Here is a 72,089-nt window from a genome sequence, read left to right on the forward strand (position 1 = left end):
TGGTTTAATTCACCGAGTTATGTCCGCGAGCTCATGTCTCTTGTGTCGTCACGTAGGAAAACCTGAGAGCAGCCCTGTACCATTCCATACTGGAGGGCATTACCTAAAGTGACCATACATGCGTGTTTATCAGAAAATAACATGCCAAAATGTACCCTTGCACTGTTTTTATTTATGAAAGTCACGGATTACTGCGATTGCGATTGGGAAGTGCGAATTTAGCAGGAACCTCACAGCAGTGCGTTCCCCTTTCAAACAGGCACGTGCATTTTTAGCCGCTTTATTTTTTGCCTCTTCAGCTGCAGCACATCCGGAAGAATGACAAAGTGATGCATTTTTATCGTGAAATAGCATCCTCCCGCATGGTTTAGACATTCGTTCTTCTTTGAATACCTCTGCATAGGTCTCGCGACCATTCCCAGCTTTCCTGTCAACACGTGCATTGGTTATGACGCGTGCAGTATGCGGCCCATGTGTCTTTCCTGCTCAGGAAGTGTACAGGTGCACATAACTTTTGCGTTTCGGAGATTCATAAAAGGAACGGCTTTGAATCCGAACCTTTGAGTAGAGGCATTCATTCGAGTAGCATTCAAGATGGTTACTTACATTGTTATAGCTATTGCCTCACTTCTGGCTGGGGCTGAAGTAGGATCTGGTAAGTGCTGTCATTGTGACCATGAGGTAATTTAGCCGTGATTGCCAGTAATTTAGCCGTGATTTCACACGTGCATTCACTCGAGTACCACGTGACTTTTGACCGACTTCATAGTTTTCTTTTTTACCATTCGTGAAGTCTAGCACTGTCTCAGCAGGTCTCACGGCGTATCGTTATATCTCGCTAAATCTCGAAAGCCTCTTGTCTCGTGAGCCTTAAAAATGACCCTATCTTGATTTGTGAAACTGGTGAGTGCGTTTCCAAGTGACTTTTTCATACAATATTTTTACTGTGCTTGCAATGTGTTAACCTGATTCGTCGTCGCATATATTCCCCTTCTTTACAGCACCTTGCACCACCATAACATTGCCAGACTTCCTAACGGCTAACTGGGTAAGCCTTTTGATGTACGTCGGCTGGCTTCGTAGTATCGCCAAAAGCATTTATTATTATTATTATTATTATTATTATTATTATTATTATTATTATTATTATTATTATTATTATTATTATTATTATTACTATTATTATTATTATTATTATTATTATTATTGGATCTGTCTCCCATCTCCTGCCGGCGACTTCAAACAAAGTTCCAGTCATATTCTTCATTCTATATTGAAGTTGACGAGGAAACACTACAACGCCTGAATGACCCTTCGATGTGGCCCCTCGGATGCCTCTTCAAGCCATTTCGTGGGGAGCTGCGCGATGACATGCTTCATCCCTCTGAGATAGTGACTGGAATCCAAAGTGCCGTGTGACGTAGACATATTCTACCAAAATGCTCGGGGTCTGCGTACCAAGACACTCGAGTTTTTCTCTAATGTTCTTTCGTCTGCTTTTCCTATTATTGCTATCTCTGAAACCTGGCTCGGCACTGAAATTCCCTCATCGGACTTTTTCCCCCGACCTACACCACCTTCCGCCGTGACCGAGATTTCAGTGAAACCAAACAGAAAGGCGGTGGCGTGCTGATTGCCATTGACAATTCACTGAAATCCGTTAGACGGAAAGACCTAGAAACTATCGAAGAATCGATCTGGCTAGAAATCAACCTTGAGCGCCGTGAAAAATTGTTGATTGGATGCTTCTATTTACCGCCCAGCATTTCCCCTGCCTCGTTTCACGATGTCATGTCTTCTATTGAACTTGTGATATCTTCTCATAGTGGGCACAGAATTATTGTTCTTGGGGATTTCAATGCACCTGGAATTGACTGGAGCACGCTTACCTTTTCTCATTACAATCATTTCACAGAGAAAAAGTGCAGCCTGCTCTTGGACTTTCTGGCGTTTAATTCCCTAGTGCAACATAATTCAGTCGTCAATTCCAGTGGCAACGTCTTAGACCTGTGTGTGTCAAACGATCAACCCCTTGAAGTTTCCCGCTCCAACGTCTCTCTTGTACGTCCGGACAAATTCCACCCACCACTTAACGTAAGATTATCTGCATCAGCCGAAACAACGAGCTACAGCAGTTACGTAAACAAATCTCCAAGATTTGCGTTCAGGCGAGGTGATTACACGGGCCTCTATCATCACTTGTCCACCGTTGACTGGTCACAGGTTACTGACAAACCGAATGTTGATGACCAGGTTGATCAGTTTGCGGAGCTTGTACTGAGCAGCATGCGTAATTTTATTCCCCAATACACACATAAACAACGTAAATATCCCCACTGGTTCTCATCTGAACTTATCAGTGCACTGAAGCATAAAGATCGCGCACACAGGAAATCTAAATGTTCTCCATCGAGCGAGTGGAAGGAAGAGTTCAGCTTTTTTCGAACTCTCGCTAAACGCCTATATAAACGGGATCATAGTTCGTATATTGAATTCTTAGAAAAAAGCGCTTCTGACAGGCCAGCTGAGTTTTGGAAGTATGTACGTAAACGGTCCAGCAAAAGCGGAGAGTCTTTCAGACTACTAGACTCAAATGGGGTAGAAGTGCATGCCGTCGCTGACTGTTTTGCCGCACATTTCTCATCCGTTTATAAGGCCTCAGACTCTAGCACTGATATCAGACAGCCTAAGGCAGTTCGCTCACCCAGTGCTTTGTCGCTGGATGAAAATCTTATCTGCGAATGCATTAAGTGCTTAAAACCATCCTTATCATGTGGCCCAGATGGCATCCCCTCCGCCATACTAAAAGCTTATAGTAGTATATTTGTCCCAGTACTGACTACGATATTTAATAACTGCCTGGACACTTCCACATTTCCTAGCATGTGGAAAACTGCCCGTGTTTTCCCAGTATTTAAGTCGGGCTCTAAAACAGATGTTTCTAATTATCGCCCGATTTCTCTACTATGTGCCACATCAAAGATCTTCGAGCTGGCTCTTCACAAAATATTGTCTTTTAGTGTTAAAAGCTCATTGATTCCTAATCAACATGGTTTTCTCGCTGGCCGCTCAACTACCACAAATCTTGCTAGTTTCATGACGCAGATCTCCACACCTATTTCTCAGAGAGGACAGGTTGACGTACTCTACTGTGACCTGAGCAAGGCTTTTGACGTAGTCAGCCACACACTGCTTATGGTTAAACTTGCGCAATTTGATGTTGACTTGTCGGTTGTGAATCTCCTGCAGAGCTATCTGCTCAATAGATATTGTTATGTAGCGGTAAATGGCCAAACGTCTTCTTTGTATAAAGTGACTAGTGGGGTCCCTCAAGGGTCAGTATTAGGCCCACTCCTATTTTTAATTTACGTTAATGATGTTTCTTTTGCCATTCATAATTCTTCTTTCCTCTTGTATGCCGATGACATCAAGATTTTTAAGGAAATTCATTCAGTTAACGACTGTCGCTTGCTGCAGTCAGATTTGCGCTCTTTTTCCGAATGGTGCAACGCTAATAACCTTTCTCTGAATGCCTCGAAGACAAAATTCATGTCTATCACTCGCAAAACATCTAGCGTGTCATTTCAATACTCTGTCAATTCTGTGTCCTTGTGCAAGGTTTATGAGATCAGTGATCTTGGTGTTGTTGTTGATAGCACGTTAAACTTTTCTGCTCACGCTAAGCGTGTTGCTTTGCGGGGTCTTCGCACCCTAGGCTGTGTTTGCAGATTGTCTAGAGAATTCCGTTCTCCTATGCCCTTCCGAAAATTGTACACCGCGCTATGTCTTCCTCAACTGGAGTATGCGTCCGTGATATGGAATGGCATTGCTCAATCCAGCGGTAACACCATTGAACGAGTCCAGAAAAAATTCCTTAGCATATATAACCATCGCTTTGCTAAAAAATCTCGTTCAAATACTGCTGAATTATTATCATTGCCATCACTTCACTGCCGACGAAATCGTTCTGATCTCTTGTTTCTTTACAAGCTAGTCCACGGTATCATATCCTGCCCTGTACTTCTCAATTGTGTTAATTTTCGAATTCCGCGTAAGTTAACCAGAGAGAACAGACCGTTTCATGTACCCGCCTGCTTCTTCCAACACTCTACCGTTCACAGAATACAAAGTCTCTATAATGTTAATTTTCTCGATCTTGACATTTTTCATAGTCCACAATCATTGTTTTTATCCGAGCTTTGCACTGTTTTGACATAGTATGGCACAATGTACAAAGTCTTCCCTTCTCCGTCTTTCCGCATAGTTGTATATATGCAATCTAATTTTTCATTCCCCTTCAATATTTCTCGTGTTGTCTTATTTTACTCCTCCCCTTTTGTGTTCATTTCTCTTTGTCTACGTGTATTTGCTCTTTTTATTTCTGAAGACTGTCTGTATTGTATAGTTTATTTTTATTGTTTTTTTTTGCGTGCGCCTGCACAAAGACCTTACGGTTGTTCCTGGGCACGTTAAATAAATGATTGATTGATTGATTGATTATTATTATTATTATTATTACTGCTGAATTATTATCACTGCCATCACTTCACTGCCGACGAAATCGCTCTGATCTCTTATTTCTTTACAAGCTAGTCCACGGTATCATATCCTGCCCTGTACTTCTCAATTGTGTAAATTTTCGAATTCCGCGTAAGTTAGCCAGAGAGAACAGACCGTTTCATGTACCCGCCTGCTTCTTCCAACACTCTACCGTTCACAGAATACAAAGTCTCTATAATGTTAATTTTCTTGATCTTGACGTTTTTCATAGCCCACAATCATTGTTTTTATCCGAGCTTTGCACTGTTTTGACATAGTGTGGCACAATGTACAAAGTCTTCCCTTCTCAGTCTTTCCACATAGTTGTATATATGCAATCTAATTTTTTGTGCCCCGTCAATATTTCTCGTGTTGTCTTATTTTACTCCTCCCCTTTTGTGTTCATTTCTCTTTGTCTACGTGTTTTTGCTCTTTTTATTTCTGAAAACTGTCGGTATTGTATTGTTTATTTTTATTGTTTTTTTTGCGTGCGCCAGGGCAAAGACCTTACGGTTTTTCCTGGGCACGTTAAATAATCATTGATGATTGATTGATTGATTGATTGATTGATTGATTGATTGATTGATTGATTGATTGATTGATTGATTGATTGATTGATTGATTGATTGATTGATTGATTGATTGATTATTCAGGTACATCACAGGTTCCAGTTGGAATGTTATTTACAGGAGGTTAAAAAATAGATAGACCAGGAACATTGAGCGAATATTTTAGAGTATGCAGTAAAAGTAATCGGTACATTATCAAGTATCCTTTTCCCCGTTGCAAAGCCAGCCACTCCGCCTCCTAGCTAACTTTGTTCTGCATCCGAATATTTTGTTAAAAGTTATTGAAACTGTAATTTGAATAAGGCTGCTTATTTTATTTTTTTTTCACTAGACTCACTGCTACGACGAACAGCCTCTTGACATTTGCACTCCATACAATGTAAGCCAGCTTTTCTCTCCTTTCTTGCCAAAAAAAAGGGAATTGTTTCGCCCTCGATGAACAGCACCGAAATAACAAAAACTGCAACCTAAATTAATGAAAACCATCCACGAATGTGCGATCAAATTGAGTGCACAACACATTTTCGAGTAGTTGCTCGTGTACACTTATATATAACCCGGAATATAACTTATATAACCCGGACTGAACTTATCTTGATGCTTCTTTGTACTGAAGAAAGATCACCAAGTAGGCGATGTCGTAAGGTGTCATAGCGAAAATGCGCTTGAATGGGACAGGAACGAAATAACACATGCTATCTTCATAAGACTTCATACCGCATTTGTGTGCCTGTTTCTCTTTCTCACCTTGAACATTTTAAAGTGCTTCATTTCATGAATAAATATTTTGAGCGCATCGACAACGTTTCCGCTTGTGTAGATAACTGTTGTTTGAGGAGGTAACCTTTTCTTTTGTGGACTGCCATATATCATATTATTGTACTTCTTCAGGTACGTTGGCCCCCTCCACCCAACTGTCAGCGAAGCAACAGTGTAACTGTACAGACGTCCGCGCCTTTTGTTGTTCTTTCAGGAAAACAACACGGAGAAAGTACGCGGATTGATCAACGTAAGTTCAAAAACTTATTACCGGAATCGCAAAACGCGTATATAAAGATGCAGCATTTTCAGAAGGAGGCCCAAAGGTAAGAAATGTGGGTGGACCTCCTATCAGAATCGGACAAAGCAAGTTTTAGTAAGCACAGTGCTGGAAAACAGTCTCTGCTTCGTCTAGACGCGTACGGGCCCACGACAAAATGAGGCGCCGTTTTGAAAGTGACTGTGTCGTCTATACCTGAAGAGTCATCCCAGTTGGCTCGAAAGGACTGTAATGTGTATCAGCAAGAGGAAGCTTGAAGTGGGATTTTGTAAGGTCCCTCGTTCGCAGATGTATTACAGTTAAACTGCTTTAGCATACGTGCAATGCTGCCGATTTCGAGTGGCGTGAAAGTAACGAGTCACGTTTAGTCTCAGTCACACCGGCATCAAGCTTTCAATTGACATTCTGCTCCTGAGGCTTGGACACTTTGGACCATGTTGGCAAATAACTGGCATTTGTTATTGGCAATGAGAGGACGCTTCTGGCGCACATGCGTAATTGTACGTAGCGATATGGCGCACCTTGAAAAAGCGGTGTGTACAATAGCGTAAATCAGATAATTCATGAAAATGTGCGCCACAATAATATGTAACTGGCGAGCATTGCATCGCCTTCTGTGGTGGAGATAGGCAACTTTCTTTTTAAAAACGCGCTCCATTTTATACGCCGGACATTCATTCTTTGCACGGGCAAGTTGTTATTAGAATAGTGAGCCTACATCTATAACTAGTTTTAATAATCAGATTACTTCCTGTCACAACCTGAAAACAATGACGTGTTCCACAGAGACCGCTTTGTTGTTTTCTCGTGATCTCATACATGTTAAATTCTTAGTGTTTCATTCACTTTTGTCATGTTACATGCCTTTAGCACGTGCTTTCGCTTCGTATACAGCTCACATAGTGCACAGAACTTATTTCCTTAGTGAGCACTCGCCATATCTTGTAGGCTGTTTTCTTGCTATTACTTTCCTTTGTTACCAATTTAATCCCTTCCTACCAACATACAGGCTTTCTTCTTCCATGTTTTGTGTGTGCCCTTCCACTTAAATCTCTGTTGAGATTGGCGGTATGTCTTAGAGTAAATATATAGACAAATGATTATATAGTAAAGTCTGCGGTATATAAAGAATTTGGAACGTTTTCGCCATCTCTTATTAATCCTGCCAAAGCCTTGTGAGCGATAATCGATTTATTCCACGGTTGCTTGCAGTGCACCAGCTACGACCCTGAATACAAAGTCCTCGCCCTGGCACTGGCTCTCAACGCTTCTGTGGCGGCAACACTCCCAGAAGAAGACCGCAACCAAAGTTTCTGTGCGTTCCCAAATGTCCATAAGAAAAATATATTGTGGGACCGCAGCATTCATATAGGGATAGATTGCCAGTGAAACTATATTTGTTTTTCTTCTCTAGACACTTCTCCGCTCGTTTCTCCGGCGTGAGTGACTGCGGACGGTGGCTTTCTTCCTCGGACTCATGGTCTTTCGACGCATTCTCCGCTTTTTGCACGGTTCCGCTTTCGTACACAGTAAACCACTTTACACCCTTAAGGGGGTTTTGCCGTGTCTATAACTAACACCCATACACCCTAGTAAAAGGGTGTTTTCACATATCAAAACACCCATACCATGGGGTGTTTTCAATAGCGTAAACACCCTTATCACTGAAAAATGTGAAAAAAAATCTACCAGTCAGGAGACACGCAATTACAGATGACATCAGCACAGAAGGTGCACGCACGCGCCAAGCCGCACACACAACAGAGCGTATTGTTAAATGCCACATGGACGGAGCGCTTGCGCTACACAGCCTTACACTGACTACTTGGTATATATTGCCATGGTATCTTAAGCCGCCGTTCAGTGCCGGTGGAGATATTCCTGTTCCGTATAAATGAACATTAAACATTAAGAGAATAGGCGTACATTTATGGTACGCTTGTAGATATCCCTAAAAGAGACGTGGCTTTTAATCTAAACTCGCCTAAGATCCAACGACATTTTAATTAGCGGGTCCGAGTTATCATCTGGCACGTTGTGGTACGGGCTATGGGTGTTTCGATAACCCATAACACCTTTACCTCCTAAAGGGTGTTTAGTTAGAGCATTACCCCTTAAAGGTTATTTTGGGGAAGGAAAACACCCTTACACCCTAATTTTTGCTAATTTTGTTAGGCAAAAGGGTGTTTTGCTTGCTTGAAACACCCTCAATGGTGCAAAGTGGTTTACAGTGTATCTGTATTGGCGTTGCTGCAGCTGACGCCCTTCTACTGTTTTAGGGGTTTTTTTTTCTGCTGCGTGAACGCACTGCGCTGTCTCGGCGTCTTTGTGTATACTTTTTTTTGTCTGCGTGAGCATGCTCCGCCTGACTCCGCACGCTCACTTTCTGACTATATTTTTACAGCGAAAGCTGTTATGAGATCACAACAAGGGCCGTTTTTGGAGCCGTAGTTGTCCGCCGCCGCCGCCGCCGCCGCTGGTGTCCGTAACCAGTATCGCTCGAAATAAGAAAAAAAAACGAAAAAAGAAAACATTTCCAGGATGGAACGAGGTTCGAACCTGGGCCCTCTGCGTGTGAGCCCAGTATTCAACCTCAGAGCCATGCCGGTGCTTGAAACTGCTTTGCTAAATGACCCTATACAGACTTCGTGTCGGGAAGGAACCACATTAACACATGTAATGAAGCGTGGTGGAAGAGCAAAATAACAACCAAGTGTCACACAACGCGAATTCTGTAACCAGGCGTCACACACTGCGAATTGCGCAACGAGTAGGTTGTTGAATGCTTCCAACCCATTACAAAGGGCTCCGCCATAATTCTTCATCGTCATCAGGCACAGCATCAACAAAGTGCGCATAATGCCTTACATGCGTTTAGCAGGTACCGCAGCTCTCCGTAGAATGACGAAAAATGGCGCAGTGCCTGCTTCCTAACTTCTCAAAAATTACAATGATTTATAGCGCAGTGGGTTCCTCGCAAGTGCACTTGTATTGGTTGCCAAGGAAGCCTTTAAAGCTCCCATGGTCCATTTCCTCAGGGTCTCAATAAATTTAATTCCCTCTTTCATTCTCTCTCTTTATCACGTTAGCGTATGTTATAAAGCGTGGTGGGAGAATGAAATAACGACCGGGCGTCACACAATGCGAATTACGTAACGAGTGGGTCCTTTAAAGCTTCCAACCCATTACAAAGGGATCAGCCGTAATTCTTCATCGTCATCAGCCGTCGCATCAAAAAAGTGCACGTAATGCCTTACAGATGGTACCTCGCTTCTCCGCAGAATGACGAATAATGTCGAGGTGGGTGCTTCCCAACTTCACAAATATTATGATTTGTGGCGTAGTGGGTACGTTGCTAGTGTACTTGTATCACTAGCCACAAAAGAGCTTATAACGGGCTCTAGAAATGCCACTCTTCGAGCTTTCGCTGTGACTGTGCTGCGCTTTCCGAGCAGTCCTGGCGTTTTTTGTCTGCATGAGCACGTGAGCGCTCCGCCAGCTGCGTTGTCTCTATTTGTAGTTTATATTTTTGATTGATTTTGTAGACATAGAGTCGCGAGCCGTCCGCTTCATTGTGATAACTAGTTTCGTCAAATATACTTTCTTGCCTAATCTCTTTCAGTTACAGCAGGCGTACCTGTGCCGCCCAGAGATGGCACGACATGCACCTCTACCGAAATCTTGGCCGTGAAATGTTTGATAAATGGTTTGAGGCAGCGGTTACCACAACTGAAATAAATACTAGTAGAAAGAAATGAAAGCGCGCGTCCAAAGAAGTGCAGTGATTCTTGTGAGCCCAAGTTGGAGACGACTGAGATTTCTTGACTGAAGTGGCCGCTTGTAGGCACACATGAAAATATACCAGCAAAAGGGCAAGCTCACGTTGGTTGTAGTCGCTACCTTTTTCAGCCTTTCACTTGCTCGCGCATATTCTAATCACAAGCCCCAGCTAACAATGTCATCTCTTCCTAGGATACACCCTAAACGCGGTAACCGATTGATGTGATTTTGTGCACCGATAGTAAGTGTTACCAAGTTTAGAATTTATGCATATAAAGCTAATGTAACCCTTGTTTTATAAATCACATTTATCGGTTACCATGTTTAGAGTGTATGCTAGCTTATTGTCGCATCTGAAAGTGAAATGTATCCGAGGAGCTTCGTTGCACTGTAGTGATCCTACTACATTGTCATACCATATACTGGTGCATGGCACCGTCGACTGGTTGCTCGGGCTGGTTGGTTTTATCTAGCGATTACTAGTTTGTTAGATTAATGTCATTGCATCAGAGCCAGAAGTTGCTGGCGGTAGTTTTAATACCGCCAGGAGCCAGCGATTCAGCGAGTCCGCCGGCAAGATTGCAACACCTTGCATTAAAGTGATTGCCTAAACTTTTATTGTGATAACAATTACATAGACACTCCAGGCTATTTTGCCATCGTCGTGATGTTACCTATGAAGTCCAAGGGCGATAATATTGCACAGCATGTCGTGTGGTCTATGTGCGAGTGAAAGCGTGCGACGGAAGCTGAAGGTCACGGCTCAAGCAGAGAGGGAAGGCGCCGGCCGCTTTCCGTCGCGCGAAAGGACTGTGAAGGGTCCCAAAGTGAGGACTGCGTGGCTCAGGCAGCGACTGCGTACTTTAAGCAGCCGCGCGTGGTCGTGCGCGCCCTGTCCTGACAGGGATTAGCACACGGCTCATACTTTAATTTGTACACGCTGTGTTCTCAGCGCTTAGTTTACTTTGCGTTGAAGCGATAGACAGCACGAAGGTCGCTTCACTCGCTGCAGCGGCCGCGTTTGCTTACGCCAGCGTTTTGTCGAGTTACGCTAGTTCGGAGGCTAAATGAGCTAGCCTTACTTCGTTTAACATGCGAATTTGTCGCTATCGTATTCATTGCTTCGCCCTTGCGACGAAACTATGACTTCTTTTGTTCCTTTAGCTGTTACAGAGTTTATTGTGCGGTGGTGTTCCAATGGATATGCTCTACCAAGCAACATTTTCAACTACACATGCGAGGAGTACTTGGCTATGGCGCCAGTTACCTGTGACGCCCCAGTTACTTTGAGTGTTCCTGACGTCAACGGCCTGGGGACGGTAAGAGAAACCACTGTTTACGGTTCTAGCAAGACTCGCGTCTCATCTTTCTCTCGTCCCGAAGTTTTTCGCAAGTTTCGTTAACTTAACCTTCAGGAGGATACTCCGAGTGTCACAAAACGAAGCTACAATGGGCATTCGGTCGAGTTTCACAAAAAAACGAAAGCTGCGCGCGAGCTTAAGAATTTATCTCAGTCTTGTTATTGCAGTACTGATCGATACCCTAATGTACTCAATTAGTGGTCCCTCTCCGAGATCAATTGACTTAGATTTTTTTTAACTTATTTCAGCAAGCGTAACATAGTATGTTAGGACTAAACGGGCAATGACCAGTACTTCGCACCGCAATAGATTTAGAGGGTTCCCAATGTCGAAGGTTAAGCTATTTCGTTTAGCAGGTTTGCAGACAAATAGCGTGATAACCGTACAACATTAATAAGAACCACGTAAACCCTGTGTAGACGAAAAATCCTTTAACAAGGATTGTCGCTGGAGCTAACGTTTAGACAAGCTGACTTGTCTTTGTCAAGTCTGCTTATCGACAGATTGGCTCCAGCGACGTGCCCTCTTCAAGGACTTTTCATCACTCCAAGCTTCCATCTCCTCCTCACCTTCTACCTTATGAAAACCCTATGTGTATGTGTATTTCGTATTGCATGGTTAGCCCAGCATTTACTGTCGACAAGGCACTAACATGTCCAGGAAAACATGTTGAATGTGAGCAGCTGCAAGTACAAAAACACAAGTATATTTGCCCTTAAAATGGAAGAAGCAATAGATGCGCATTCAGTAATCATTGTAGCGTCAACTCGGTTCGGCCATATGTGTGTCTTGCATGAAAGCTCATTAGGATGAAACTGCGCACTAAGGATGTCAATGTTCTAACAGCCCAGAAAATGGAACCAGGAACCTAGCTGATGGCAGCACCGTTAGGCTTGAGTGAACCACAGTTCCAACCGCACAAACACTGACTGAGTGAAGGACACTTCGGAACACACTGAGAGTTATTTTATTCAAAATTATAAGTAACTATCATTGCAATTTGTATGTAATGAGAGCACAGTGAAGTGTCAGAATGTTCACTATACGCTCACATGGCATATATGAAGGACTCTTTGTATGCTTAAAAATGACGTGTAAAAGAACGCAGTTACATGTTCTTTACAAAAACAGCAAACTCGCGATGTGTAGCGCATCTTGACAATTGGCGTTATCTTTTATTTCAAAGTGCGCTGAGCGAAACAAGATCGCAAACCTCTGCAAGGAAGGAGACAGCATCACCGTAAGTAGGACGACTTATTACCTTGAGTTTTTGTTTCTTGATTTTTATTGGAAATTTTAAAAAATTTATTGGTCGCGGAAGCAATATCTAAGCCAAACCTGCTACGGAACACGCCAGTTTCGGCAACTGTGGTTTCCTAAGTTTCTGATGCGGGCTTTTTATACTCTCAGATTACATTTCTGCGCACTCGCGAAAACTACTGTAAGGTTGTGTCATTTATTGGATAAATTACAAGCACTACACTTGTCGGAATTAAATTTATGTGAGCACTTCTTCCGATTGTGTTATGTTCACTCTAAAAAATGGGGGAAAATAAAACTCAAGAACATTCGCATTTCGCTCTCATAAATTTTTGAAACATTTCTTTAACCACCTATGCTTAGGATTCTTATTATTTTAAGTTCCACAAAATTTTATGTTTTACTTCACTAAAGTGCAGCCCAGATTTAAGGTATTGCAGTTGAAGTTGTGTAAGTACGCCTGCTGTAATTATAACACCGAATTTAGTAATAATATTGTTATTAGTCATAATATATATTTTCAAGTGTCCCTCCCTACGTGTGTTGACTATTGTGCGTGTGTGTTTGCGTGGGCGCGAAATTTCAGCGAGACATTTTTTTTTATTTGGTTCATGCCTCATATAATTTTTGTTCCTGCAGTGGCAAACGTTTTTGGATCTGCTTGGCTTGGTGAGGGTGAGTCACTCTTTTTCTTATTCGCACAGGGCCAAAAATGACGACAGAATTTTAGTTTTCAAGCCGCCTGATTCAGTATTAGTTCTTCAATCCCAGAAATTACCACTAGCAGCAACTCGCGATTGTCTGGCGTTTCAGTGTAATTTCTGGCATGCCTTAAGGAAATGAGGTAAACTAGAAAAAAAATCTTATTCTAAAGGAGCTATTTAGATCGTCGGTGTATCAAGGATATCCAACTTAAATAATCACATTATTTAGCTCACGCCACCTGCATTTTGATGTAATAGAAATATGAAATAAGTTTTGCACTGCCAACCGTGGTGTAGTCGAAATGTAGAACTGTTCTCTTCTTGTTCATTTTGTATTACTGGGACCAGAAAAGAATGAAGGCATCTGCTTAAGTAAAATATAACTGCATTTACATTTTGCTGTAGTTTTGAGAAAGATGCATATGGTACAGTTGATAAAGACAGTAAGGCACAGATGTCGTAACTGAGGAAAAGCAGAGTACATGTGTTTATGCGTGGTAATTGTCATGTTATTTTTGTAATAGCTCGATCAGGAGCGATGTTTTGTTTAGTAAAGTCATCGAACACTACTATAATAAAGAGCTTCCACACATCACTAGTAGCCTAATAATGGACGGCTAATATTAGAAATTCATAATACATTACGTTCGCGCAGGTATGGATGTCAAAGCTGTCTTCGCGATAAAGATTTCCTAAGAACTTAACCCCGCCATAGGCAGCACCACCACTACCACCCCTTCCATCCAAAAGAACTTGCTTTAGAACTACTTACTACATAAACTGACTATAGCATTTTTCATAAAAACCACAAATCACTTATATCGCTACGCACAATTTTGTATGACCACAAGCAACACTGAATGGGAACCTAGTTGTTCCCACATTAACCCATACGACATATGTTTTTTTTTTCTTTCAATACTTCAAGCACTGTAATGCATTTTTGATATCGTTTCAGTGCCTCTACTTCAGCATCATACCAAGCCTTCCGTATCCGGAGTATTGAAGAAGGTGCGACGAAAACCCTAGAAGGACGCGCAAAGCAATGAGTCTTGCGCAGCTGCCACTTTATCTAAACTGCACAAAGATTAAAATGCAAAAAGAACTATCGTTGTTTTTCCTAGCCTTGGTTATCATCAGTTGAACATTTTGTTGGCGAGTTGGTGCACGTTGCCTTGAACCAAATATCATCAGTTGCGCGACTCGTTTTCACATTGCGAATCACAGTTGTGACGTAGTTCTGTGGAGCACAAAAGGAGAAGTCACGTAATCCATGCAAGATCACTACTCGCACACGTTCAACAAAAATCGAAGCACTGTCAAAGGGACACTTGCTGTCTACTGCTGTCCACACAAAGAAATTCAGTGCAGCTTTCCTGGAAATAAGTGGTCGCTGTTGAAGGTAAATTCGCCGAACTTTTGGAGGTCGAATACGGTGTCTTAAATATAGCCTGATATTATAGGTCTTGTTTTCTATGGCAAATATAACTTGTCTTATGTATCAACTGGGTTTTTTTTCTGCAAGTGCCAGTTTGTAAAAGTGACTGCAACTACGCGAGGATGTAAAGCGTTGAAAAAGTGAATACTTTTTTCACTACAAATTTTATGCATTTTCCCTTTAAAAGAGGTAAAGACGTAACTAAAAGCAATTTACTTTCGTTGTATGAACGCTCAGTCTGCTGCTATCAACTCGCCTTCATCCGAGAAACATAATTCGAAATATTGCGCTCTCAAATATCTCACACGAGAACACTTTTGGGAAGTTTTCACCCTGTCGACTGCACCAGTACAACATTTTTAAGACTAAGATGCACACGTACTAGCACAAAATCGCTAATTCTGACAGTTTTCTGACCCGAACCAATATCTTAGTATGAGAAAACCGTAGTTAGGGGCTCTGAAATAATTAGGCCACTTGAGGTTCTCTTAACGTGAACGTAAAACCTGGTACACTTGTGGTTTTAAATTCCACACCCATCGTAGTACAGTCGCCGGGGTGTGGACCAAACCCGCGATCATTGCGCATAGCTTAGCCAAGCCTAGTCACTAAGCTGAGGGTGCTTTAAAGCCAACGTGCCTACAACTATATTCATTCATTTACTTACAGGCTGAAAGTCTTACATAGTCTTCCCGCTAGATAATAACATCAGCTGATTCGGAAAGATACCGGCAACACGCACATCTGAAACAAGACTTATGCAATGATTTCTAGTACAGACGACGCTGTAGCATACCTGACAGCCGCTATTCCCGATGCTTCGCTCAAATTCCGATAAACGACGTGCTCTCTGATGCAACTTGAAGTGCAAAAAACGCCTGTGGTATCCAAAACAGAACATGCAGGGTCCCACGAGTGCCCCCATGCAGCTTCCAAAGACCTAGTTTACCTTTAACGCATTAAGCCGCGAAAATAAAGAACGCTCAGACCAGTCAAGCGGGAAAGCAGGCATATACTTGCTTATCAGAAATGGAACCCTTCGAAGATACAAAAAGCCTGCAACGGTTTTACCAAAACAAGCGCTCGCCAGTCTCGCTTTTACAATTGGTAAATACTCAATAATATACCCTAGGAGTCCAATTTGAGCAATTGTATAGCTCTGCCAATTACTATAACGGATCTAGAAGACGCAAGTAAGTTCTGGAACGGACGACACTTCAGCGTAAATTTGCCATAGGAAAGGTATACCTGTCCATTTCGTGTAGTTTAACTCCACGCAGCTCTCAACATTTAGGATGACACTGCCTCAAGACCTGATCGCATTGTGTATTCAGTGATAAAGCATACACATCTTGAAACAAGCATGATATTGCTTTCATTGCTTGGGTTTACATGAACAGCCGGTTACGTTCTTGAAAGGAGGCTACTATAACTCCCATCCTCAAGGGTAGAAACTACTCCTCCTCGGTCAGCAGCTAGAAACCAAGAGTCCCATCTAGCTGTCTTTGTAAGGTCATTAAAAAGATCAACAAGCGACATGTTCACTGCCTTGAATACAAGTTATTGGATCCATGTCACAGCGGTTACAAGGAAGAACGATCGACAACAGACCACCTAGTCCGTACGGAGTCGAACATCAGAGATGCCTTCGTCCGCAATGTTTACTGGTCACCGCATATTTAGGTACGGAAAAGACCTATTGTCACTGCAAGCAAAAAATAAAATAAATTCTGGGCCAAATGCTTCAGCCTTCATGCTCGAGTATATAGTATTACGGTTTATTCAATAAATATATCTTTGATTCAGGGAAGATTTGGGACGTTAAACCCCAGATATTATTACTATTGATTCAGGGAAGCCTGCGGTTCTGCCTACGTTGCTTACATTGTGCACGTACGTACACGCACCTATAGACTATTTTAAGCGAGACACACGGGCGCCTCCACCCCGGGTTGTTAAACGAACGTTCTGTTATTTTTGTAGATTGCGACTCAAATTAATAAGGTCATGAAATGTCGAATGCACCAACATAACCGTTTTTATGCATTTGTGTCTACCATGGCACTGTTCGTTTAGTTGTTAGACACAAAACGGCAAGGTTGGCAGCCCAATATGGCGGCATCGAAACCCATCCGTAAGATAGTCAATACATTGTGAAGAATAGCTTCCGTCAGGGCAACCGAGACGTACCCTTTTTATTCTGTTCGAGTTGATGTCCCTATTTTAACGTTTATGGTGCTTCGCTTGCCGCATCATTTTTGTAACATCATCTGACTTGCATCTGCACGTGTTCCTTTATGAGCCAGCATCGCAATATGTAGGCTGTGCCTTCTTTTGATTTGTAAGGCTGAGGGTTAGTAACATCGCCAGTTGCAAAAGCCGGACGTAACAGACACGTGGCGGCAGTGCCGCCTAACGAACAACACGTGTATTTGTGTGAGCTTTATTTTTTGTAACTTCAGCTGCAGCACATCCGGCAGGAGGGCAAGCTGTTTTGCTTCCTCGTGAAACGGCTTCCTGTCGCATGGACTAAGCATTCCTAATTCGTCGGAATCCCGCCGCATCGGTCTCCCAACCGTTCCACATGCTATTCTATCAACAGGCACCCTTGCCTCAACGCAGGCAATTTGGCTTATGCGTATTTCCTTGTATGAAAACTACACACATGCGGCATTTCGGTATTCAGCGACGCATATAAGGAACATTGTATACCACTCGAAATTTCGAGTCCGCACCCTTCTACCCCCGTAACGTTCGTCATGAAGAACTATATTGCTATAGTCATTACCTCACTTCTTGGTGTGGGTCATGGAAGCTACGGTAAGTACCGTTGCAGTCATCCTCACCATCATCGTTATCAGCTTATTTTATGTCCACTGGAGGACGAAGACCTCTCCCGGTGATCTGCAACCCAACGTGTCCAGCGCGAGCTCACTTCATTTCGTGCCTCCAAATTTGTTAATTTCTTCGCTCCACCTAACCCTTTGCCGTCCTCGACCGCGCTTTCCATCTCTAGGTATCCATTGCGAAGCTCTAAATGACCATCGGTTACCTGCCCTTCGCATGAGGTGACCTGCCCAGGTCCATTTTTTTCTTCTTGAACGGGGTAAATTAGCGTGATTACAATTTATTGAACCTTGCGACAGACCGTGGCATTTTGTAGGTGCGCTGCTTTGTAGCTTGAAAGTGTAGCTAATAGAAATTGCAATGTCATTAGGTAACCCACTACGCTCCCTCTCATATATATATATATATATATATATATATATATATATATGGGGGGGGGGGGGTTGTACACACACTGTCTGTCTCCTACAGCTAAGGAAAACCCATAGTATAATTTACTGTGACTGCGCTAACGCCGTCATTCGCCCCTCTAGCGAAGGCAACAAAACACTGCGTTCGAGGCAAGCAGATGAAGAATGCGTCTTTTCATTGCAGCTGCAGCACGACTCTCATAAGATGCGACGTTTTCAAAGGTGGTTTCAGAATTAGTGGAGACCATTAAGGACGTATCTTTTATTTATCTTTTATTTATTTATAACGTTCTATCTTCGGTTAGCGCTGGAATGAAAGTGAATGAAAACATGATCAGGCACTGGTGAGGATCGCACCAATACCATCCGCATTACTTGTGGTGGTTTAGAAATATTGTCCCGCACTGAATATTCCCAGTTAAGATGCTGCGTTTGAAACGCAAAAAAAAATGTGAAATAAGAGTAATATAAATGGCGTAAGCGAGAAAAGAAGAGTTGTAATGTGCACGGCTAGAAATCAGCGCGAACGTGTAAATAAAGGACAGGCGTCTTAACTATCCTCCTGCGCATTACCTGCTAAGTGAACATAAACTATTTCCACAGTGAAGAATAAATAGTTTCGCTAAAGCTTCTCTCTGAGCACAGAAATCGTGTCGCTGCACCGCTCTCGTTTTGGTGACCGCTTCCGGCGTTCCACATAACTGCTTTCTGAACTAGATATGCGCGTTTCTTTATTTCTCAAACGATAACATTGAATACGCGTCAGATGTAAGCTTTACGACGCAGTTTCACCTCTCCTGGTCTTTTGTTGCAGCGCCCTGCATTACGATCACCTTGCCGGACTTCATTACAGCTGGCATGGTAAGCCGTTTCCCATGAGTCAGCTGAGTTATCAATATCGCAATTATTACATACAAGCCAACATCTGGCATAGATATGATGATACTCGAAAGATGTTTAGCGCCGCAACGTTTTGTGTGGACGCCTGCATGTAGTGTGCCTACGCTGCACATGCTGTGTATGTTGTGTAATATCGAACCTGCGACGAACCTGCCCCTTATCATGCATCTCTTCTTTCCCCTCACCGATGGTGAGAAGAACATCACACAGGGGACAATTGAAATTGAACCCGGTAAATATGTAACACAATGCAGCATCAGCTGTGAATTAACGAAGAAGCACAAAAAGAGGTTGCTTAACACAAGCGATGCCGTTGCACCATACGCTGGTTATGCAGCAGGTTGACCTATGAATGAGGAGTTATTCAATATCTGCATTATGTTGACATTCGCAATAACTTCCCTGTCGCCTGTCGTAGGTCCTATGGAAGAAAGAATGCTAAAAAATTATTATAACGGTAACATTATTTACGCACTTAGAAAAATCGCACTGCTTCCTTCCCCGACGAGAAAACAAGCGTCCCTTTAATTTTTTTTCTTTTTTTTTCTGTGGAACACGCCACTGGCTATGTGTCCACAGGATTCATGTCACCTGGTGCATGCCACAGAGCGCTTTTCACTGGATGTGTCTCGCGAGATACATTTCACTCCTGTGAAAGGAAACGCCAGCCATGCGGATATTTCGTAGACTTTGTTTTGCGTCTGTAAAGTTTTGGCAAACGCTCCTAAAAGAGACACTTGAAAAAGCAGTTTTTTTTTTCTTTTTACCCAGACGGACTGCTACGATCAGCAGCCTCTTGACATCTGCACGCCATTCAACGTAAGTCTTATCTCTCTTTCACGGCGGTAAGTTATTTCAAAAAGTAGCAAGGAAAACGTGAAAGACGGCCAAATAAAACGATAGACTAACGACATGTACATCATCAAACATGCTTGCTCATATATTTTAGCAGCTCTTCATGCGAATCGTTCCTGCGAAGAGTTTGGTAAACGTTACGTACTGATACGAATGGTGAGTTGACAGGCGAGGGATAGTAGACGGCATAGATCGCGAAGATAGTCACTGGGACTATAATTTGGCTTACAGTAGAGATTGTCCTCATGTTCTTCAACCTCTCCTTCACAACTTTACAATCTCTGTTTCATAGACGATGCTTATTCGTGTAAGACTCGTCAGGTAGGCGAGGTGGTGAGGTGTCAAAGAGAAAAGGAGTCCGAAGAAAACATAAGAACCCAAGCTGTCTTCATAAAATATAGTAGCACACTTTTCTCGTGTGCTCGCTTCCTCGTCTTTCTGTCTAGTTTTCTGGAATCTATTAAAGTAACTATGTTCTTGAACTTCAAAAGTTCACCACAAGAACATGGTCTTCGTTTGCTTAGGTAAGTGTTTCGTGACGAGGGCCCGTATTCACAAAAAACTTCTTACGCTAAAACATTTGGTAAAAGAATATTTCAGCCAATCACCACGTGAGACATATCATTAGCGAAGCCTGCTGACCAATGCAAAAAGCACTTAAGAAACAGAAGTTTTGTGAGTTCGGCCCCACGTAAGAAAGTTTGATTTTTTTAATTTACGCATATTATCCTGATCTATGATTTGCCCTGGTTGCTAAGAAACGTTGCCGCCACTTCTTTTGTTGAAGAAAACATAAGCGCACTCGTCTTTCTGTTCATTTTTTTTAACTCTTTTTTTGTTCTTTGTGCAGGAAGACGACACGGACAAAGTGCGAGAATTAGTCAACGTGAGTGCTCTAGACATATCTTATTATTGTAATCGCTTTTATTATTTATTAGACCAACATACATGCCGGAGAGAAATGTGGTATCGCAATAACAATTACTGTCAGCTGCGCTTAAGATACGCACACCATTTCTTTAGAAACTGTTGCGATGGCGCACGAGAGCTTGAAGCGGTAGTTAGCGAGATGTCTCAATTGACTTGACTGCGTTCGTTAAATAGGCTTTGAAGAGAGAGTGCAGCTAATTTCGAACGGTGAGGGGAGGAACACCTTAGTTACTTTCTTAGTGGGAGGTTTGAACTTTTGAGTAAATCCAAACGTATCATTTCGATAACTGGCACTTAGCCTTGTCGGCGTGTGGATACTTCCGGCTTGGGTTTGGTATCATGTCAAACAAATCTTGCCACGTTTAAAAAAGGCGTATACCGTGTGTTGAATTGAACAGCTGTTTGCTAAAAAAGCTTGTAGCGAGATGTCACTTAACTCGGATAAGTGCAACCTTCTTCCATAAAGAGACGGATATTTTTTTAACAGCGAGCTGTTTAAGGTCGAGGTTGATTCCTGCGGAGCGTAACGCAGCTCTTAGCGGGTATGTGCCACAGGAATTGGGCAAGCCTCACTACTTACCTCCGGCCAACTAAATAATGAAGCACTCAATAACTAGCCTAGCGGGTATGTGTACCACAAATTGGACAAGCCTTACTATTCACCTCAGGTCCAATAAACGTTACGAATTCGATATTAAATGCGAAGCCTTTCTTAGCGAACCCAAGGCACTTTGAGTGTTTCGATCTACGTGTCTATTTATCTGTCTATCTATCTATCTAGCCGCCTACATCTAAGTGCTCTCGTGATCGCCTCCTTTACTTAGTGTAGACCAAAATTGGCATAGCAGGGTAACAGAATTTGACGAATATGACTATGAAACAACCTAGCATCACCTAGCTAAAGCCTAGCAACGACCTAGAATCAACCTAGAAACAACCTTCATCACCTAGCTAAGGCCTAGAAACAACCTAGAAGCAGCCAGATTATAGTCTTCAAAATCGTCCAGTTTCGCTGTTTCAAGCCTTGCGCGGATTAGTGCAAGCTTCGCCAATTTTTCACGTTCTTTTTTCGGAGTAAAAATAGTAAAGGTCTAAAGTTCGCTGTACATCAGTTATTCGAGGCTTTGTCACTACCTTTTAGTAAAGCCAATGAGGCTTTCGGAAAAGTTCACTTCGAGTGATAATATGTTCATTCCGTGATTGTTGCAGTGCAGCAACTACGACATCGAATACAAAACCCAAGCCCTCACTGCGGCGCTCAACGCTTCCGTGGCGGCCACACTGCCTGAAGAGGAACGCAACGAAAGCTTAAGTACGTTGAGGAGAGCTTGCTCTTGAGCGTTCTTATCATTCTGTCCTTTTCGTTCTGTTGGGCTGGACGAGCAACTATAGGGCGATGGCTGGGGCGTAGACTCCACTGAGCTGAAAGGTAGTGGGTTCGATTCCGCGAAGGGCCGCGCACGTAGGCGTCTCAGCCATTCCAATATGGAACAAGTATGCCTTCGGGAATGCAACCCCACATACAGAGGAGTCATAGTAACGCTACTAAGGGGCGACCAAATTGTTATAGCAGCTGCAGCTTTGTAGAACTAAATCATCTGGGTCGCATTTTCGGAAACAAGCAGACGGCCAATAAATGCGTGTGATATTGCGAGCCAGAAAGCTATGTCTTCAAGTGACAGCCTCGCTCTGTTAGTCCCTCATAGTGAGATCTGAATCACTGCGATATATTCGTAGGTGGTTCGCTTAGTGCAGACGGTGAAGTCAATACCAGTAATGGCTCCCGTCAGGGGAGCCGAAACGTTTTTTCCTTTAATTTATGATCCGTGTTCCTCTTTTACCTTTTGTGATGTTACTTCCCGACCAGGCGGGCTTCCATAAAAACCTCGACTTCACTCATAAAAAGTATTTTAATACATACAGGGTGATTAATTTATAACTGGCCTGTTTCATTGGGCTGTTGTTTTGTTACAAAGTATCCGATTTTTATGCGGTTCGTGGGAAAACATTCAGAAAGGATGAAATTTTAATAGCCCATCCCATTTTTTCGATGTGCGATGCCGAAGAAAATGAATAAGAAATAACGAAAATCGCAAAATGCTATACAAGGAGGGATGGCTCGCGCCCATAAAATGTTGTTAAAAACTTTGATTGTCATACGGCATACCAAACGTGGCTAGGAGCGCTTTGGAAGGGTTATAAATCACTTATCCTACAGCAGGTGTTTAAATGACCACCCGCAACGTCAAACGGGTCTAACTTTAACAGTATGCAGCCCCTCTTGTTTTGAATTTCACAGAATGTCGTGGTTTTCGTTATTTCTTATTCTTTTTTTTTAGGCTTTTCACATCAAAGAACGGGGCTGGCCGTTAAATTTTCGTCTTTCCTGGATATCTTGCCGCAAACCGCATTAAGATTAAATAATTTGTAACAAAACTACAGCCCAATGAATTAGGTCACTTCTAAAAGAATCACCCCATAGAAATTGATGGTTCTGGCTCAGGTTAAGAGTTATATTAGATACATATTATATCGGAGCATAACTTTATATAAGGGCCAATTAGCTGTCATCATAATTAATAAAAGTTAATCAATTGAGATCCGTCAAACATTGTGAACAGCTGCGATCGTTGCGACACCTGACGGAGCAGACCTGAACCACGCGCTTCTTTCTACGTGGCCTCTGAGATCCGCCTCGGATCTCAGAGGCGAAACACAAACCTAACCCAAGGAATGCACCAAAGCACACAACATACAACGCGCGAGTGCCGCTACCAGCCACCTAAATCAGGGGTTAGGTTTGTCCCCACAATTCTTTAGTACTTTCAGCATTTCTTTTTTTTTCGTTCCAGTTGTTTCAGAGTCTATCGTACGATTCTGTTCATATGGAGTTACCCTTCCGAAGGACCGCTTCAAGTACACGTGCGAGGAGTATTTGGCTATGATCACCGTTACGTGCGACACCCCAGTTGAACTGAGTGTTCCCGACGTTGGCGGCCTAAGCAGGGTAAGAGAGCCCAACTGCTCTATCGAGACGCGTGTTCCTTGGTATCTGTTGTTCGTACAATGTTGTGAAGTGTTGGTCACTTTTTCACCATGCCTGGATGCCTCGAAATTAAATATAACAAATTGTCAATCACCCGATAATCACAGAAAAAGCATCAAACAAAATTTGTGGGCTTCTCTGGAAACAAGCCTTGCAGTTGATTAGGATTCCTTGGTTGATGTACCAAAGCAGCGATCAATGACTTTTGTGATGCAATATTTCTCTCCACTACCGCTATTAATCGAGTCTTTTCTTTTAATGCTAATTGTTTATTGCTGCCGGTGTAGTGTCGTATATTAGAATTTTACGGGCAATAACCAGTACATCATGGTTCTCTGAATATAAGATATTGCTAATGTTAAAGACTGGTTGGGTGACTTGGTTCAGTAATTCGTCAGAGCATAGCCTAAAAATTACAGCACTGAAATGTACAGGAACCAACGTTCCGCGTATTTGTGTCTCTTTTTATTTTGAAGTCATTGCTTTCAATATTATGGCAAGGGTTTTTTAAGGCCACAGAAAGCACGTTCGCTATAACTAGGAAGAGATGTTAAAATATAAGTACACCTGTGCTTAAACTGAAGGCTGCGATATGTAAGTAATTACGAGAGAGTAGCAATCTGGTTGAAACTCGAGTTGCTCATAAATAGCCTTTAGATAAAGGGTCATATGAAATCGTGTGTGCTTTTGAACAAACAATAGAATAGCAAAAGTCGATAGGCAGGGTTAATACCCGTGTCACAGGAAAACGAACACTGATTGAGGGTAGAACACTCCTACAAACATCATCTATTTGAGCTTAATGAGCTGTCGTTGATTGTCGTAACAGCGAAAAGAGTGGTGCAGTGCCCGAATTAAATGTAATGAAGCTAGCTGACAATTAAGCATCATTGTCTTTTGGCGTCATTAGGTGGTGTCTAGCAAAGAAACGAGTTCGCTCCTCGATTCATTCGCCTTTCGTTCTGCACTAAATATGACACTCATGATGCATGACACTTAGTCAGTTTGAGTATGGCCGATAGAACAGCAGGAAAGTAATACGCGCTTCTTATAAATACAGAGACCTCATGAAGTATTGCGCTCACTGGCAACCTCCCTTTGCTTTACAGTGCGCTGAGCGGAATAAAATTGAGAACATGTGTATGAAAGGAGACGTCATCACTGTGAGTATCACTACCTATTGTTTAAGGTTACTGACTTTTAGACCTTTGTTATTAGGTACAAGTAGTTTTTATTGGTCTAAGAAATAGTAAGTGCCTTCTGTAATTCTACCTCAGAATCTAGAAACAAATTCGTCAATTTGCTCAACAGATTATACCGTTTTTCTTTTTCACTATAACCGTGTTTTGCGTAATCGTTTCTTGCAAGTTGGGGAATTGATCAAGGAACTGTTTTTCTTTGCTAGACGCAGCCTAATGAAACCAACAGACAATGAAGCCAAGCAAAGTAGTTAAATACTACAAATTGTGTCCCCTATCCCTTCCTTTCGTTCAGTGTCTGTTGGTTTCATGATGTTGCGTCTACTTGCAAGTAGTAGTTTACATATAGTCTGAACTTTTTATACTGCGGATTTCAATTTTCACTCACAAGCAAAAGCTTGAGTCAGACGAATTCTTTCATTTATGAAGATGTTATACAAGCCGCATAGTGGTTCGCAGTAAATTTATATAAGCATTTCTTCATAATGTGCTATCGTAAGCGTAACAAGAAATGTGAGAAAACAGCTTTTAGAAAATCTATATTTATCCATAATAAATATATTTCGCACAATACTTTGGAAGTCACAAAAGTGTCAGCTATGTTTTATGTTTCGTTAATAGCAATCCGACTGTAGGTCTACTATTTCTATAAGACCGAAATGAGTGAAAATATTTTTGCAAGTGCCTGTTACTTCGCGCGCTCATCATGACCCGTCTAATTCAATCTCCTTCTGTGCGTTTAGTCATCGAGATGATGCAAGACAAAGTTGCAATTTCTGAGCCAGAAATCTGGGGGAAAAAAGTGGTACATCTTATTCACCTCAAATTTCTGTTTATTTTTTCTGCAGTGGCAGACTTTTATTGACCTGATTAACCTGTCGAGCGTGAGTAAATTCCTCTTGTCTTTATTTATAACTTGCCAAATTCGAGAAAGAAGGCTCGATTAAAGCAATTGTATCTAAGTATTCGCTCTGAGGTGCCAGAATTAAACTGGGTGACTCGAGAAAGAAGAGAGAGAATGTTCTTTATTGAATAAAATATAAAGGCGCCTACATGCTACTGTGTGTAGGGAAACGGGATTGAGAACAGAAAGGCCCTAAGAGCAGGAGAGCAGGGAAAGAAAAAAAAAAGATATCGTGGTTTGTGCAAGTGAGAACGTAATGGTCGAGATGTAAGCCGTTTTGATTGTCAATTAAGTTAACATCCTCGAGCAATGTGCACAGAATTTTTAAATTTTTCCGCTGCTGAGAAGGACAAGGCATAGGGCCAGGCATTTACCCCAGAGCTAGAGGTACTTAGGAAGTTGAGCATATTCTACTTTGGAGACAATATATTTCTTCTCTATGTGCGTGGCAGCCTGACAAAATATGTTGCATTGTATCTAATGCACCACAATGCAGCTAAACTGGTTAAAGTCCCTGCCTTACCCCTCTATCATGTTTGCCTTCCTTCCATCAAGTAAAACAGAATGTTATTTCAATGAAGAACTTTACTTTTGTTGCCAGATTATGAAAACGTTTTTGTCTAAATCTTTACGTTTTTGTACTTCTCATAAACGACATTCTTGGGTGATAAAAATAAGGTTGATGCATTGCCAACAATGCTGCCCACAATGCCATACGATCACAGAGGAGCAGGCATAGATGCCTCGCGGTTCCCGGATTGATCCATTGACGATGTTGTATTAAGGCATACTTGATGTATTGGTATTTTATATTGGTTCACTGAGCGAATTCATATATTTTCCATTTATTTCAGTGTGTCTTCTATGGTATCACTTCAGTCCTTCCGTATCAGGAATACTAACGAGGCTGCTACCAAAATCAATAAATGTATGCAGTACAGCCGAACCTGCACTAAATCAAGCAAATCTCAGTTACCGACTACAGCATTTACGTAATAAAACATCACAAAGCTTAGTTCTCTCGTTTTTTGTTTGTTGTTTCTTTGAGCAATGATTAAAAGCAAATGCACCACTCTCTGAAATTTTTACCCCCATAGGTGGTGATTTCATTAAGAAGAAATTGTAAAATCCTTGAGTTATAGATGCAAGAACCCCCATGTCATTCCGAAGCACGCGGTATTGAGGAGGCCAGGATTACTTGCACCAACAAGCGGTTTTTTTTTAATAAATGTACGTAAGCAGAGGTTGGCGCCAATGTGTGGCGCTGGCTACTCATCTTACGTGTACCGGATACATGGCAAAGCAATATTTCTTTGCATTCAACCCACAAAGGCACGCCTGTGCCTTGGCCGAAAACGAACCCGCGACCTTCTTCTGAGCAGCGTAGATCCATGGGCACGCTTTAGAGCAAGTGTGATGCCTGCTATTCTTAATTTATTACAAAGCGAGTGCCGCGTGGCATGGCAATGTGGAGTGGTATATAATATTACTACGCTTTTGATACGCCTGCTAGAAAGAAGCAGATGAAGGCGCAGTAGTTCACGCGCCAGTGCCTTAGCGTATGGCTGTGTGGCGCCGACCCCTTTTGAGACTTGGGCCTCGACGCCAGGTTTTGTAAACGTCGCTTTTCGTTTGAACGTGTCATTTTACTGGTGGAGGTGCTCGGTATTCCTCACCTACGCAACGGACCCCTCTAGCAGTAGGAACGCCAGCCAGAAACCGGGGCTTACACCAGTACACCGTGCTAGCCAGAGAATTCGGGGACTGGCCCGCGAGTTTGTGACTCACAGTACAGCTACAACGTCGACAGATATGGAAGCTACTACCGCTGCCATACCTGTTGCTGCAGTACAGAACAGATGCTTATTACACGTTGCCTTTTTGAAGATGTGGAAGACTGGCAGGGCAATTTCAAGCGCGTAGCGGATTTCAACGGGTGGGACGAAGAAGCAAAGCTCAGAAATGTATACTTCAGTCTTCTGGGTGGTGCTCGTACCTAGTTCCAGAACCGTGAAAACGTACTAATGTCATGGTCTGAATTCTGTCGCTCTTGGACGCCTCTCCAGCTCCGATCGTCAAGAGCGAGCAGAACGGGCGCTCTAGTCCAGCATTGAGATGTCTAATGAGAGTGTGGCTATGTACGGCGAAGACAAAGACGGCGCCAGTGCGAGGCGCATTTGTCCCCCCCCCTCCTCTAATATTTCCGCCTGGCCCCCCTTTGCCCCTCCAAGAGCAAAGGTATTCAAAAGTCCCCAGCCTCCCGATCCCTCTGAAGGAACTCACTTGTCGTGGGTACCCCCCCCCTGTAAAAATATCCTGGTGCCGCCACTGGTAAAAGATGTGGTACGTCTGTTCAATTGAGCCGATCCCAGCACGCCGGAAGACAAGAAGCTGCGTCGTTTCATGGGAGTTGTGAAAGAGCAGCTTTTTGATGGACTCATTCGCAGTCCGCCTAAGACGGCTGCGGAGTTCTTCACTCAGGTCGTCGCCATGGCGAATGCGCTGCAGCAGCGGAACCAGTACGATCGGCACGTGAATGCTGCCTCTATCATGGGGCTATATCATTCAAGACCGACGTAGACGCGCTTTGCGAGCTCATACGTTCGGTTGTCCGCGACGAGCTGCAACAGCTGCACCAGGCGCCGCAGCCTACCGCTTACTACACCGCCAGCATCGTATACGTGACGAAGTCCAGCACGCGCTCGGCGCACCTCGTCACGAAACACCTCTTCAGGTCACTGCCAAGGAGGTTTTAAAAAAATTTTTTAACCTCCCATGTCACTGCACCACTTCAGGCGTTCCCCACTGCAAGTGAACCTCGACGCGCGACTTACGTCGACGCTTTGAGACGCACCGTCCCGTCGTCGGTGACACTATCTCAAGTGAGCGGTTTCCAGCACATCAGTTATGCCGGCGCATTACTGACCTGCACCAGTGCACCAGCTGACCTGCACCAGTGCGGCTACCTGCTGCAACCTCACATGCCACACTTCAGTCAGCACAGGCGTAGCCCCGAGAAGTTGGGGTGGCGCCGCCTGGCGAGAGGCGTGGATGACGTCACGGCAAGGACTCTTCGACGCCCGCCGTGACGCGCCGGCATATCACGCGCTTGCTTCGTGCGCTGTTCCGCTGTTTACGTTCTGATTTTTGCCTGTCTCAAGCTTCAGATGAATGACGAAAACAGCATCGATAATGTTCCTAGGAAAACGACAAAAACTTTATATCCATTTTTTTCTTCACAGTCCCCAATGGTGTCCACGCGCCGTCGTGCACACTTTGAAAGGGGTGATCAGGTTTGTTGTTGTGTCGTGGTGCTAACTTCGGGGATGGGTCTGATTCCCGACCGCAGCAGCCGCATTCCGACGGGCGTGAAAAGCAACATTCCTCTGCTTAGATACAGGAGCACGTTAAAGAATTCGAGGCGGTCAAAATTAATCTGCAGCGTGTCTCACAATCATGTCGCGGTCTTGACAGGCAAGACACCTTATTCACATTATTAGGTTACGTTGTTCATGGGCGATTCCTTTAAAAAATATGATGGCTTCACCTCCACAAGTGTTATTTGCATCGGACGCATCCGCGATCGGCGGACGGCGTTCTTGCCGGTGTGCTAAACACCGCGCACGATTAGAAAGCGCATGCAGTATTGAGCTTCGCAAAATATCTCGAAAGCGCTTGCCCGAGAATACCGCCGCAGTTGTTGTGTTTGTTTGTTTTTTGTGTACTCGCTCACTCATCATGTAGTTTAGTTTCACGTTTTTCGCGCAATAATTTTGGGGCTTCATTTTACAACATAAAAAAGTTGAGGTTAATTGCGGAAACTCTTTATTGCTGTCAGATTCTCTCTTCATGCAGCATCGTAGCAACGGCGCTGTTACACTTGTATATAAGTACTAGTTTAGGTAGCCTGCTTGTAAATTAATTTTCTTTGCATTTGATATACCCCTGAGCATCATCAACCTTTATGTGGACATGACGTGCGAGACCATTAATTGACCCATCAAGGCGAATGATGTTTAATTAATACGTGGGCCACGTCACTGAGTGTGCCATCGAGACAGTTCAAAACGCTCATATCGACTTTCAGGCGTTTGTTTAGCAGGCGATTGCTATCAACAGTGCTTCCACGTGAATTTAACATTAAAGCTTGTGACTCAGCGGTTGATCGGACCAGCAGTTCAGCAAATCAGGGTATACGGCAACATAATCCCAGACATGTACTCAGAAGAAATCTTTACATAATCCAAGTATACCAACACCTCAGAATTTCCGAGACCATTGTGTGCGTGGCAGTATTATTTTGTGTAATATCCCGGATGTATTAAGTGATTCTTTACGATAGACAGATTCATCTAAAGTCTCCTGTAGCAGAAAGCGAAATTCTGTCAAATCACCTATATAATCTGCAAAGGCAGACATAACTTGTACGATAAACCGCAATGTAGTTAGTGAATTGAAAACGTCCTAATTTAATTTGTAATCTTCGGGACGCGTGTTCTAACCGTGGAGTCTACGCCAAGTTGTAATGAAGTTAGAACCATTAGCGTAAATTATTTAGCACCGATGTCTTGGAGTACGCGGTGAAAACAACGTCTTGCTCTCGTGCATCACCATTTTCACGGTGAATCTTCCGTTCGGACGGGAATTCGCCCATTATAAGCTATATTATCCAAACTTTCTACAGCTTTCGCTAGTAGTGCAAACTTCCACCTTCTACCTTGGGAGATTTGCGTCGCAAGAATGAGCAGTAATCACGACCGTGTCGCGAAAGAGCGGATACGCGGCGGGCGCAGAAAAAGGCGATCCTCGGCCGCGGAGCAAGCGAGTCCTTGCCGTGACGTCACATCGCCGCGACTGCCGCGCCGCCAGTGTTCGTTCTCGGGGCTAATACAAGGAGGTTTAAAAAAAAATTCTGGAGTGGAAGCTCTCGCAACGCCTTGCCAGAACAAGTGAAGCCAGCTTTTGCCCACCAAAGAACTCGGAAACATGCTCTTTTCTGGTGGTGCCTACTAAGAGGTTAAATGGCTTTGATCTGTTAGTATAAATACTACGTTAATTATAAAATAAAAGATAGTTGTTGCCGACAAAAGTAACCCGTCGAGTGGAGTATTGGCGACTGATCTCCAATAAAATTTGCCATGACTTTGAGGCTTACTGATGAAAACTAGTAACACAAAGACACGCTTGGAGCAGTATCTGACCCGTAAAAGTTGCTATATTAAACTCGTCTGGCGTGCGTGGAAAACGCTCGCTTTCCTTCGCCAAACGCCGATGATTTATCGTGCCCCTACTAAGATGGCGGCCGCAGCCGCCATCTTGTGGTGGGCACGGCTTCACTCTTGCGCAATAATCGCCGCTCCAGCAATTTTTTTTAACCTCCTTGGTCTCTCAGTACGCTCACGCCCGTGGTCCCGTTCAAGAATATGTCACGCATTAATCCTGCTCGCTTTTGTTTTCACGTCTTCCAATGGCTACGTTAGATTAAAAGCAGGAAGTCGCAGAGTACGCGCATCAATAACTGATAGTTTTGTGACTCGTAAGACAAGAGTACAAATGCATACTACTAGATCTGCTGTTTCATCAGCTAGAGCAATTAATGCGGTTTTCTTTTAATATACATGTAAGCGCCAGCGACGAAGCTCGCGTTGTCATTAGCACTTTATTTTACCCAGATATTTTCATTGCGGTAGCACTCGTTAGGGACAGCTTATCGCTCTCCCATCGTAGAATAAATAGTACTCGATATGGTCAGTCAATATTCTTATCTCAGACTGTCGCCTGATTGGGCTACATTCGGCGACAGATTCTGGGGGGAGATAAGCCGAAGATCGCCATGGTCAGAGTTTCTGTGTGTATTATGCCGAGCCAAGAAGCCCCCACACGTTTTTATGCGGTTTCGTCATATTGCCATGTGTCAACAGCTGTCAACAATTTATCTGATCTTTCCTATTTTCCTTTTAAAGGCGTTTAAACAATATGCACTGTCGGTGACAAACTTTTCGGAGCACAAGTTCCTCGCGAATTGTGGTGGGTTTGTTTTGTTTTAGGGGCGAAGCACCTTAGGGCCGAGGTTTGTCCGTGCACCCGCGTCCGGCCGTTACGGTACACGAAACTAAAACCGAAACCAACAGCGCTCGCGCCAAAGAGAAGTCTTCTTCCTCTTGTTCTTCGAGCGCCTTGATGATAAGTGGGCGCGCACTCCGGCCAAGGAGAAGTCCTCTTCCTCTTGTTCTGCGAGCGCCTTGATTATAATAAGTGAGCGCGCGCCAAGAAGTCTTCTTTATCTTTTTGGCCCAGGCTTGGCCATCCATCCGCGTCCTGCCGTCACGGTACACGAAACCGAAACCGACAGCACCGTGTACAGTCGAAACCGAAAACATCTGTGATAAAAGGGTTAACAAAAGGTGAACAAGCACAAATATAAAATGACAGAACGCTGTAAAAACAAGACGTCTAAAGGGTAACAAAAGGTTAACAAGCACAAAAATAAAATGACAAAACACCGTAAAAACACCAATATTAAGCGCGCATCAATCAAGCATGTGACAGCACAATGAACGCTGCAGTGAAAAATACACGAGAGTCACGGCTGATTTACGGTAACACCGAACGATCCCCACGTGCTTTGCCCACTCATCATCATTCACTTCGTGGAGATGCGGTGATATTTTTTTCTTCTATTAGGACCTGGCGTTTCTATGGAAACGAATGATTGTGCGGGGCGAGCAAGAGCTACTATATACGCTCGTAAGGCGCTGTTACGATAGTAGGTTCGGGGGAGCAGGCTTAATGAGTTATGTCAGAGACGCTTGTTGGGGCAGCAAGGAAGAGGCAACTGGCATGGCACACAAACATGTATTCAAACACAAAAATACACAAACGACACAAATATAAAGCACAGCAAGACAATGAACACGCGAAGCGTCTTTAGAAAAGGGTTCAAAGAAACGCCGCGCTCACGCTAAGGGCCTTCACTTGGCGGTCGTGGCTGCGTTGCGGGTCTTGGACGAGAAGGGCTAGGCGGGATGTCACAGGCTCTGCATCCGCGGGGCGCCGGAGCAGAAGACGTGTCGTTCTCGAGGTCCCTCGGGCGTTGACGCTCGACCAGGCCCCTCCGACAGATTTTGGACTCCCGAACGTTGGCGTCCGACCAGGCGAACGCGTCTTCTCCGCTCCAGCTTCCGGCTCTGTCTGATCGGCCGACGAGGCCTGTTCTTTCTCTTCTTTTTCTCGCGCCACTAAGGCACGTGCAGGGATGCGTCTTTAAATATGGGCGTACCACTCTTTGCCCCAGTGCACGCGCTTGCACGTTTTCGACGCCGCTTCGTCGTCTTCTCAGCGGCTTCAGGGCACCTCATCACAGGCGCATTCACACCTGCGACTTGCGGCCATTTGACCGTTTGCGACCAGTTGCTTTGCGACTAACTTGGTTGCACGACCAGGGCTAGTTGCAGGTGTGAACGAGCCTTGAAACAAGGAATTTGTAGAGGCGCGTCTACGCTTCGCGAGAATCCAGCCGTCTCGAACGTCCCCAGTCTCTCTTGCCTAGGTATGTATGCGCGTTCATGTATGCGCGCATACAGGCCTATGTGCGCCTATGTATGCGTATGTATGCATACAGGCGTGTGTATGCGCGTTCATGTGCAAGAAACGTACGAGTCTGTGTTGAAACTTCTGCATTCTCTTACATCATCGGCGATCTTCTTAGTCCTCTCTTAGAATGCCTGTTCGATTGTTTGTTTGTTAGTTTGTTTGTTTGTTTGTTTGTTTGTTTGTTTGTTTGTTTGTTTGTTTTTGTTGTTTTTTTTTCGTTTCTGAAAGAAAAGAATGCCGCTTGGAGTGTCCTTATTCAAAGATGTGGCGGACGGAACGACACACCTTGATTTCCGGCAGTCTTTCACCGCGAGGTTGGCTGTTACCCGTCGCGGCAGCTTATCAGCAGCAGTGTCGCACCACTACTCAAAACTAGAGGACGCGCGTTCAATTCCCGGTCGCAGAGACCGCATTTTCATGAGGGCGAAATGCAAGAAACATCCCTGTGCTTACGCTTGGGTACGCTGTAAGGAACCCAACGTGGCTAAAATCAAACCGGGAGTCCATTCACTACGGCGTGCCTCATTATCATATCGGCGTTTTGCCGCGCAAGACCACAAAATTTAAACAGCAGGGTCCGTATACACGAAAACTTCTTACGCTAAGAAAATTTCGTAAGGGAATATTTCACCCAATCACGATGCGGGACATATCATCAGCGAAGCCTGCTGACCAATGTGAAAATGCACTTACGAAAGAGAAGTTTTATGTATTCGGCCCTAGAGGCTGTAGATGGGGTTATAGTCGGTGACAACTTCAGAATAACTACATGCTCCACCCACGGCCATCACTGTACCACCCAGAGAGAATTTGAGTAGACGTTCCATCCAATCACATTTGCTTATTTCCGTGGCGTTTGACGTGAAACACACTGACGTGACGTGAAGCACACTTTTCGCGTGTTTCAGGTAGTTGTTCTCATACAGACATTATGGTCGTGTCGCTGGTTGTAAGTTGAAAACTTGAACGTTCTGGCAAATTTGATCAGAGATTCTGACATCACTTCTTAGCCAAAGGTCATATTTTAGGTAGGAACGACGGGCTTTTAGTTTTCCATATGCGTGGCGTTTACATAAGCGACGAAAATTACAGCAGCGACGACACGCACATCTTCCGTGGCAACAGCGGAGGCCGCTGCAGTCGCCATGGCCATCACAGATGCGGACACGCGAAGTACAAACTCCACCATCCTCACGGATTCACAAACAGCATGTCGACTTTACATGCATGGCACACTACCACGAACTATTCTCAGAATATTAGGTTCGCACATCGCATCTGACCACGGCATCATTTGGTACCCGGCATATACGGGTGTTCCCGGGAATGAACGGGCCGATCGACTCGCTCGCGCAAGTACACAGCGAGCGACGGACGCACCTGTGGAGGAAACCATAGCCCCTGACGACGACGAGCGACCAAGCGGTCGAGCCGACATCCTCTAAGCTCAACGTCTGGAGCGACGCACTATGGCGCCACATCACCCGAAACTGAACAGAGCGCAATCTATACTCGGGGACAACTTTCTGCGGCAGTGAAGGGAAAGCTACGGGGGCGGAGCGTCTGCACATGTACTGCTACGCGAAGTAGTCCGGTTTGGCGCGCGTCTCGTAACGCCGTGGAAAGTGATGGCTAGCGTTGCATCCATCAAGGTACGGGTAAAAGGCGCGACTTTTTCACGCACGCAGAAACGCAAAATGACAACGTATAAAGTAAAAGAAATACACATACCTCGCTTGTGTGCGCTGCGTTCCGTCTCAAAAAGCTACATGTAGAAAATGAAGGGGTATTTTATATATCTAACGCAGAAAATACGGACGCAATTGTGGGACTACATTTATTAGCGGTAGGATACGTGCATTGTGGTTCTGTAGCTTTCGCTTCATTGCCACAGAACGTTGTCCCCGAGTATAGAGACTGGCACCGGCTGCAGACGAGCACGTACCTCAATCTACACACACTTTCTAAGCTTTTCATTAAAACATTTCTCTCTCTCTCCCTCCGAATATCGCGATGAGCGCCCCTGGTGCGGAGGGATACCAACACTGACGCACTTTGCATACAGGTGTCCCTCGCGTACTGTTGCGGCAAACACCGCGCTCATAAAAACACACATTACCACACTGGTCATGGGAGGCGCGACTCTCGGACCATGCCTTGGGAAGCCAACTGGCAACACTGGACTAAGCCCGGCGAAGGGCCCCACTCACTTTAATTGCTAATGGGCATAGGCGTGAGCAGGGTTCCACATCAGGGAGGGGGGGGGGGGGGGCGAAGGTTCATCGCAGCGCCCCCCCCCCTCCCTGCTAAGTCAATGTATGGGGCAGACTTGACGTCCCCCCCCTCTTAGGTGACTAGGGGGTGCCCCCCCCCCTGCCCTCCTCCATGCGCGCGCCTATGCTAATAGGAATTGCTAATAAACATTTACTTTCTCTCCCTCTTGCCTAGCTGGTTGACAAGCTCGCCGCGATTCTGAGGCCGGAGCCTGTATTTAATAAGGCGAAAGCCTTACATGCCTCATCAAACGAAAAAATGGACCATCGGCGGCGTCAACACTAGCGATGCAAGAAATCGTCATGTGATGACGCAATCATGGCGTCACATACAGCCAAAATTTGTGCTGTCATCGCGACTTCGCGTGATGACGTCATCACATGACATCGTCGCTTTGTCAAAAGCGGGCCGATCACGGAGGCAGTGCAAAACCAGGCGAGGTGAAGAAAGCTTGCAATGCCTCGGATCCTGGAGGCAGTACAAAACCACTTTCGTTGCAGAAAGCTTTCGGAGGGGGGCAGGGGAGGATGAATAAATCGACTGTGAAGAAGAAGAAGATGGCTTTCGCCTTCGAGTCGTCTTACGCGAATGTATGAGGGACCCTGTGAGAGTTTTTAGGGGCGAAGCTCCTTAAGGCGGCACCCGTTCGTCCCTCGTAGTCGTAGTAGTAGTCGTAGTGCGTAACCATTCTTACGCTTGGACCTCCAAGGTGGTGCCGGTGGGAGATTTTTCCTGTGCGTTGTTGAACAATAAAAAATTCGCAGCGTGCGCGTTAACTAAAAGCCGAATTCTTCTGTCTCTCATTCCCCATTAGCAGCCATTGGCATGTTCCAGTAGGAAACGTTAGTAGAAGTAGAAGTGTAAGTGTTAGCTAAAAGCCGACTTCTTCTGTCTCTCATTCCCATTAGCAGCCATTGTTTACCTCCAAGGTAGTGCCTGGTGAGATTTCTCCTTTGCGTCATTAAACAATAAAAATTTTGTTCAAAACGCCGTTGATTGATGAAATAAACCAACGAAAGACGCCAGATATTTTGTAAAAGCAAAACGAAAGAACGCCAGATGTTTCTAAAGCAAAATGAAAAGACGCCAGCTGCTTAACGAAAGACGCCAGATGTTTTCTAAAGCAATGGTTTTCTAAACAATGAAAATTCACAGCGTACATGTAAAATTAAAGTGAGCTGCAAGTCGTCATAACTCATCGAACCTTTAGTATAAACGCGCCCGATCTCACGTCGGTGATGATGTACTGGGCAGAATTCACGGAAGATTCACGGTTTACCGATGAACCTCCGCAGCTTCGCCCACTCATCATCATTCACTCCGTGGATATGCTGTGATTTTTTTAGGTTTTAACAGACTATGCATTCGTTTAAAAACGTTCTTTACAGACAACTAATAGACCTTCATGCAAATGCTTGAAAATAAGAATAGACTGTTGGGCGAGTTGGTAATTCGTTATGAGGGAAACTGCGCAAAAAAATGTCGACAAAGGGAGAACAACTTAAAAATTAGGCTGTGATCTTGCAATGTCAGACATGTGTGCTTTTTCTTACGTTCCCTGCAACCGTTTTCATCATGTTTGCCTATTCATTTGCACTTGATGTTCTGCCTCCACAAGTGCCTGCTGCCGGGAAATGATACGAGAGCAGCAACCTACTTGTCAATGAACCGGCACACTTCAAACCTTTATCGCGCTGAGACGGCAGAATCTGATATAAGACGCTGACGTAGAGCCGCCGAGACGGCAATAAGACGTCGGAGTCCGGGCAACTCTTCTGGCGCACTTTCAAGACTGCCTGAGGTGTCCAAGGGCTTGCGTACGTGCCAGTCTGCAGGACATGTTCGCGATACCTAGGTCAATACTGTGAGCGCGTAATTTTAGCCCTCACGTAGACACGAAGCTCTGAAGCAGGGCCACTATGTTGTCGTTCGATACCATCAATATCATTTGCATCGTAGCCACGGCGTGTCTCGTAGCAGCCGTCCAGCTGACGCATGTAAGTGATTCTTTGCCCACACCTTAGAGCACTATTCAAGCCTCGCTTGCTGTCCACAGTGCGGCAAATCTCACGTTTATGGGCTAAAAAGCCATCTGTATCCCGAAATCGCAGCAAAATACAGTACGCTATCAAACAGGAGAGAGATACACAAAAACGAAAATAACCCTGGAATCTGTAGTAAGCAGAAAAATACTAATGCCTAATACACAGGAAGTTATAATAAGCTATCAAATAGGGCGTTTTGTTAACAGATCTACAAATATCTCAATGGAATTTTTCGCGCAGCTTCTTTGCTTCAAAAGTTGGTTAATTAATCTTGTCTAATTAAGCACAACGCAAAAAAACAGTGTGACTCAATCTATGCAATAGTCAGCAACACGCATTTGGTCACGTCGTCATAGAGTGCGTCGGCATATCTTTAATCTCTGGATAGTGTTAGCTCGGGCACCCTGTATGGACGCAACACTGCCTAGCTATCAGACGCTAACAAAGCAAAGCAAACAGTTTAATCGTATACTTATCACAATAGAAGTTACCAGGTGACAGCACCCAACGCATGTCGGATCTCTACGCTGGCGCATCCCTCTACGCTGGCACATCCTGTCTATGCATGCCATCTATTCATTATTATAGCAGGGCTGCGCTAGACAACGAATATACAAGGAACGAGCAGAAGACAGGATATGAGCTGTCCGTAATTATACTGTCGCCGATATTATAATCAGAGAAAAAGACACCTTGTAGCTACACTTCAGAAGATAGGATTAGCTAGAAATGTGACAATAATTTTGTCATTTGGCGGCACTACGTTAGGTTGTAGCCACAGGGATGTCTGCTCTGCTGTGTTCGATTGCATAAATGGAGCAAAAAAGATTACCGTGTCAGTCTATTTTTAACAGCGAAACTGTTCTAGCTCGGCGTAAAGTGTGTGACCGTGCCCCATTACTATCATCATCCGGATGGGTATGAGCCACAGGATTTGGGCAGATCCCACTACTCACTGCTACGGCGTGTGCCTATAATAACCCTGAGAACGAGTAAAGAAAGAAAGAAAGAAAGAAAGAGACGGAAATAAAGATATAGAGAAAGAGAAAAAGGAACGTTCTTGCCGAAAAAAATTCTTCACGAGGCGGGATTCGAATCCGCGTACCCTCGATGCGAAGACGAGCGTCCTAAGCAGTCGGCTATCCAGGCACGATAGCAGAGCATAGCATAGCCTTGCATAGTATAGTGTAGGAAGGGGGTGAGAAAGGGAAGTGAGTATGAGGAGGGGAGGTGTGACGCTGAGGAGGAGGGAAAGGAGGAGGGGAGAGAGTAACTAAGCGTAGCACACAAAGAATAAGAAAGAGAGAAATAAAGATAAAGAAATGCAGAAAGAAAAAGAGAGACATAGAGAACATCAACGAAATAGAGAGAAAAGGATAGAAAGAGGAAGTAAGCATCGCGTCGTCTTGCGACCAGATACCGCACCACCTGGCCAAGCCGCGCATGCGCAGTAGCTAAGCCACGCCCACCGACGGAGACATCGCGCGCAACCTCTGCTCTATAATGGATAGCCTGGCTGCGTATTCTCAAGGGGGAAGCCGCGCATCTCGGAGCTAGACGTGTAGGTCAACGGGGAGTACGAGCGGCGACGGACCCGTGCTTCGCTGTGCCAAGCTTTGCGCGACATAGTGCAAACTGCCAGCAATTTTTATTTATTCACGTGCTTGGTTACAGATCCGTCACTATCTCCGTCATAAATCCCATCTGCTAGTCTGAGCGCTTGCTCGTTAAGCATTTTCATTTATTCGATGTTTTATTTTTAGGCTAAATTTCCTGTTTCTCTTGGATTAATCGGTCTTTGTCTTAATGGCGCCCGGTTCCTGGCCATCCCCTCTGTGGGTGAGCGTCACCAGGAAGAGGTCATTATCATCGTCACCAAAAACCCAAACCAACTTGCTCGCCTCTCCGCTATTCTGCATCCTATCTACCTCTACACTTCGTTTCCTATTCTGTATCCACAGGCCGCATCTTGTCCGGAACCTTCGGCCATCGATGTGATCGACGTTGGCCGCGACTACGTCACGTTCGGATGGAATGCGACGCAGTGAGTGCCTGCTTGCACGTCTGTGCCAGCACGTGCAGAATTTTTCTTACTTGTAGTTAGGGTTGGAGTTTGTGTTTCCCTGTCTGCCTCTCCTCTGGTCACGTTTCGGCGATATCTACTTTGCTGATTCCGCCGCCATGCCCTGCGACCTTGATTGTTTGTGATGTTCCCAGTTCTTGACATGTTCCCAGTTGTTCCCAGCTCCTAGTTGTTCCCACATGTTCCCAGTTGTTGACAAACATTGAGTGCTTGCAATGAGTCCTAACACTGAGGGCTTACGTTGAGTGCCTTTGTTGTTAATTTGCCAAGTGACTGTTTTGAAGGGGAAGGAAACGTGCTCTTCAGCAGTTGGGTTTATATAACCTAGATGCCACGAGACGCGCGCCTTATGTTGCCCTTTCCTTAGCTGTGGGGAAGGTAAGGAAATGAAAGAGCCTGTTCTAATTTAATGTGGAGATATCCAGCCGGGTGGATGTTTGGGCACTAGCCTACATGAAGCCTTGGGTTTTAGGGACAGCAATGGAAAGGTTAACACCCTCGCGATAGAAATAAGAGACGGTTAAATGATTGGTGGCGGGAAAGTAGAGAAAAAGGGCAAAATAAATAGTGTGGAAAATAAGGTCATTCTGCCGCAAGGGACGGAGAGTTGGACTGTGAATTTATTGTATTTTTTTTTCTTCTATAGCGAGATCGATTTAACTGAAGTATACAAGGCATTAGGCTGACGACTTAAAACGAAAGTTTTTTTCGAGCGTGGTGGCGCGCAGGTCACTGACCCGCTATAAAGCATCCGCCTCATAGCAAACGTCTATCTATCCGTCATGCCAGCTGACACATGTACCTGCATATATGCCATCGCGGACTAATATCAAACACAATTGCTTGATGTCCTGGGATGTTGCGTTTTACTTCGCGGTTTTCCGGCTCTCCGACGTAGTCGGGCAGGTACAGCATATTTCGCGCCAGGAACTGGTGTACCTAGTGTATACAACCCTGTAACAACAGTAAATCAGAGCACCAACTTGCCCAAGAAAAAGTTATTTTGACAGTTAGAGTATGTCACCGTGTCTAGCCACGTCACTTTGAATATTTCACCTGAACTGTGTTTTCTTTTGTAGAGATCAATTATGGCATCTAAATCTGAGCTTGTTATCTTGTGAAGTAGTGATGCATTGTTGTGATCGTGTCCTTATGTCTAATTCTGTCCATATGATAGATCTTGGCGCACAAATATGACGCTGGTTACTCTTTGGCTCTTAGATAGGGGGCACGTACATAAAAAGTGCAGTACTCTTTATCCCGCACAGATCAAAATAACCCAACCCCACAACGTTCTTGCATTTATCTACAAAAGTAGTCCGTATGTATTATTGTATTTGTGTTTGCATTTTCATCTCTGTACACATCTATTTTTTGCCGGGTTTCACGACCTGAGGTTTGGGTTCATATACTAACTCATTGTATCATGTTATACAACTGGGGCGCACTGCGGTCCATCTTGTGACAACGTTTTTCTTTTGCTGATGGACGAAGAGCTGTCGGTAACATCGAAGGCGGCAACTTTTTTTTCTATTGCACAATGTTAAAAAAGACCATTCGGGAGATAATATTTGGGGCCACGGCCACGGGATTAGAGTGTCTACGCAAATGCACCTCTGCGTTTGAAAGCGAAACTTTGGTTAGTTTCTTTCCTCCTTCAGCATTTCGGGCCCCGCATGCTGTTTGCACACTTCGAGCTACTTCGAACCACTGCGTCAGGGTTTCTCTCTGTTAACCCGGCTAGACAATTTGAATCACTGGAAAGCATGTACAACTGGGCATGTACCACCACTTCATATATGTCCGAATATACCATTCGAACTACAGGAATTTTAACCTGTACAAACAGCACTGCTGTGTATTACAGTTGACCAATTCCCTTATAGTGAATCGAGAAAGCTTTGTTGCACAACAACAGGTCGCGTAGTAGCCCTTGCGACTGCACGAAGTTGCAGGTTCGCAGTCTGCGCTTTCGAAGTGCGTAGGTTTTAAATGATGGAACGATTTCTTTCACTTAGGGCACTGTATAGTGGCTGTATCGAATATAACCAGGCAACGCAACGTGATTCGGGCACGTTATAGACACTCAGACATCCGAGTCGAATGCGACTTATGTGAACGTGCTGGAGGATTACGCTGTACCCGGCCTAAACGTTCCTGGATTGTGCATGTGTGGAAGCGTTTCGTTCCAGAGACTCACGGTATATACTTCCTTACGACGTACCCAATTTGGAACTGGGTTCCCATGTGCGTCCCAAAACGCAGGCTACTTCCAAGCCCCCTGCACTGCGCGTGTGGCTTTCCGGGTGTCTACGCGAACGTCTGTTCCGCGGACGCCAATTCTTCGGACTGCAGCGAAGGTGTCACGGGCTTCACCACCACGCAGCTAAACATGAGGCCCGGCTACACCCACATGGTCTGCGTGCAGACGCAGTGCTCGCCGACCAATTTTTCATCGCCCGTTTGCAGGACGGTCCACACCTTGGCTTCAGGTAGTGTATGTGTGGTGTACTCTTCTGAGGTTACTACTTGAACTGGCGTTCTTTGTATAAGCAGTCTTATTTCAAGGTTGGGTCACACATATTATAACCTGCAAGCTGTTTGGCTATAATATGACTAAAAAGCGAGAGATTGATGGCAGCGCAACCATCGCTGTTCCACAAAAAGCCTTACAACAAAATTACTTTACCACTTGTCCAATTTGCAAAAAAAAATAAACAAAAAAAGTTGAATGAGCCCTGCAACACGTTTTCTAGTATTCGTCGAATGGCTTCATTACAAGAGCTTATTGCCTCACGAATCGACTGCCGCAAATCTTTTTAAAATCCATCAAGTACGAGCGGAGTTACAGGGATTTGTCGCAAGCTTCAAGCGCTTTCTCTCTCTCCTTTCGTACTAGCGAGCGTGCTGAAAGCTACGCAGGGAGAGGGATGCGTCCCTACGCCAGCGCGCGTCATGACCTTGATCACTGTGTTTTCTTTTTCTTTTTTTCTTCGAACGCGTAGCTTACTTTCAGCGTGATCGCGAGTGTGCGCACGGGCACGTGGCGGCATCCAGCGGCTATGGTAACTACGCAGCTCGCGATGCTCAAAGCAGCCAACGGCCGTGGACTTTGGGTATATGGCGCAGTAATTTGGGTGTGCGGCATCATTTGTAGAGAGAAGAGGGAGCGATTTCTAGCTGACTTTGAGAGTTAATTGTAAATTCCAGGCCGCGTGCCGCGCAATAACCTTCGGCTCGCGTGTTCTGGGGAGCCGAGACCACCGATTCGCAGCGTTTTCTGATCATGCTCAAAAAGTATTCCACTCTTAAAGACAGCTTAGCAAGCCTGAAAGAAGTGCGGAGCTGGGCGGTTTGCCTTGTTTCTCTTCATTTTTATTGCGATAGCAATTATATGGACAGTCTCGACTGGTTTTTGCCGTCGCCGTCGCCGTCATGTCCCTCCCGTATGAAGTCCAAATTGAAAAGATCCCCCCGCCCATCATACGTTCTACCGCGGGTAAAAGCGCGCGAGCGGGGATGACGAACGTGGCCGAAGCAAAGATCAAACGAGCCGGCCCATTTCCGTCGCTCGGAGGGTGCATGCGATAACGTCACCCCGCTCGGGAGGCCTGCCGTCGAAGCAGACAGGAAACGCCCCGCCCGGACAACCATGAAAAAAGACGCGAGGTGAGGGGAGAGAGAGAGAATAAACTTTATTGTCGCGCGAGCAGCAACTTTGAACTTTGACTCTAAAGCCTGTTTCACATGCAGCGATTTTGCTCCAAGAGCGGAGCGGCTGCCGTCGCGGAAGCCCAAAAACAGGTTTTTTAGAGCGACCAGTGGACGCGCGATCGAGATCGCCGGAGTTGGAAAAATTCGCTAGCGGCAGAGCGGCTGCCCAAGGTCACCCAATGGGAAAGCAGTGACGTGGGGAGCACGTGATTGCAGGGGCGGAGTCGAGGAGCGGGCGCGTGCGCCAGGAGGAACTCGGTTTCCTAGCAGACGACATTCGCTGTAACGAGCTGGCAGTGTAGAAACGCCTTTCTTTTCGTTTTGTTGTTCTCTACTGCGCTTCCATCAAAGCAGACAAATCGTTTGCACGTGTCATTTTGTTCTTTTGTATCTTTATAGAATCGTGGCACCAACACAGGTCCGTACAGGGGGACCCTACGGCACTGCGCACTTGTTGGTCGCATGTCTCAGTTTTTTTTTTTTTTTTTGCTACTCTGACCCAGCACGTTCGAATAGTTTACTGGTTTCTTTTTCTTTTTTTCAATGGTCACGTACCCCGAAGACGACAAATGCGAGCCCCCCAGACGACGACATTGTGGGTTTGCAATGGTTGCCGGCCCAGACGGCGCACCAACGCCTTGCGGCATTCGAGAGCAAAAGCCACCGAAAGCACTCTGAAAGCTTAAAACCACAGAAACCAATTCTTTTTTTTTTTTTATTTTCCATGGCCAAGTGTAAGAGCGTGCAAGAAGACTTGCGTGGTAAAAAAAGAAAGCTGTAACAGAAATAAACGTGACCACTGAAGTTGTTTAATTGCACTCTGATACACTGCACATTTCCGTCATTCAAGGTTTAGGCGCGTGAAAATCGAGCACCGAAGTAGAAGGCTGGTGAAACTCGCAACCCAAGTGCACCAAAAGAAGCGAACTCGGAGAAAGGAAACCCGCGGGTAACGGGCGCTTTCCACAACCATCACTGCGCATCGCAGAGGCGCGCGCCGCGCAAAAGCGGTGCATGTGAAACGAAGCCGCGTGCGAGCGTCCTGTCGCCGCTCAATCGCCGCGGGCCCCGCCGCTCAGTCGCTCGCATGTGAAACAGGCTTAAGGGCGCGGTTGCGATCGCTGGCGCGCGTGCTATCTCGACAGCTATCACAGCAGGCAGCTCGTATACCCTTCTACGGGCTGCGCTCTCGACGCGAAGTGATTATGCGGCCGTATTCTCTTACACCAGCGTTTTGTAATTACGCGAGATCGGATACAAAAGAGTTAGCTGCCAGCCTCACTTCGTATAAAACTACAATTTGTTGCTATCGCATTCATTGCTTCGCCCTTGCGGTGAAACTGACTTTTTCTCTTTCTTTGATCATCTCTTTTCTCTTTTTCTGTTTCTCTCAGTCTTTTATGCCTCTTTTTTGTCTCTCGTAATTTATCCTTCTGTCGTTCTCTCTCTCTCTCTCTATTGCTCTCTTTCTTTCTCTCTCTCTCTCTCTCTCTCTCTGTACTGGTTCTCTCGCCCATCAGAGTTATTGCATCCCACGCCGAACAATTCGGCGTACGTGTTCTGGGAGCGAAGCAAAAGATGAAGAAGAGGACGAAAAGAGCGCGTGCCGGTTCATGATGATGACAGTTTCCTGTTCGCTCTGCACGGACTAACGGTCGGCTTAAGCAGCTCCGCTGCTTAAAGAAAACGTTGCATTTGGTAAGACTGCATGACGTAAAAATGAAAAAAAGGCAAGAATCATGCATAACATCTCTGAAATTAGGAGCAAGCAAATTCTTCACCACTTAATTCATTATAATCTACCACCTCATTTGTCACAGAATACATTGCACGTTGACCAATATGTACTTTGTCGCTTCAATGAATTGCGTCGTCAATTTCTTCATTAAACATTCGTCGTTTCATTCAGTCATTGGTTTATCGGTTGATTTTTCTTCATTCGTTCGCACTTTTTCAGAACCTTCGGAGAGTTTCGTCAAGCTAGCTGTTTCAGTGGTCAGCCCCACAAAACTGCAAGTCTTCTGGAATGCCATTCACGAGCCTGATGACGGCGACGTCGTAAAACACTACGAGGTGTCTTGGTGGAAGCGCGGCCCCCGCCAGGCCAGCGCGCCTGCCACGGGCAAATCTACCACACTCACCAACGAAACCTCCATCACCGTCGACAAACTGGAGCCTCACGCCACCTACGCCGTCCAGGTGGTCGCGGTCTGCCAAAACGGCAACGCCACGACGCGACGCCCGTCTAAGATCGCTACAACTACGACATATCCAGAAGGCCTGGTAGGCGTGTCCGACGTCACCCTGTCGACCACCAATCGGAGGCCTTCTCTGTGCGACGTGTCCGTCAGGTGGACTGCCACGGCCCCAGACCCGGAGGCACTGGAGCAACACGAATACCGCGTCACCCTATGCGTGGGTTCTCAGGACGTCGCCTCCGAAAACTGCCGCAACATGACGGTCCAGGGTGGTCGCACCAGAGTTACTTTTCCAGGAGTGCAAAATTTCGCCGCTCTCTTCGCCACTGTGAGACCGGTGTTTAACAATCCGGATAACGTATTCGAAGGCGAAGCCAGCGTGACGCTAGGTACGAGTTGGACGCCTGAGATACCGAGAGTCGAAGATCTCGTCGTCAGGGACGTGACCGGCAAATCGGCCCGCGTTTCGTGGTCGAAGCTGGCACAGCTCGACGGCGTCGTCGGCGCGTACTACCGCGTTGCGGTCAGCGCGAAGAAAAATCGAAGGCCTGCAGAGGACTCCGGTAGGAACGCCGAGGAAGAACAAGAACTGGACGCCGGCGAGGGTGTTCTGGAACAAGACGTCGTGCGAGAAGTCCCTGAGAGTGAAGCCGGCTTGGACCTGACAGACTTGAAGCCGTGGACGACTTACGCAATCACAGTCACGCCTGGAGTCACGGCGACCGGAGTCGCCGTAGCGGGCGAGAGCGCAAACGAAGCCTTCGAAACGCCAGCGGAACGTAAGTTGGTGCTCATAACTTTTCGCGGCCTCTTCTCTCGGAGGGGCCAACAGTAACACGCGCAAGTACTCTAAAATTGCTCAAACGTTCGAATGCGAGCCATCGCAAGGTATCTTTTCGAGTACTTTTGATACCTCAAAGGTAGTTTCGAGTATTTAACAGTATTCCTTGCGATACCAATCTGACCGAGAATCCGAAACTTTGTATTAAATAACTACTGCTTAGTCGAAGTAGCATGACATTACCGCTGCTTACGGCATGACATTACCTTTTGGCACTACATTATTTTTTTCTATATGTATGTGCTCCTGAATCGCAGCACTTGTCTACTCCATTTGGCGGCTGTGTTCACTGCTGCCGCTTTCATCTAAAACATTGTTGTACAATATTGTTTCCAACTTTTGAGTGCTTCTTGCCACTCCATACACGACTGGTTCCTGACGTCGCGTAATTATTGCCAGTTGGATTCCTCTCTAGCATCTGTTTATGGGTCCCGAATGTGTGCGGGTTTTCTAGGCACATAAAGAAGTCAAAATTTTAAAATTCAGGAGCATTTGCTCTATCGGGAAATTAAGGACAAGCGATGCGTGTACGTGCCTGACGTAAGGCTTCCATTTATTTATTTATTTATTTATTTATTTATTTATTTATTTATTTATTTATTTATTTATTTATTTATTTCATTTCTCATTGCGTAATGCTCCTTCAGTGCCGGGAATGGGAGCGTCATCCAAATGCTTATCATCACAACACTTCATTTGCTACAGGCAACGACAGTCTGGGGTTCATCCCAAGGCAACAGTTAAATGCGGCAAAGTGAAATGAGAAGTCACCTCCACAAAAGACCAGCCTCCCGTATCAGAAACGGTTGATCGCCGACAAGCAGCACAATCGAGAGAGCATCAGTTTATCGAAAAACGGCGCATACAAATAAGCGTGTGACCGGCGCTCCTTCGAATACGATTTCTTTGCATTCGCTAGTGCCGGGTTTTCTTGCGGTCACACCTACAACGCCAACACATTTATGAGGCAATACAAGCTTCTATTGAAAGAAAAAAAAGTTTTTTTAGGGGCGAAGCACCTTAGGGTCGAGGCTTGTCCGTTTTGCGTTGTTGTTCGTGCTCATGGCACAGCAGCGTGTAAAATCAAATCAGGTTTAACAATAGACTAATATCAATCATAATTGCGACGAAACAATATAAAACACCTACAAGCACAAACCATTTATACTAGTCGGCGACTTCATTGTACACATTATGGACCTTAAGACCTAGCTTTGTCTTCGACTCTTTATGTCACCTTAGGACCTAGCTTTGTCTTCGACTGTTTATGTCACTTTGTCACTCAATTTACATTACATATATGTGTGTATGTGAAACAAAAAAAGGTTTACAACAGACGAACATGAATCATAATTGTGAGAGAACAATATAAAACACCTACAAGCACAAACCCTTTATACTAGTCGGCGACTTCAACGCAGACATTATGGACGTTAGGACCTAGCTTTGTCGGCGACTCTTTATGTTACTTTATGTCTCTTTATGTCACTTTATGTCACTCAATTTACATTATATGGGGCAACGCTCGGGTAACGTACGGTTACTCACCCACACGATACCCAGAGCTTCGCCCACTCGTCATGATTCACTTCGTGGAGATGCGTGGATTTTTTTTTAATCTTCATTTCAGCCCCGAGCAAACCCCAGAGCGTGTCCATTGTGGAACGCGAAGGCAATCGCTACTTGACCTGGCTTCCTCCAGAATCGTGGAACGGGCCCCGGGCCGGCTACGAAGTGAGTGTGGCCTGCGTCCAGGACAACGTCAGGACCAGCGGACCCAGCGCGGTGCTTAGCGCCGACACGACGGAGTTCGTGGCTCCCAGCCTCAGTCCCACGAAGTCTTGCACTTTGGGCGTCCACGCCTTCAACGTCTACCGCGGGGAGTCCCTGGACGGAGACGTTGTCCGGGTCCGCCTCACACTTCCCAGGAGTGAGGACGCCGCGGTAGCCGAGCCGTCTTCGAATGAAGCGTGACGCGGCGCGGTGGTGTCGGCTGCCCAATGGGAAAATGCACTTACGGGAGAGAAGTTTTGTTTGTAGCGCCCTCGTTTGGGCGCAGCGCAAACGGGAGAGTGCGCAACCGCAAGAGAGGAAAATAAAAAACGCCAGGCCTGCGCTGAAACCGCAGCACAGTCACAGCGAAAGCTGGAAGAGCGGCGTTTCTAGAGCCCGTTCTAAGCTCTCTTGGGGCTACAATACAAGTACACTAGAAAGGTACCCACTACGCCATAAATAACAATTTTTGTGAAGTTGGGAAGCACCTACTAAGACATTATTCGTCATTCTGCGGAGAAGCGACGCACCAGCTACACGTCTGTAAGGCATTATGTGCACTTTGTTGACGCGACGACTGATGACGATGAAGAATTATGGCTCAGCCCTTTGTAATGGGTTGGAAGCTTTAAACGGCCCACCAGTTATGTAATTTGCATTGGGTGACGCCCGGTCGCTATTTCCCTCTCCCATCATGCTGTATAACATACGTTGACGTGGGAGAGAGACGGGGGGGGGGGGGTGAAGAACTTTACTGAGACCCCGAGGAAATTGATCATGCGCTTATGGGCTTCCTTGGCAACCAATACAAGTGCACTTGCGAGGAACCCACTACGCTATAAATCACTGTAATTTTTGAGAGTAGGGCAGCAGGCACTGTGCCATTTTTTTCGTCATTCTACGGAGAGCGTTGGTACCTGATAAACGCATGTAAGGCATTATGCGAACTTTGTTGATGCTGTGCCTGATGACGATGAAGAATTATGGCAGAGTCCTTTGTAATGGGTTGGAAGCATTCAACAACCTATTCGTTGCGCGATTCGCATTGTGTGACGCCTTGTAACAGAATTCTCGTTGTGCGACGCTTGGCACTTATTTTACTCTTCTACCACGCTATATTGCATATGCTAATGTGGTTCCTTCCCGACATGAAGCCTGTATAGAACCTTTTTACAAAGCATTTTCAAGCACCGGCACGGCTCAGAGGTTGAATACTGGGCTCCCACGCAGAGGGCCCAGGTTCGAACCTCGTTCCATCCTGGAATTTTTTTGTTATTTCGTTTTGTTTCTCTTATTTCGAGCGATACTGGTTACGGACACCGGCGGCGGCGGCGGCGGCGGCGGACAACTACGGCGCCAAAAACGGCCGGTGAAATGATCTCATAACAGCTTTCGCTGTAAAACGGCGCTCGGCTGTGGCACGTGAAGCCACGGCTCGCGTTTCCTGCTGGCGTCGATTCTGCTTCAGCCGTCTCTTTCCTTCGCTCCTGTGGCATAAGCGCACAAGTGGTGACCCAGAACAATTCGGCCCCAGAACTGTAGCGGGGACTATAGTCGGTTACAACGTGAGAATAAATACAGTGTTGGGACTGGGGTTGCGTGGCCGGTGCAAACACGAGTGGGTGTCGTGCACGGAGCAGTCATCAGGATGTTTTAACTTTTAATGGACTGAAATACTTTATGTACAGTGTTTACATAGTTCCGGTCTCAGTGAACAGGCGCCGGCGCTCTCTCTTGCAACGGATTAAAAAAATTGGCCGCGTATCTGCGTGCTTCGCTGCAAATGTCGTGTAAAGACGATAGAAGAGGCGCTGCGTGAGATATGAACGCCACCTGGCAATACGTCGGGAAACGTGAATGCTGTGTTGCGGGCTGGTAGTCCCGGCGCAGCAGCAGGCAAGACCGGCGGTGACCAACGCGACCGGCGGGGACGCCAGCCAGCCCGAACACGCGGTTTGGCGCGAAGCGCCGAAGCAGAAGAAACGTCCGCACTCAACGAGTACTCTCCACACACTCTTTTATATTCACGTCGCCTGGGTAAAGCAGGAATGCCAGAGCGGCGCCCCATGGCACTCGTACAGTGCAATACTGAACTGAAACCGAAACACAACAATGAGCTCGCGCAGAGGGCACGGTGGAAGCCAAGTTTCGGCGCAGTCGCATTTTCAGCGCAGCTTAAGAAACTAGGGTCTCTAGAATTACGTATCTATGTATTTTCTATTAAAGGAACACACCATCTAATACTTATCTAGTGATGTTGCGCCTCAGATACGCGTAATGTTTGCTTTTTGATCAACCATGTAGACAAGTATGAACCTAGTGAGCCGTTCACGATGGCTGGCCCTTGTGCAAGGGGTTCAAGTTCAACTTTGGCCGAGTGGCTGAATCGAGGGACGTGCCGACAAACTGGAAGACAGACAGACGAAAATTTCTGCGTTTAAGTTCCCCAAGAAAGACTATCGTCTTTAAGAACATGGTTCGGGTCCACCCCATTTCGTCCTCTGTACGCGGTGGCCAGAAATCCAGCAATCCTGCGCCACTGGCACGTGCATAACGAAGAGCACACCTGCGTCTACAAAAGTCTATGTCCTGTCGACGACGTAGGGCTTCGAGGTTGGTGAATGACAGCTCGGATGAGCCTTCTGGGGAACTGGCGGCTCGTTGACAGCACTTGTCGCACCTGGGCGAGATAAGGCCTGCCTGGTGAGATGATCTGCATGGCGTCGGAAAGGTGACTCCACACGTGCCAGGAGCGCTAAGGTTTCCCCCTCCATTCTGGAATGTTCTCCGTCGCTGAGAAGCGTGAGAACGGCGACTGGCGTCGGTGGTTGTGGCCGGCAAGGCAATGTCACAAGTCTCCACCCACGGCCATCACTGTCCCAACCAGAAATAATTCTCATAGAGTTCCATCCAATCACATTTGCTTATTTCCGTGACGTCAAGCACTTTTCGCCGGTTTCAGATATTTGGTGTTTCCATAGAGACATATGTTCGTATTTCTGGGAGTGAGTTGAAAACTTGAATGGTCTAGCAAATTTTGAAGGCGAAAATCTTAGATGCCTCATCAAACGCAAAAGATGACTGGCTTCCCGCTTCGGCGGCGTCAACACAAGAGATGCAAAAATTATCGTCGCGTGATATGACGTCACGTGAGGTAACTTCACACGATGACGTCATGACATAACATCGTAGCTTGGTCAAAAGTGGGCCGATCACGGAGGCAGTACAAAACCTGGTGAGGTGCCTCCAATCCTGGAGGCAGTGCAAAACCACGTTAAGTGCAGAAAGCTTTCGAAGGGTGGCGGGGCAGGATTGACAGAGAAGAACAAGAAGATGGCTTTCGCCTTCCAGTCATCTTTGGTGAGTGCATAAGGGACCATGGGAGTTTTTATCAAAGATTATGGCATCAATGCTTAGCCAAAGGTCATATTTTAGGTAGGAACGATGAACCTTTAGTTTTCGATATCCGTACGTGGCATTTACATTAGCACAGAAACTTACTTACGGTTCGAAAGGAAACCAGCTTGCACGACTCTCTTACCTAGGTAATTGACAAGCTCCCCGCGGTTCTACGGCCGTTAGTTTTATTTATTCTTATGTTTTAACCGACTATACATTCGTTTGCAAATGTTCATTACAGTTGTAATAACCTTTATGCAAATGCTTGAAAATTGAGCGGTGATCCAGCAAGGTCATCCATGTCTGCTCTTTCTTACGTCCCCTGGAACGGGCACTTTAAATAGCGTTTTCCTGCTGTCTTTCTATTTCTTTGTATACTTGATGTTCCACCCCCACAAGTTCCTGGTGCAAGGAAATGATAGAGGAGTAGCAACCTACTTGCCAACGAACCGGCACACTTCAGACCTTTATCGCACTCACACGGTACAACCTCATAAAAGTTGCTGACGTAGCGTCGCCGAGGCGGCAATAACACGTCGAAGACCGGGCAAGTCTTCGGGCATATTTCAAAACTTCTAAGGGTGCGAAAGGGCTACGTTCGTTCCAGTGTGCAGGATATGTTCACGGTACCTACGTCAATTTTGTGAGTGCGTAATTTTAGCCCTCACGTAGACCGAAGCTCCGAACCTGGGCCACTATGTTGTCGTTCGAAAACAGCAAGATGACCTACCTAATATCCACTGCGTGTCTTCTTGCAGCCGTCCAGCTGACACATGTAAGTGATTCTTTGCCCGTACCTTAGAGCTATATTCATGCCTTGTTTGCTGTCCACAATGCGAAAATGGCATGTTTATGAACTAAAAGCCATCTGTATCCCAGAATCGCAGCTAAATACAGTAAGTTATAAAACAGGAGGAAGATACACAGAAATGATCCCACGGCAGATCCCACGCGTTTGGGAATTGGTTCCATGCGAAGCAGTCAGCGAGTGCTTCTATGCTGTATTTTATGGCTTTGAGGCAAGCGTTACGAGGTGGATCGACGTGTTTTTGTAAGTGTAGTAACTGTGTGCACATCGTGGGCTTACCAGGCACGTCGACAACACTGGCGTTTAAAGCGTAACTTATAGTGCGACGTAATGTCAGCCCTCACGTTAGAGTACATACGTCAGTATTATTGAAACTAAGTGCACTTTGCGGTGCAATCATGAGAATATCATACTTAAAGTTCGTTAATGTATTCCTCCGAGGTCGCGCATTGCTTCAATATAGCTTGCTGAATCATAGAAATACAAATGTAATGTTTATTAGACTCCTATAAAAGCGGAGCCAACACAGGGACCAGAGATGTTAATCTGATATGACGCCTGTATCGTAGGAGTACATATGGAGTGTTTATTGCTTTCTTGTAAAATTAGATAGCCAGCACCAAAGCACGATCGGCGTTGCACCGCCATTACGCCTGCATAGGCTGTTTTTTCAAACCACTTTATAGTCCTGGCGTAGCTCTGTGGTAGCATACCTGATTGGGACGCAGAATGCTTGGATTCGATTCCTGCTGGGATCCTAATTTTTATTCTTTTCATTCGTCGGGTCAACGCTGCCGATGTCCGGTTTTTCTTAACGCTCTCGCATTTAAATTACTAATGTCTGTTCTCCCCGTTCCTAGGTAGATATGAACTGTCAGTCACCTGTAGCGCATACCCGTACACCGCGGCCCGTGGTAAACGGGTATGTGCCACACGTGTGTGGAGGAAAGGGTTTGACGACGTACTCGACAGGATTTTCACGTTATTCGTGTCATGACCCGGCAGTAATATTCGTCAAATCCTCTTACCCTTCTATACACCAAGTTAAGGAGGCGATCACGAGAGCACCCAGATGCAGGCGGCTAGATAGATAGATAGATAGATAGATAGATAGATAGATAGATAGATAGATAGATAGATAGATAGATAGATAGATAGATAGATAGATAGATAGATAGATAGATAGATAGATAGATAGATAGATAGATAGATAGATAGATAGATAGATAGATAGATAGATAGATAGATAGATAGATAGAAACGCTCAAAGTGCCAAAGGTTCGCTAAGAAATGCTTCGGATTTAATAGCCCGGGAATCTGTAGTAAGCAGAAAAATACTAATACTTAATAGAACTAAAGTTATAAACTGTCTAATTGGGCGTTTTGCGAACCGATCTACAAATTTTTAATCGAAATGTTTGCCTAGCTTTGTTCCTTCAAAAGTTGGTTGATTAATCTTGTTTAATTAAGCAATTCAGCAGAGCTCAAAAATTGGTGTGACTCAATCCATACAGTAGTCAGCAACGCGTACTTGGATGCGTCGTCATAGAGTGCGTCGGCATATTTTTATTCTCTGGCTAGAGTTAGATGGAGCACCCGGTATCGACGCAACACCGCGTAGATATCAGACGCTAACAAAGGAAAGCAAACAATTTGATCACATTCTTATAACAATAGAAGTTACCAGGTGACGGCAGCATCACAACTCGGATCTCAACGCTGGCGGATCTGTACGCCCGTGTACGCATCCGAATCAGAATCAGAAATGCTCTTATTTTCCAACGAAATTGTTGGGGGCCCTTCAGGCGAAAAGCTGCACAATACAGCTTGAATGTGCCTGAAGGCCTTCACATGGCAGCAGTAACGCTAAAACCACCATATATACACATGTTTAGCATATATCCAAATATAATACCTATTTTAATCCAACTAAAAAAGTGCGACATGTTGAATAACACTTGTGTTTTCCTACGAACGCATGGTATTTAAAAATAACAGAAATCTAATACATTGTCACGCATCAGAAACAGTGGTATTTACAACACTAAGAAAAGCACTGCTATAAACGAGACTATCTATCTTATCATTCTATCCACCTATCTATTGCCACGGGCGTTTCTTATTATCACTTTTGGTTTATTCGTTTCTCGCCCACAAAGACTGTCAGCAACGCTCAGCGCAAACCGCGCCTCATTGTTCGAGAGGCTTCGCGACCATTGTAGATCGTTTTGTTAAGATTGCGCGCAAGACGCGCACACTCGAGCCTATTCTAGAATTTGCACGACAGCCAGCGATAATGCTGGAATATTCGACGGCACATGTTTAAATGCCGACGCGCTTCACCGCTTGTCAGTTGATCGACGGACGACGCCCTGTTCGCCGCTATCATTGTACAGCGTGTATTGCTGTAGTCCTAGTTCTCATTTTCCGGCCACAAGTTCGGCCAAATAAACAGTTTCATCCTGCAAACGCCGACCGCTGTCTTCGTCGACGTCACGACCACGTGACACTATTCATCCTATCCGTAATTATAGTAGGGCAGCGCTAGACAACGAATGCCCAAGAGAGAGAAAGAGAAGCGGAAAGGCAGGGAGGTTAACCAGACGAACGTCCGGTTTGCTACCCTGCACTGGGGATAAGGGAAAGGGAATAGAAAGAGGAAGAGAGAGAGAAGCAGAGCACTGCACGTGCAAAGGGGTACAATGGCCAAGGAAGGAGAAGAAGACAGGACGTTTGTTGTCCATAATTATTCTGCCGCTGATATTTTAATCAGAGAAAAAGATACCTTGTAGCTCCACTTCAGAAGATAGGACTAGCTAGAAATGTGACAATAATTATGTCATTTGGCGGCATTACATTAGGTTATAGCCACAGGGATGTCTACGCTGATGTGTTCGATTACATAAATGGAACAAAAAAGATTACCGTATTAGTCGATTTTTATTTCTTCATATTTTTGGTTCCAGATTCGTCATTATCAGTCGTAAATGCCGGCTGCTAGTTTGACCGCTTGCTAGTTAAGCATTCTCGTTTATTCGATGTTTTATTTTTAGTCTAAATTTCCAGTGTATCTTGGATTCATACGTATTTACTTTAAATGGGCCACGACTCGGTCACCCAACAATTTCCGGTTTTTGAGCGAAAAATAGAAGTAGAGGTGACACTGAACAGCACTGAAAACTGGGCAAGTTGGCAACAATTCATAGAGGGTATAAGCAAAACAGCGCACAATGAACTAGGACTGCTAGGACTAAAAAAGAGTCAACACAACATAATCGCTCACTTTCAATTGAAAATATGTTATGTTTAGTTGTTTTGTTGGTTTTTTTTTCTGTTGTATTTTTTTGCCTTGTAAGAGCATGCGCAGATAATAGTATTTTAAGGTGTTATTTCAATAAATTTTTCAGGTGAAAGTCAGCGCTCGGTTTGTGTCCACTCTTTTTAGTCCTAGCTAATTTTGCGCTGTTTTTCTTATACCCGCTAAGAAATACAGGGTCTATTGTGCTTGTACATATATGAAAAATGTACTGTAAAAGAACATTTAAGTGCAAAATGAGCTTTAGAAGTCACCGGCTATAAACACCACCCACCGCCGGTGACCGCCATTTTGTAATCGAGTGCATGACGTCACGTGGTGCATGGAGCGGAGCCGTCGTCTTCTACCAGAGTTTCAGCCGCGGGAAATCGTTCATTTCCAATGCCAAGCTGAAGAAAGCTGAAATGGCTTGATTGCACGCGCAGCTGACCACGGAGCAAAATCGTTCGCCGGAATAAAGACGCTCGCAAAGCAAGGAGCTGGTTACGTCACGACTTGAGAATGCGTCAGTGTTGCCCGACTCTCAGGCCGCTCGCTTGATTATAAAAATATTCAGTTATAAATTAAGTGCCCGACCAAATGAGCTGAAATTTTGCCAGCTTGTTTGCGAACGCACAAGGATTAACTCACATATAACACAGATTGTGATCGAAAATCGGGTGACATGGCCCCTTTAAACGTACTGCCACTCGGTTGTTCTTGGCCCATCCTCTTTCGTGGATGAGCGCCACCACGAATAGGCTATCATCATCGTCATCACCGACAACCCAAACGGGAGAGGTTCTTTGCAGTACGTTCCACATGGGTCTCCTTTGCGCATGCGTGGCCACGCCTGGCAACCATGGGCAGCGCGCGCTGGCAACTAAAGTCCCTAGATTTTTCCCTGTTCTTTCGACTTTACTGGCACCCGCCTCACGCAAACGCCTGGCCTTGGAAAATATGGGCAGCGCGCGCTAGCAGACGCCGCACGCCGACGGCTATGAGGACCCAACTAAAAATGTCGCTCTACAACAGCCGAAAGCAAGCTTAGAAGAATAGGAAAAAGGGACGAAGGCTCCCACGCGGGCACATTTGAAAGAAGTATTGGGCATGCAGCTGCTACGATGGGCGATTATATGCGCTGCATGCAGGCATCCGCAGCGGCCCGCGACCCATGCATCTGGCGTCATGAAAATATTAAGGGTCTGTGCTTGTGCTACTTCATTCTATCCGATACATATGTTACTTCAGTACATTTAGAAAGTGAAAACTTCAGCGCTAATAGGACGGAACACGCGCACTACGCCAGGGCTCGTCTCATCTCTTTGTAATTCGTCCTCGTTTGTGCTGAAGTTCTTACCTGCGAGGTTATGCAGCAACTAGGCCTCTTAACGTGAGCGTTCGAACGGGTTGGTAATTCATCTAGAACATCATCTTAATGGCTTTCAGCTTCCAGTCGTCTCAGGCAAATGCATAAGGGACCCTGAGTTTTTATTGCACTTCAGTACAGGCCATTTCATTGGGGCATCTTAGCACCTCCGTACGGTAAACGCCATAAGTACGGCAATATCTACCGCACGCAAATGTCAGTCGCTACTAACAAGTCCCGCAGCTGCCTTACATCTTCTTCAGGTGCTGTCGCCACTGCAGGCTCCAAAGTGCCCCTAGCCGCAGGAAAAGTGGCACGGAATCTGCTCTCAACAAGTGCTGAGCGTAGTCGCAGCAGCGGCAAAGCGGCACTACCCCAACGCTCAGTATATTCTAGGGACCGTACTACCGCACTACCACACGCCCGACATGCCTGTGCTCCGCCGCGCCAGAGAACCGCGCTGGCAAGGCGCGCGTCTCCGTTGCTAGGCGACGGCCACGCATGCGCAAAGGAAAGCCATGTGTAGCCATGTGGAACGTACTGCAAAGAACCTCTCCCAACCCAAACCAACTTGCCCACCTATCCGTTATTCTGCATCTTATCTACCTCTACACTTCGTTTCCTATTCTGTATCCACAGGCTTCGTCTTGTCCGGAACCTTCGGCCATCGATGTGATCGACGTTGGCCGCGACTACGTCACATTCGGATGGAATGCGACGCAGTGAGTGCCTGCTTGCACGTTTGCGCCCGCACGTGCGGAATTTTTCTCACTTCTAGTTAGTGTTGCAGTTGGCGCTTCACTTTCCGTCTCTCCTCTGGCCACCTTTTCGCGATGTGTATTTTATTGTAACCGCCGCCATTCCCTGCCAGACTGTGAGTGTTTATGATGTTCCCAGTTGTTGACATGTTCCCAGTTGTTGACATGTTCTCAGTTGTTCTCAATTACTAGTTGTTCTCACATGTTCCCGGTTGATAATGATGTTCCCAGCTGTTGGCAAACATTGAGTGTTTGCAATGTTCCTAGTTGTTAATTTTCGAAAGAACTATTTTTTAGGGGAAAAAGATGGTATTCAGCAGTTGTGCTCGTATAAACTGGATGGCCATAGGCACGCGCCTTATCATGTCCTTTCCTTAGCTGTGGGTAAGCTAAGGAAATGACGGAGCATGTTCTAAGTTAATGTAAAAATATCCACCCGGTGGCTGTATGTTTGGGCCCTAGCCTACATGAAGTCTTGGGTTTTGGGAACGACAATGGAAAGGTTAACACGTTCGCGATAGAAATAAGTATGATACGGTAAGAGGATTGGTGGTGGGATGAGGTCATTCTGCCGTAAGGGGCAGAGAGTTGGGCTGTGAACTTATTGTCTTTTTTTCTTCTATAGCGAGATCGATTTAATTCATATAGACAAAGTATTAGCCCGATTTAAAACAAAAAATTACTTCGCACTAGCCCCCTCACTTCGGGGGTATAGGCCTGCGTCTGTGAAGTACATGTTTGTGCCCCCTTGCCTTTTACGAAGGGCGGAAGCTGTAGCTATTCGCCGTTTCGCATGGTAGTGTGAATGCATGCGACGAGGGATTGGTTCTACATAGATTCGTGCTCACATATCAAGTGGCGTAAGAGTGGTCTCGCCTCCGCACAACTGTGGCGAACCCAACGGAGCGACTTTCTTTCACTAATAAGCAGGGAACGCAACATGGTTCGAACAAGTTCCGGAAACTGAGACACCGTATTCGAGGACGATCTGGTGTACATGCTCGAGATGCACTAAGCATTACGCTGTACCCGGTCTGAACGTTTGCGGAGTGTGCAGGTGTGGAAGCTCTTCATTCGAGAGATTCTCGACATACACTTCGCTGCAACGTACCCAATTTGGAACTCGGTTCCCATGCGTGACCCAAAATGCAGGCACATCCCAAGCCCCCTGCACTGCGCTTGTGGCTTTCCGGGTGTCTACGCGAACGTCTGTTCGGCGGATGCCAATTCTTCGGACTGCAGCGAAAGCGTCACGGGCCACACCACTACTCAGATGAACCTGAGGCCCGGCTACACCCACACGGTCTGCGTGCAGACGCAGTGCTCGCCGACCAATTTTTCATCGCCAGTTTGCAGGACGGTCCACACCTGGGCTTCAGGTAGTGTTCATGTCATGTGCTCTTCGGATATCATTTCCTGATTGGTTTTTCTCCGCGCAAGCAGTGCTAAGAAAAGTTATGTTGCCCAAATTATTACGTGAGAGTTGTTTGGCTACAGTACGAATACAAAAAAAAAACGAGGATTGAAATTGCCGCTTATCGCACAAAATAATGGAAATGATCCTGCCTGCATTTTCTAATACAGAGTATCTCTCTCTCTCTCTCTCTCTCTCTCTCTCTCTCTCTCTCTCTCTCTCCTGCCTGTAGATACCTTAACACCATTAAAGAGACGGGAAAGCCGTCGCCAAAAACGTTGAGCAATAATCTTCAGCCTGATATCAAGCTAAAGTTACCGACTACTACTCAAATCTTTTACCGAACAGAAATGTGTCAAGCCCGAAAACAATGGACACGAGATACGAGTACGGTACCAAATATCACATCATGAAATTTTTCCACTGCTTTTGCAGCGATAGCTCTACTCCTCCCGGCCCAAAACCAGAAAACACTGAATTAGCAGGGACAGTTGGGCGAGCTGGTTGAAGTTCATCTTTAAAAGGCGCGAAAAAAACCACAACAGAGCGCGTCGTCCTGTCTCCTTCCTACCTGTCTGTTGTGGTTTTTTTTTGCCCCTTTTAAAGATGAACCAGGAAACACCTCTGTGCGTGCACCTCTGTGCGTGCAACCCCATTGGCTTGGGCCCTGGTCTTTTTGCGGGCCATAAGGGCGTCTGACTCCCCAGTACAGGCTGGAAAAGTGTAATTTTGTCAGCGCCTTAACACACCACGAGGTGGTGACCTTAGCCGAAGCCACGGTGTAAGAGTATACATATCTTAGACCGTGGCCCAAGGTCAGCGTCCAAATGGGCAAATAGCGACGCTCTTCTGGTTGTAACACCGCTTTCTTTGATTACACTCTCCGCGTGCGAACAAAACGGCCTGAGCAACGGCCAACGGCGCGTTGCCGGAGCCAATCACGGAGGTCACGGCTCAATGTGAGTATTTCGTTCCGCCTCCGCCATAGGCACTGGCTGCGTCCAAGTTCACTGTGCGTTCGCGCCGAAAGCGCCGACGGCGCTGAGCAGCGGCTGTGTGTGATCTTGTAGTGCTACTCTCCGGCTCCCTTGTCGCGGCGTGTAGTCGAAGCGAGTAGACTCCTAGTCGTCCTTGCTTAACACATGCAATAAAGTTAAAATCTCTGAAAACCAGTGTTCTCGTCCTTTTCCAAAGCAAGCAAAACCGAGCTATTGCTCGACAAACTCGGTTTAACCTCATCCAACCGCAGTAATTTTTTTTATTCAACCGCTGATATGTCACAACGGACCAGTTCCGCAGGTTTATTTCTGTCAAGGAAGCCTCTGCAAGCATCTTTGAACACTCCTCTGTCAGCGTTTAGTTGCGGATGCGTAGCGCCTTCTATTAGCATAACTGCGAAGAAGAAAATGAGACAATCATTAGCATCCGGTAGAGCATGCCCGCCTATATCACCACAGCTAGCAAGAACGACCACTCGTGTCTCGCTGCTTTGATGTGCAAATTATGTAGCCCCCAGATAAAAACATATTTCTACCGGTGAGTCATCTTAAGCATTGTTGAGAAGCTTTTAAAAAGTTAAATTAAGAGTTAAAAAAATCCACGCATCTCAACGAAGTGAATCATGACGACTGGGCGAAGCTCTGGGTATCGTATGGGTGAGTAACCGTACGTTACCCGAGCGTTGCCTCATGCATATAATGTAAACTGAGTGACATAAAGTTACATAAAGAGTCGACGACAAAGCTAGGTCCTAAGGTCCATAATGTCTACGCTGAGGTCGCCGACTAGTATAAATGGTTTGTGCTTGTAGGTGTTTTATATTCTTCTTCCACAATTATGATTGACGTTCGTCTATTGTAAACCTTTTTTTTTTATTCACATATGCACATATATATTTCGAGTGTAGCAACGGTTTTCTTTATACCGTGACAGCCGACAGTGAGAGTCGACGACAAAGCTAGGTCCTAAGGTCCATACTGTGGAGGTTGAGATCGCCGACTATAATAAAAGGTTCGTGCTTGCAGGTGCCTCTTGCACAGCGCTTTGTTTACCGAGTGACAGTTTTTAGTGATTTTCGTGTTCCTCGCGTAGCCATCGGCATTTTATTTGGCTACACTGGAAGTAGACTGGCCTGCACACCCTCCAGGCCTTCGCCATCGGCGGGCCCCTCAAGGAAACGGAACAGCGAACTCAGCGACGCCTACAGTGAGCCCACCGAACTAAATTCGGCGAGCGGTGACGATTCCGACGATGAATTCACACCTGTTTACAGTCGTAAACCAAAATGAAGATATATGGGTGCTTCACCAGCTTCAACCACATCTACTGTGAAGCCGAAGGTGTCTTCAACGAACTACGCCGTCTTATTTATGTCTGTTACGCCATCGGACAATCTGAGACACCTGAATCAGCAGACCATCTCGAGGAAACTCGATTCTCTGGCTCCAGACGAAATCAAGGATGTTCGAGTCAACCCCCCAAAAATGTCTTGGTCATCGACGTTATACATCAGCCATCTCTGCTTGCTCTGACCAGCGTCACAGACTTCGACGGTACCAAGGTTCGAGCTCACCTTCCACTTAACAAGGACATGGCGGTAGGTGTAATATACGATGTCGACATCTCCATTCCTTGAGGCAACCTTCCAATGCTCATCAAGGAAGTTAGTGACCATAGCAACATCGTCCAAGTCTCACGTCTAGGCAACTCCGCGTTGCGTAAAGATTGTCTTCAAAGGCGACAAATCGCCATCCCACGTGAAGGTGGGACACTTTCATCACGTGGTTCGTCCGTTTACACCAAGACAACTCCAGTGCCGTAAATGTCAAAAAATGGGTCATGTAAGCGGAGTTTGCAGGAACGTGGCGATTTGCCCCCGCTGTGCAGAGCCACACAATGCGGAATCCTGCCGAGCAACTGCCCTGAAATGTACCAACTGCCATGGATCACACGTAGCCTCATCAAGGGACTGTCCATTAATGAAAAAAGAATGGAGCGTCATGAAACAGATGGTACGGGACGTCTCAACGCACAAAAAGGCTGCTGATATTGTGAGAAATAGACAACGACGCTCGCGTCGGCGACGGTCTAAGACTACTGCTGCCCAATCTGGACGGACGCCGCGACCTCCTAGTCCGACAAACCGTAAGACTTTTCTTAAGCGGCAGCTACCACCACTGCCGCCACCACCACCACCCAATGCATCACAATCGGAGAGCTGAAAAGACGCAGAGGCTTTGAAAGCGGCGGAGGATGTCGCGTGGTCCTCATTACCACCACTGCGCACTCATAAAGAGCCGATGCAGAATTAATGCCCCGCAATATGCTTCATCGTCCACAGATGATTGCCACGACGAAAACCTACAAGTACTCGCTGTGTTGAGGTCTCTCATGACCACGATGCGGACTCTCCTCAACAGAATGACAACTCCGTCAGCTCAATGCGCTCTGCAAGTTCTGGATTCCTTGGAGCCAGTCCTTGCGAGCCTTTTTTAACATCTAGGATTCTAGCCTACTTTTAGACAACTGCAGAGGAACCGATGTCAAATATTTCTTGGTTGTGACTGTCTGTGTGTGTGTGGTGAACACTGATGTGTGTGCGCGTATTACTTGTTCCCTCTTTCCTCCTTGCTTTCTCTATTCTTTTTTCTCCCTTTCCCCCTCCCCCCGTGTAGGGTAGCAAACCATGTACAACCTGGTTAACCTCACTGCCTTTCCTTCACTTTTATCTCTCTCTTGTAACAATTATGATTGATATTAGTCTATTGTTAAACCTATTGTTAAAACCACGCATCTCCACGAAGTGAATCATGACGAGTGGACGAGTAGGTGTCTAAGCACGGACACGGACGCTACACGGACGGACATGCCTCGGGCTTAAGGTGCTTCGCCTCGAAAATTGCTCCACTGAAGTGCTGTAGCAAATCAAGTTATTCTGTGACATTATGGCACGTGGCGCTGCAGGCAATACCTCGGCACGGAAGCAAGGTAACACGTAGGCACAGGAAAGCACGATGTAGACACAGAAGCTACGTCAGCATCTTAATTTTTGTTTAAGGCGAAAGCCTGACATCTCTGTGACTCAAGATCGCATTGTGTGATACGGAAAAGATCACGTGACCGCGCGAGCTGCGCCATCACTTCGTCTATGCGGCATTCGCGTGGCAAAAAAATATTAAATCGGCGTCCGTGTAATATAAAGTGCCCAATAAATTAGCTACACCGGATGGCTTTCATATTCGACTCATTTTAAGCAAATGCATAAGGGACCCTGTGAGTTTTCTTTACGCCCAGTATAGACGTCAGACTCTGGAGTTGATGATGATGATGATGACTTTGTGGCCAACCCTTCGCAACGGGTGGACGTGGAATCCACGCCCTAGCCAAACATGAAGCTCTACTTATTACCTGTTTTTCAGTAAAACGGTAGGGGAAAAAAGAGGGGAAAAAGGGGGGGGGGGAGGGGAAGAAACAGGAGCCGCTCTGACTGGGCAGCAGTCAAGAATGTCTCGCCGCAGCAGCCGCTCGCCAGCATTCGAGGCGGCCCTTTGTCGCTGCGACCGCGGCTCTGTCCACACCACGCCGACTGTCGTCTCCGCCGGCCTGTTCGAAGCCCAGAGCAGTTTCCAGAGAGGCACCATCCGTCATCGCTGGGCAAATGCCCTCACATCGCAGTACCACATGTTCGATAGTTTCGTCCTGTAGACCACACACACGACACCGCACATCACTCACGTCCTTGCTAATAGCCTTAAGGCGTACAAGTGTGCGGAGTGCACCAGCTCTCGCCTCAAATAGTAGCTTGCTGCCAAGGGAGTTGTCGTACAAGTGTACCATGCCAATACTGTTCTTGTGGCACCGATACACCGCTAGCGTCGACTTCTCCGACATGTTGTGAATCCAACGTGCCTCCTCTTCTTCCCGCACTCGTTCCCGCGCCTGTTTTGCCCACTCGGCGGATGAGTTTGCGCTGAGAGGGGCGCGAAAGAGGCCGAACTTGCTCTCGATGCGGTAGAGGCGCCTCACCCACGGAGTGCGCATGCATGTTGCAGACAGGTAGTCAAAAACACGCCGCGCCCATCTCTCTCTGGGCATGCAGAACAAGCGGCCACGGTAGGCAGTTTTGCTGACCGCCTCCCGAGCTTCAAAGCTCGGCCAGCCGAGATCACCCTGAATAGCTTCGTTGGCCACAGCACCATGGCAGCCGAGAGCTATCCGGCCAACCTCCCGCTGTCGTCAGCTGTCGTCGCTCAAGCCATTCCCGCGTGACTGCCGAAAGGCATAGCACAGCATTCGTGGCGCCACCTGTCGGAGAAGTTTTGAGTAGTGCATAGAGCGACTCTCTCGCACAGTTTGCTATGGGACCAGGTGCAACTAGCGAGTGCGAAACAACGATTGAGCTTAATATCGCGTGTGTTCGTGCATTTAGCACTCAGAACGAGAGCTGTGAATTGCTCTCCGCCAGTCGGACGCGCCACCGAACCGTCGTGAAGTGCTTGCTGGATCACTCGCCTGAACCCCTGAACGACGGCGAAAACAGCAGCAGACGAGAGCCCTCCGCACGCTACGAAGAAACTCCGCAAAAGACGCACTGTTGCGTTGTGAATTGCCACGGACGTAAAAGACTGAATAACAACGTTCAGTTTTACCGATTTCCATAGTTGTCGTACGAAGAAGAAAGGCGAAAGCGCTGGATACGGGCCGTTGCGAGCGTGTTGGGTAAGCGAAGTACCCGCGTTCTCCACAGCCGGTGACATGAATGTGTGGCTCTGCTGTTGTTTTGCGTAGCCCTGATGCAAAACCGTGGTAACCTTGACTATGAAGCTCAGCAGAGGCTCTGACCGCGGTGCTTGTCGTGTAACATGAAGTGAGCAGCTAGAGGCAGACTGGAGACGCGTGATACGCACACCGCGACGAGTTGGTCGTCACAACACAGCATCGCGGACGTATGTACGTTTTGAAGGCTCAGAGTTCTGGTTCAAACTAGCTAACACCACGTGCGTCATACAAGTAAATCGCAGAATGTTGGTCGTGACCCCCTTCAGGTTTGTTTCGCCCGTGTCCTCCGCGGTTGCCGTATAGCTATCTCGGAGGCCACGGTTTTGCCTTTGGTTGTACCCCGCAAAAGTGGACACGCACGTATCCCCATTTGCAGTACATACAAACGGAAGACGACCATCAAGAGACCATTTGAGGATGCGTAATAAAACACTCCAATGCACAAGAAGCGAGAGATGAATTAAGGGAGAATTCAACTGAAAAGGCGAAAATCGCCGGAGTCATTCGCCCCTGATGAACCGAGTTTTGCACCACTGATCGTAAGATGCATAGCTAAGTAAATTGATCGTGTATGTAGGTACTTTATCGCTGTGGCATACGTATATACCCGATTTTAACGCATTTAGACTCTAGAGAACGGATGTCGGAAGGCTTGCCTCGAACTCGGTGTCGTGGATGCTCGCTTGTACTTGCGAGTTGCAGCGAGCGGGAATAACTAAAACTTATTTTGCATTGTACTCGCAGTTCGCTTTGATCAGCTTCCTTTGTTTCTGAAGCGTGGATTGGCGGAAGAAGCTTTCCAGGTCCTTGATTTTCAGGAAACCGCGCCTCGACACCAACGAAAGAGGAGGGTTATATTGCGGCCTATGCACATTCGCTTGCGGGCGGCTCTCTTTGCACTACCCAGTTAGTGCCAGAGCTACGATGAGGGCGCTGGTGGCGGTGTTTTTCGCAGCGCCGCCTGGGCAGAGTCTGACGTCTATTCCTATATACTCGGATACAATTCAAGAAAAAAGCGGCTTTTCGCCGTCAAAGGACCCCCCCGCCCTCCAGCCAATGGTGTCGCGGCTTCTTTGTGACACGCTTTGTGACACGCTTTGACAAGCTGCTTTGTGACTCCTCTCGTGAGCGCGGCGCGAAGGCGGTCTGCCGCGAGGTCACGATGACACGGCGACGCCATTGGCTGGAGTGGGGTCCTCTGACGGCGAAAAGCCGCGTTTTTCTCGAATTAATTGTATCCGAGTATAGCAGCATGTGGATTTACTGATTATGCTTTATACCAAATATATTCTTCAAACGCAAAAAAAAATATTTGCTTTTGTCAATATTACGTTAAGTAAAAGTGCGAAAGAAAGCAAGATAGTCTGCATAACATTTGTGATATTATGAGCAAGTAAAGTCTTCGTTACACTCTAAGGAAGAAAAAAGAGTGTGTTTTATTCTTTTCGCTGTTTCCTAACTCGCCACCTGTGCGACTATCTTTATAGACACACGCTTACTCTCTCTTGGGTCCCACGAATATCCGACGAGTGTAATTATCTCCAAAGAGAGTTCACATGTCTCTTTTAAAGGGGTACTGACACAAAATTTCGCGGCCGAGATAGCCTGCTGGATCGATTCCCGTGTACGTGCGTGTACCATCTGCAAAATATCGACAGCGAATAAAGCTTGGAAGGTATTTTATATCAATTTTGAAGTTCGCGAGCGCGATCCAGCATTATAGGCCGTACCTAGTGCATTGACACCCTCGGAGGTGACCCGAGGTGACCCCCCTACTTCCCCTACGTAACCGTTGCAGCCGGTACAAGTTATGATGACGTCATAGCCGCCATTCCTGTTTTGACGCGCTTCCCGACGAATCGCTCCTCGCCAGCGGGTCAAACCTGAAGTGATTCGCCACGTCGAAAGTTCCTTCCATCCCCGCCGCAAGAAAATCGTCGCCATCAGACGACGATGAGCCCGACGACGACAAATCGCGCGGATATGCGTCACTGTTCTGTGTGCTCACGTGACCGAGCGTTTCACTCGCTAGGTGGTGATAGTTGCACCAGGCGGCTTGTCGTTTTTGGAGCTCTGTCAAACCGAAACTGAGGCTGTGTCGGTAATGATGAGCTTGTAATTAATTATCTGTCGCACGCTGCAGCAAACGATGTGCCGTGTTATGAATAACAGGCCCCCAGCAACACATTGCAGCAAAAAAACGCGGGGCGAAAATTTTTGTGTCAGGACTCCTTTAAAGGGAGTCTTATACGTGACAAGTCAGGATTCGCAAAATGGAATCGAAGAAGTCTTTTTTTTTCCTTAGAGTTTACTTTATTATAATATACCACCTAATTTGTCTAAAGAGCACAGCGCGTAGACCAATCTGTAGTCTGTCGCTTGTATAGACGATTTTACGTAAGACATGTGGGCGCCGCCATTTCGGGCTGTTAAACGAATGTTTTCTTATTTTTGGATATCGTGACGTAAATTGATAAGGTCATGAAACGTTGAATGCACCAACCCAACTGTTCTAATGCGTGTACGTCTGCCGTAGCAGTGTTCGCTCATAGTTGCTCAAGATACAAAACGGCAAGGTTAACACCCCAATATGGCGGCACCGAAACCCATCCGTAAAATAGTCTATAAAGTGCATGGTCAAGTGCGTCAGTCAGTGTTCTTCGCTTCATTCAGTCGCCGATTTATTGGTAAATTTCTTTAAATGTTCACTCTCATTATTTTCAGAGCCTGCGAAAAAATTCGTCTACCTAGGGGTTTCAGCGGATGGTTCCACAAAATTGCAAGCCTCTTGGACGATCATTCGCGACGCTGGTGACAGTGACGACGACGTCGTGAAACACTACGAGGTGTCGTGGTGGAAGCGCGGACCCCGCCAGGCCAGCGCGCCCGCCACGGGCAAATCCACCACACTCACCAATGAAACCTCCGGTACCGTCGACGAACTGGAGCCCCATACCACCTACGCCGTCCAGGTGGTCGCGGTCTGCCAAAGCGGCAATGTCACGACGCGGCACGCGTCTATGATCGCCACGACTACGACTGATCCCGAAGGCATGGTACACGTGACCGACGTCACTCTTTCGACCACCAGTCGGAAGCCTTATCTTTGCGACGCGTCCGTTAAGTGGACGGCGGTGGCCCCAAAGCCGGAGGCACTGGAGCAACACGAATACCGAGTCGTGCTATGCGTGTCTGTTCCTGACTTCGCCGGAACCTGCCGCAACATGACAGTCCAGGGTGGTCGCTCCAGGGTCGCCTTCCCAGGAGTGCCGAATTTTGCCTCTATCTTCACCACTGTGCAACCAGTTTTTAAGATTCCGGGTAACGTATTCGAAGGCGAGTACAGAGCAGACCGACGTACGAGCTGTACGCCTGAGATACCGAGAGTCAAAGATCTAGTCGTGAGCAACGTGACCGTCAAATCGGCCCGCATTTCGTGGTCGAAGCTGGCAGCGTTCGAATTTGATGACGTCTACGGTGCTTACTACCGCGTCGTGCTGAGCGCGCACAAGAATCGAAGGCCAGCGGTGGACGCTGATAGGAACACCGAGGAGGAACGGGTACTGGACGCCGGCGAGGTATTCCTGGAACGATACGTCGAGCGAGTCCCTGCGAGTAAAGACGGCTTGGACCTGGTAGACTTGAATCCGTGGACGACTTACAGGATCACCGTCACGCCTGCCGTCGAAGCGATCAAAGTCGCCGTGGCAGGCGAGAGCGCTGACGAAACCTTCGAAACGCTAGCTGAACGTAAGTTGGTTCACACAACTTCTCGCAGCTACTCTTCTCTCAGTGCGGCCAACAGGAACACCCACAAGTAATCTAAAGCTGCTCAAGAGATCGACTGCGAGCAATCACAATATAGCTTGCTGAATCATAAGAATTCAAATGTAATGTTTATTAGACTGATATCAAAGTGGAGCCAACACTGGAACCACAGACGTTAATATGATATGACGCCTGTATCCCTGGAGCACATATGTAGCATTTATTGCTTCATGTAAAATTAGATAGTCAGCACCACAACCACAATTGACGTTGCACCGACATTACGCCTGCATAGGCTGTTTTTCGAAAACAATTTATATACCTGGCGTGGCTCTGTGGTAGATAGAATCCCTGACTGCCACGCAGACCGCTTGGGTTCGATTCCTGATAGGATCCTAATTTTTATTCTTTCCATTCACCGATGTCGGTTTTTCTTAACGCTCTCGCGTTTAAACTGCCGATGTGTGTTCTCGCCATTCCTGGGTAGATATAAACTGTCAATTAACTTGTGGCGCATACCCGTACACCGCGGCCCGTAGTAAACGAGTATGTGCCACACACGTCTGGAGGAAAGGGTTTGACGACGTACGCCACAGGATTTTCACGTTATTCATGTTATGACCCGACAGTCATATTTGTCAAATCCTCTTACCCTCCCCTGCCAATTTTGGTCAACACCAAGTTAAGGAGGCTATCATGAGAGCACCCAGACATAGGCGGCTAGATAGATAGATAGATAGATAGATAGATAGATAGATAGATAGATAGATAGATAGATAGATAGATAGATAGATAGATAGATAGATAGATAGATAGATAGATAGATAGATAGATAGATAGATAGATAGATAGATAGATAGATAGATAGATAGATAGATAGATAGAAACGCTCAAAATGCCAAAGGTTCGCAAAGAAATGCTTCGCATTTAAAACGCTTCGGGAAAATGCTACTGACACCCGCGCTGAGAAACAGGGAGCGCCACCGCCTCGCCAAGCGCGTGATTGCTCATCCCACCGGCGCTTCCCCGGCGCCTTCATCGCTACATCTGAAGGGGATGCACCCGGAGCACAATGTTAGCAGGAGAAAGGCGAGCGCGAAAGCTTTATTGAAAGAAATTGAGCAGGTAGGTCAAGAGGCAGCCCTCGGCAGCCGCCTGGGTCAAAGGCAAAGAGGCCTACACGGCCGTCGTGGTCGACAGCCAGGGCGAGGTACGGGACGCCGTCACCCTGTTCACTAAAGAATCAACGGTGGCGGAGCAAGCCGCGATTGCTTTAGCTATCAGGAACCGAAAATGGTCTTACATTTACAGCGATTCCAAAACAGCAATTAAGAGCTTTGACAAGGGCTATGTCGCTGGGACTGCGGTTAAACTTATCGACAATGTAGAAACTATAGAAACTGAAATCCGATGGTTTCCTGCACATATGGGACAAGTGGACGAGGCTCGGGTCAACCTCAACGAGGTGACGAATGACCTGGCACGAGGACTCGCTTTCCGTGTCGGTCAGAACCGAACCGACGCCCACTACCATTCCGGGGATCATAAAGATAATTTACTAACCTACAACGAGATCACTAAATACTACTACTTGGGGCGTAAGCAATTCCCACTGCCACACGTAAAGTTGAACAGGGCTCAGGCAGTCACGCTACGTTTACTGCAAACTGGGACGTACCCTACTCCGTATTTTGTAAAAAAAATTTACCCCGAAAGTGAAATTAGAAAAGAATGTGACGCACGCAATGGCATCATTGAAATCAGACACATGCTGGCGGGCTGTCCCGCGACTCTCGCCAACCCCAAAGAAAAAAATCACAGCATATCCACGGAGTGAATGATGATGAGTGGGCGAAGCTGCGGAGCAGTGCTGGGCAGTAAAAGATACATGTATCTGAGATACTACCTTAGATACTCATTTGGTATCTTGTATCTGTATCGCGATACGTCTCGGAAAACGAGCATCTGTATCTGTATTTCCGATACATTCAGCAATGTATCGTGTATCTTAAGATACAAGATACTACCATAAAAACAACATCGTGCGAAGCAATAAACGTCGACCGGAATTCCTGTTCTCAAGCTGATATTCCTGCCACTAAGCCACCTGAATAAAACTAACGACAGCTACATTCTTGCATATCTCCGCCAGAGCGCTCCATCAAGCACAGGTGATGAGATTTAGGGGTCCCTATTGGTGGAGCAGAGTCACGTGATGGCGCTCGAGCCATCGTGACAAAACCAAGCGTGCGAACGTCTACGCGCAGCCTACCTTTTTTTCCTAGATGTTTTCTTTCCTTTTAGTTGCGCTGACGTGTTGACACTTGTTCATAGCCACTGCACTCTGCTGCGTACTCCAATGCGTGCGGCGTCTTTCGCACAAATTCTGATGCCGCTATACTGTCGCTATCGAAGTTTGTCTTGCGTGGTGCTTCGTTGCAAAGTCTCAAGAATGCAAGAATGGGGCTGCTTTGCGTCTCGCGGCTTTCACACATCAGCAATTTGAAAGATCTCATGGATGTAAGCTTGACTTGCATAAGTACGGTGAGATTGACTTATATGCAAAGGATATTCTAACAGCCGTCCCTCTATCAGTGCCGACGTTAGATGCAATAGAACGAGCATTTACGTAATAGCGAATATTTTGACGTACTGTGTCTTTGTTCTTACTGTTAAATTTTATTGTTAGCGCAAGTGCTTTCTTTGCTCTCCTCCGTTTGCATCCCGTACATTACCTAGTCCTCTGCATAGTTTTAACAGCGAAGCTGTTTAGCAAATCATTCCTTCTTCTACGAACCAAAAGACTATCATCATCATAAAGGGGTATGTGCCACACAAATTGGGTTAATCCCACTACTCACCACTGGTCCCCTAAAAATGAAGACAGCAACAGTTAGCCCAACAAATGGCTGCGAAGTGACGGCGGCGAGCCGAAGACCAAGACGAGAGAATACTAGATAACGGGAAAGGCAACGGCGGCTGCGAGAATAACCCGAAGCGATGGAAGGCCTACACCAACGACGATGGAAACTTGCGCCCGATGCCGTCTGCTAGTCTACTCGAAATACGAAGACTGATCCTAGCCATAAGCCGATCGGTCTCATGCGCCGTAACAGCAAAGTTCATCCCCGCTACAGCCAAGTTCAAGCAACAGTTGAAGCCAAGTTAAAGCAAAAGTTCAGCAACGTTACAGCCAA

The 72,089-nt window shown here is 46.1% G+C and overlaps 1 protein-coding gene and 3 long non-coding RNA genes across 4 annotated transcripts in view; all 4 read left to right on the plus strand.

Moving 5' to 3' along the window:
• The first annotated feature begins 7,363 nt into the window (after positions 1 to 7,363).
• LOC125759657 (uncharacterized) lies at positions 7,364 to 12,529 on the plus strand. Its single transcript, XR_007417277.1, has 3 exons — positions 7,364 to 7,463; positions 11,093 to 11,247; positions 12,476 to 12,529. It is a non-coding gene; the product is annotated as an uncharacterized LOC125759657 (long non-coding RNA).
• A 4,768-nt stretch (positions 12,530 to 17,297) lies between these two features.
• On the plus strand, positions 17,298 to 19,671 carry LOC125759658 (uncharacterized). Its single transcript, XR_007417278.1, has 3 exons — positions 17,298 to 17,511; positions 18,763 to 18,809; positions 19,620 to 19,671. It is a non-coding gene; the product is annotated as an uncharacterized LOC125759658 (long non-coding RNA).
• Positions 19,672 to 21,832: 2,161 nt separating this feature from the next.
• LOC119401909 (uncharacterized) lies at positions 21,833 to 26,794 on the plus strand. The gene is made up of 5 exons (XR_007417279.1): positions 21,833 to 21,945; positions 23,486 to 23,640; positions 24,789 to 24,842; positions 25,727 to 25,762; positions 26,637 to 26,794. It is a non-coding gene; the product is annotated as an uncharacterized LOC119401909 (long non-coding RNA).
• Positions 26,795 to 37,426: 10,632 nt separating this feature from the next.
• LOC119401910 (uncharacterized) overlaps positions 37,427 to 72,089 on the plus strand; it is a 38,945-nt gene continuing 4,282 nt past the window's right edge. The window contains exons 1-4 of the mRNA XM_049418422.1: positions 37,427 to 37,646; positions 39,656 to 39,738; positions 42,043 to 42,269; positions 45,449 to 46,468. Of these exons, the coding sequence (XP_049274379.1) occupies positions 37,569 to 37,646; positions 39,656 to 39,738; positions 42,043 to 42,269; positions 45,449 to 46,468 (1,408 nt within the window). The 5' untranslated portion in view covers positions 37,427 to 37,568. The remainder of the gene's footprint in view (positions 37,647 to 39,655; positions 39,739 to 42,042; positions 42,270 to 45,448; positions 46,469 to 72,089) is intronic.

Source organism: Rhipicephalus sanguineus, chromosome 8 (genome assembly GCF_013339695.2).
Source record: "Rhipicephalus sanguineus isolate Rsan-2018 chromosome 8, BIME_Rsan_1.4, whole genome shotgun sequence".
In the NCBI taxonomy this organism is placed as follows: domain Eukaryota; kingdom Metazoa; phylum Arthropoda; class Arachnida; order Ixodida; family Ixodidae; genus Rhipicephalus; species Rhipicephalus sanguineus.